Below are 71,196 nucleotides of genomic sequence, written 5' to 3'. Positions count from 1 at the left end.
CTCTACCTCTACTTTTATATGGTGTTTCATTGGTAATTAAGATTGTCTCGTTCTAATATTTTTTGGATTGCATATTCTTAGTTTGACATAGATGAGTGCCTGAGTGGTAGACACAATTCAACCTTTTTCGACTTAAAATAAATTGCTAGCAGTTGCATCATTTTTTTTTAATGAAAAGGAGGGAATGAGGGATTCCAATATGCTCAAACCATCTACTAACCCTTAACCAAACGTCCGGGTGCAAAAGTTTTGAGTTGAATTGGTATGGGAAACTCATGTTTTGTAAGAAAATGTGACGTTAGGTTAGACTCTCGGTAACTTTATCAAAAAATTCGGTATTTGATCGTTCTCTGAATTATTATTGAATTAATTTTATTAATGGTTTTTAAATGAAATATTCTATTTGAGTTTTACAAATTTTTAATGTTTTATATTGGTATTTACTTTTGATAACAACAATATCAAACCAAGTCTAACATCCTACAATTTTGAGATCAGTCGTAGGAAAGGCAACAAAAAAATTATTTTAACTCATTGTTTTAAACTTTCTTATGCCGTTTGTTCTCTTAAAAAATAATTTTTCATTTACTTTTTTAACCTTAATATCATTTTTTATTAATTATATTAATGTCTTTTGTAATTTATCTCTAAAAGTTTTGATCTATCCCAAATACGGAAGTTCATGAAGTTCATTTCTCTTAATTATCGCATAAATAAGCTTATTTTCACGTCTAAACTATCTCAAATGGTCTTCTCTTATATATATATTTTTTTTCAATTCGAAGTACGTTTCATTTTCTTGGAATCTTTTCATTTTTGATTTTGTTTATTCTAGTTTTATCACATATTCACCTAAGCTTCATCATCTCAGCTACATATATTTTTTTCTTATGTTATTTCTTAATGATACAACACTCATCCCACATAACAATGTAGACTTTTATAGTTATTTTATACAACTTTACCTTCAACTTTAAAAGGCATATTGTGATTGCATAATACATACGACGCACTTCACCATCTCACTCAAATCTAAGCATGATACTTACTTTTAATATAGTTAATTATAAATAATAACACGTGACAAATAAATAATTCTTCAAATATCACATTAATTAATAATTAACAAATTCATAATTTACTAATTCAGTTATCACATTAAAAATTTTAAAATTTATATATCATATTAATATTTTATTATAAATATTTTATTATAATTTAGGTGTATTCATAATACTATCCCATTAGACTAAAATACTAAAAAAATTCTTGAACTTTATTACTTTATTTAAATAAGTCCGTATACTTTTATTAACCTAAATAAGTCCTTATTCTTTGATTTTTATCAAAGTATATTCTTATTTCAAATAATAGATTAATTTTTGTTAAGAGTTTATTAGGTACAAATTAAAAGAAAAGAATTTATTTGGTTACATATTAAAATTTAAAAACTTATTTGGATGCAAAATAAAAATTAAAAACATATTTGGCCTTGAGTGCAATAAAAATATAAAAATTTCTTCAAAATAAAATAATAAAATTTATGAGTTTTATTATTATTATATTAACTTAATTGATTATCATAAGACCACAAAAATTTTTATTACTAAATTACATTTTTTCCCAACCCACTTACAACGATGACCATAAGATTAAAAAATTAAAAACTTCATTATTATGGGATGTGAAATTTGAAATTTATTTTAAATGATTTGAGAGTATCAACTTAAACTGTTATATCTAAAATTTAATTTGATTAATTTGAAAGTATTTATTTATAATTTTTATTATAAGTTTACAATTATTTAATTATAATAAAAAATTATATATAAATTTGCTAATTATAAATGTAATTTTTATATAATATTTTATTAAATCTTACATAACTTTAAACTTTTTATTGATTCATAATATCTAATAACTGGCATAGAAACGTTAGAATTTCATTAGTCAAACAAAATAAAATATAAATTTTTCTTTAAATGTGAGCCTGCAAAAGTAAAGTGTGAAAAGGGCAATTCAACGTACTTCTGGGAAGGCCAGCACAAATTAGCTAAAGGGGCAAGGGTTAAATGGAAGACTCTATGTAAGCTTAAATCGAAAGGAGGACTCGGGCTAAAAGATTTTGTTAATTTGGAATCAGGCTTGTATGATTAGTCATTTATAATCTATTTTTTTCGCATATTATGTTTTTTAGATTCATATTATATTTTAGTTTTATTTTTCATTTTATTTATTTATTTTTAAAAGAATTATTATGAGTAATTATATAAAATAACAATAATAATAATAATAATATCATAAAAAATAAATAAATAACATAAAATAAATAAAATCAAAATCAAAACAAAAAATAAAATAAAATAAAAAAACTTATTAAACGGATTAGGTTGAAGAGCAGGCTGACGTATGGATCTTGTGCGAGTCAATCACGAGTTAGATGCTCAAAATAGTGTCATTTGAAGCCTTATAAATATGTTTTTTTCTATTTTTTTTGCCTATAAATATGCTTTTTTCTATTTTTTTTTTTTTTAAGTTTTCCTTTCTTCCTTCTCTTTTCACCCTTTAGAGTTTCTCTCTAAAAATGTATTCTCTTCATCAGTCGATGTGGTAATTTAGATTTTGATCAGTTGTCATTATGCATTGGTGGTCAAAATCTTCAATGGCATCAAAAAATTTAAAGTTTTTCAAATTTCAGTTATTTACCTAAATTTTGATCGTTAAAAACTTTAAAGGTCGTTGAAAAATTCAAATATTTTCAATTTTTAACGACCTTAAAAAATTTTCAAAATTTTCCAAGAAATTTGAAAAAATCCTTTACAACCTTCCAAACACCTTTCCTAAACTAGTTTTACAAAAAAAAAAAAAAATCTAAATACTTAGATTGAGAAAAATTTTTTGTTTCTAGAAATTTATTTTTTTGTTTTTGAAAAAATTTTTATTTTTTATTTTTTTACTGCTGGTTCTCTTTGATAAGAAGACTTTTTTTTTTTTACTTGTGTGTGAATGGCTGTAAAAAATTGCTCTTTATTTTTTTTAGCGATGTTCCTTTTCTTTTTTTAGTTCCCCCTTTCTTCTCTCTTTGATAGTATTCCCTTCTTTTTTTCTCTTTTTTTGTATTTTGTAAAAATTAACTCTATTTATAAAGTTAATGGAATTTAAATCTCAAATCTCCTGAGATCTTTGCATGAAAAATTTTGGAGACCTATCCAATGACTTTTGGTTATTGCATTTCATGCTAAATTAAATAGTACCATGAGAGAAAAAAAATTACTCTCATGAGAGAAAAAAAATTACTTTGGTAACTTGATTTCAGTTATTAGAGTTGAAACCAAAATTTTTTTTAATTTTTTTTTGTAAGATTAATAATAATAATAATAATAATAATAATAATAATAATAATATAAACAAAATTATATTTAAGTTAAAATAGAATATGACAAAATTGGTGCCGACACTCCCAATATCCCACTCTTCTCTTTTTTCCCCTATCGTCCATGCTCCGTCCCCTTGGCTCACGTTAGCTGCTTACCTCCATGAACATCCGTGCCCTCCTCACCATAACACCCGCTTCTCTGGCGGCGACGTGTTACTTACCTTTATTGAATCAAACCATAATTTCAAAAATTGAAATAGAAAAAGTAAGAACAGAAAATTAAGAAGAAGAGGAGAAGAAGAGAGAGAAGAGATCGTTTTTCATTTCATAACTAAAAACCCATAATACACTCATGCTTTCCTTTTAAGCTGTTTAACAAAGTCTTACAGTTGCATCCAAGAATCTCGGATGGTGTAGCCTGTTCTCTTACTCCCTAACAATGACAATACAGTAGTTCATCACAGCAATAGCAAATAAGGCCTTATGAGGACTAGGCCTGCACTAACAATGAAATAAACAAACCTAAACAATAAATAAACACATGCCTAATATCACATGAGTCCAATTATTTTGGCCGGTAACAGTACGCCCACAATGAAGAACATCCTTGTCCTCAGGGATGAAAGCTTGGAACTTAGTGTTGTCTTTTCCTTTGCAGTAGTAGTGACATCCTTTAGCATTGACTTCAGCAACTAGCTAACTTGCAAATTCTCTTGTGGGGCAAAGTATAAAAACAAATGTTGAAGAAACCCACTGAATGATATTACTACTAGCCACTTCAAAACCGTTTCAATTGCCGTAAGCAAAAAGGTAGCAAGTTTTCCTGTGTCAGTTTTAGCTTTGACTAAAGCATCTTTGCCCTCAAGGCAAACAAAAAGAGTTGCCTTCGACACTCAAGTCATCTGAAAATATCCAGCCACACAAAGTGTCTTGACTGTCAGTGGTTGACACAACTACTTATGTTCTTGAGAACCCCCAAAACTGGTTCTCTAACTTTCCCGCAGAAATTAACTCCTTTTTGTATATTAATAAAAAAAACTTGCAATCCCGGGGATGCAGTAGTATATGACTGCGATTTGCTCTTTAATGACTGAATTTCTTGAAGAATTGCTTCCTTTTCTTTCTCATGTTTGTATTGTTCTACCAGAAGTTTTAGTTGGTCAATTTTGGCTGCTTACTTCGTACAAACATTTTCAAGTGCTTTCTCTTTTTTGGTGGTTTCTGCCAAATCTCTTGTCACAGGATTGTCTCGCCATTTGTCTGTTGCGTACCTATGGCTACAACTCATGTCTCTAAGCTATTACATGCATTCCACCTTTTAAAAGATCCACTTTTACTCCCAACTGAGCTATATAAATCACACTTCGCTTCAATAAGCTCTTTTGTTGATTGGCGAATTTGATCACTCAAGCCATTAACATCATCTTCGGATATTTCATTTATTATTGGCTCTGTAATTAGCAATCCAACAACATCCAATGGATCATCTCCTGATATTACTGCAAGTATATTATTCCATCCACCTCTGACACCTCTACAATGCCTCTTTATCAACTCCTTTTGTAGTATACTCGTCTCCCCATCAACTGTGTAAGGCTTGTTTACATAGCCTGAGACACAAGACAGTTTTATTTTCAAATTATTCTTCCTTTCCAAACTGACAATCCATTTTGAACCGTATATCAATATTGTGGGAAAACAACCAAGATCTCTAGATGTGTGACATTAGTGGAACAACCATGCACTTGAGCATTAGCAGGGAAAAATGGCTTCAATATAAGCATTCACTCCTTTCTTTCAAGGTTCTCCAAAAATGCTGTTTCTTCACCGCACCTATAAGCTCCAGCACCATAATGGATATGAACTTCAAAATCATAACCAGAACTACATGCATTTTTGCCCAACATTTCAGTTTTAGTCTCCACATAGCACCCTGTCTGAGTTTACCCTTTAATCTCATGGATTTAAATAACGGTCGCAGTTATGTTTTCGATCACATCATTTTTGTTGCATTTTTTAATATAACCAAAATTATTGCAGTTATTGCGATCATTATAACCGTGATTTTTTTTTAAATTTTGTACAATTTGTTATAAAATGTAATAATTATAATTATAAAAACTCTTATTTAATGATTCTTAAAACAGTTTATGATACTTTATATTTTTTATTTTCTAAAAAAATTATGCACAATTTTATTTATATTATAATAAAGCATTCATATTTGGTTTAGCAATAAAATTTTTGCTTGAGCCAAATTCATATTCAATATTAATTCTAGACAAATCAAAATATTAACCAAAAAGAATATGTTAAATACCAAGTATCCATATTTAATAAAATTACAAACTTAAAAATATAATAATTTCAAATTCCATCAACTATAGTTATAAATTAATAAAAATTAATCTGATAGCAAAAGAATTGACAACAATATAAATACTAAAACAACAAAAAAATTATTAAATTTAAAATAAAAAATCATAAATTAATAAATAACAAAATCAAAATATAATATTTAATTTTAATAATTTTTAATCTAACTTACATAAAAAAAATTATAAAAAATTTTCATCTAAAATCCATATATATATTATATTAAATTATTAATCTCTCAATTTTTTCAATTATAATTTCTCATTCTCTCTAACTAGATTTTATCTAAAAAATTTTTAAAAATTATAAACTTTTAAACTTATATTTTAATAAAATTAAATAAAAAAAACCCACCCACCCCACCCCACTTGGCCACTCACCCCACCCCACTTGGCCACTCAGGCACCTACGTGTCCCACTCCAATAGAGGACAATCCCCCTTCAAATTTCTCATAAATTTTGATAATAAAAAACTCTCCTCCTCAAATCTTCTTTGTGTTTTCTTTTTCTCCCCCTTTTTCTCTATATCTTTCGCTCTCTCATGTACTATCATCAATGTTACTACCTACAGAGTATCGCGGCCTCATCTCTCTAAGATTTTCACAAAGATCAACATTATTCAATAAAAATTTTGCTAAAAAAAAAGATAATTTAAATCTCTTACATTTTTTTATTTTGATTGTTAATTTAAGACTTGAGATTAATTTGAATTTGAGTAATTTGTGGATTGAGTTAAGGTTATTGTCGATTGAATTGTTAATAAATGATTTGATACTGTTTTCTCACCTTTTTTTAGATTGATTTTGAAATTAAGAGTCTGAGACTTGAGTTATCTTTTTGTTTTTGTTTTTACTTTTGCTTTTCCAATCCTCTTAGTTGCTTATTTTGATTCTTGACAGATTGTGTTGATTTTTTTTTTTTAATTTGAACCAATGATTGGAAAAAAAAAAGTGACAATAACGGATTGTTGTTACTGTTATTTTTGGTTATGTTATTTTTCAATAACCGTTATACACTATTTTGAATGTGATTTAATTTCTTAATCATTTTTTTTTTATAATGGTGAAGGGTGATGGCGGGTGGTGGCATTACTGTAATTTTACGACAGCTATTTCGTTACAGAACTGCTATTTGTAACATAGCCTTTTATAATGACCATATTTTAAAGGAACTCATCAACCGATTGAAAGCTTGGGGTCTTGTATATTGTCACCAACAACTTTTCTACTCTAAGATAGTCATATGTTTGTAGAAAATTACTAAGAGTTGCTACTTTTGAAAAAGATTTCCACCATAAGTTTGATCTATGCTTTGAAATACTGCATTTGAAGGCAATAGTTGATAAATTTTTTCTAAAATAGTTGAGCCAGCCTTTTACAAATTCTCGAGGGTTAAGATGAAATTGATCTAATAGCAAAACTAGTTGTTTATTAGGGCCCAATTTCATCACCTCATCATTTTCTTTAGGTGATTCTTTCACATACAAATTGAACATGGTGACACAAAAAACATCATTCCTCAACTACCCACTATCAAAACTTCTAGAATACACCTCTTTTTGATTTATCGCTTTAGTCAATTTAAGAGCGCAAGTCTCACTGATGGACACAACCACAACACCATTACTCATCTTTCCCATTACCAGCAATCTAAACTTATTGGGATCACAGAAAATAACAACCCTATTCTTAATTACAAATATATAGCGAAACTTCAAATTATCTCGATGTGAGATTGGGGGTTACAAACTCCTTAATTAAAGTTTAACAAGGATACAAAACATACAGATCTACCAAATCATATCAAATATTGGACAAGTCCAACACAAAATATACACAGATCACAGGATCACACCAAAAGTTATAAGTCCAATACAAAGTACACACAAATCACATGATCACATCAAATGTTGAGATTTTAAAGGTAACTCTTACCATGTAGCATTTAACTCTCATAGAATTTTAAAAGTGATTCTCATGGTGTAGCCCTTAGTTTCCATCCGATTGGTGACCACTCTGATACTATTTATGGAGATCCACATCTAACTTGTGAAGTATTATCTACTTTGATTTTAAAATCTCACGATTTTATCTTGCAAAAAATATCTCACAAGATTGAGATTATGTATAATAAAAAAATTTCTTATTATCCCGATGTGCGCGTTACATGTACATGCAAAGAACTTTGGTCAGGGCTTCATAACTTTCTAGATTACTCGAATTCAATTGACAATAATGAAACATCACTGTAGAGAATAGGTTAAACTTATGTTCAACCAATCAGAATTAAAGTGGTGGAAGCTTAACATTCGTGGACCATGGTTCACAAGCTTAAGCATTTGGCTATTACTATTTCACAACTCCAACAAAATTTGACCGCCATTGATATGGTATTTGACCGGAAACAACTCGTTTTATCCCAAACCAAGTGAACCTCAAACCCTTTCAAAACCTTGGGTATTTAAAAAATGCTTGACTTTTGAATCAGAGTTGTTAACTTTGAGTTTCTGCTTGAGAGTTTCAAACGCAACGTTTTCAGGTGGGAGATTTCTTGCTGGAAATTGTTGGAGTTGGGTGCTGGTGGCGCGTACTCTAAAGGAGCTATGGTGACGGGTGTGATGCTGCGTTGCTGCTGGAAGTGGAAGGTGAGTGATAAATAGAAAGAGATAGGAAAGAGGTGTTTTTTTTTTTTGGGAGTGAAGAGAAAACAAAAATGGTTGTTTTATGATTACTAAGAAGAGATGAAGTACTTTAGCTGCTGGCCATTGTTTACAATGGAAAGAAAAGAGAAAAAAAAGTAGAGAAAGGGGGGTGGGAGGAGGGAAAGAAAAGAAAGGGCAGGAGGATAAGAATAGATGCTGGAAGCATATATCGAGACGAGGATCCTGAGGGGCAGAGGGAAGGAAGTGAGTGAAGAGAAGGGGTTGGAACTTGGAAAAATAACTGGTCTGTAAAAAGGGATCGCGTCTGGTTGTGGAGTTGTCCAAAAGATCTAAAAACCTCATCTCTTGCTGAACTTGGACCGGTTATTGTGATTTTTGCGGGGTTTTTACTTGCGTAGGATTAATTAAAGAGATGAAAATCTTTGTCAGCTGTTGGGGCTTATTCTAGGCCTGGTTACTGGGCTCAACCTTATAGGGCCTATTCTAGGCTTGATTGCTGGACTGAACCTTGGATCACTTCTTTCAGTCTAAAGACCAATAAACTTTGGAGCTTAGCATCAACTCTCAAGCCTGTTACCTAAAACAACATTGGACTGTCTCTAGGACCAATCAGATAAATGGGTCAATTGATATTAGAAGTAAACAAGACCAAAGGCTTGGCTAATCCATCTTGATCCAAAATCTAAAATGGTGGTTATAAGAGTAGTTTTTCATTTTTCAAGATCTTAACGATAGTTTTTAGTTTTTACACCTATTGACTTGAATCTAGTATTTTCTTATAAATCCCATTTCTTTGATCAATAATCTAGATTTGATGTTAGATGACTTTGCTCATTTCTTTATAAATTGACGTGATATTGATATTTTTCCACTATTGGTTTAGAGTGCCATGAAAATCTTCGTCTACATATATGGCCACCATGGATGATCAGGAATTTTTGTTCCCAAGACCAGATGGCAGGCAGGGTCAGGAATTCGAAATTGAACTGTGGATTCAAAAGCTGTTATTGGAAATACTTAAATATCATTACAGCAAGAATAATTACATTCAAGTCCCCTATTATGCAATAACTACAAAATGATCACAGCATTATTAATTTCCGTCAACCGTATCCATCTACCTCTAATGATAGCCAGAAAAAATATATAAATCAGGTACTAAAGAAGAGGGTGAGAGAAATAATTTTGAGCGTTATTGGTTTTCAACCTGGATTAAAATGCATGGACCATACAAATATACATACGACTTGCCAAATTAAGCCGGATAAATTGCATGGCATACATTTCGGATGTAAGCATTAATAAATTGCATGGCATACATTTGTTTTTCCAACAACTAGAGTTTTAACATATTCTTAGGTATTTTATGAGGGAAGAGCCAAACTTAATAGCTCCTTAATTGTATATTTGTAACAATTAATAACAGCTATACTTGAGCTGATATGTTTATACCTTTACCCTAAGATAGAGTACGTAATTTTGATTCTTATATATATCCCACGTTAGATAGGAATGTGATTGTCTTATTTAGAAATTCAAGTCACTGATCACCGTTAATCATTTGATGAGTTTATGCTTTCTAAATTAATCCACATGGTATACAGTTAAAAGCATTACATTTACAATTAGTATTTGAACATGCGTTCAATTCTATTTTCCAGTCTTCCCCAACTGATCCTGTAGCTAATTAAAGCCAGCATAACATTCTACATTCTTTCTTCTTTTTTAATCAAAAGGAAAAAGACTGAATCCTTATATCCTCAGCAGCCAATGCAAAAATAATTAATTAAAGTTTAAAAAACAAAAAATTTTGAAAGAAAATTTTTTTCTCGATACCATCAAAATTTTGCATTGAACAATTCACAATTTTCCCTTAAATACATAAATATTTTTTTTAATTTCCTAACCAGTTCATTCACTATCCTTAATCAATACTTAACCATAATCCACAACCACCAATACCTAGCACCCATTAGACACCCATTATAATAAGTGAACATTTCCGGAAAAAAAATTTACATCCGTCATTATATATTCTACTCATTTAATTAAGAATATAAGACCTAATTTGTCTCAAGACATGAGTATTTCAAACAATATGCATGTTTTTAAAACCCAAAGACATGCATATAAATTTTCAATAAAATTTATACAATATATATAAGATGCTTATAAAATAATAGTTGAATATTCTGCTGTATTTTTGCGGTCAAATTAGAAAATATATTAAACCCGTTACAGAAAACTCAAATATATAAAAGTAACAAAATTAAGTTTTTTAGGGGTTAAACTTAAAATTTAGCTCAATTATTTCATATATAGAACCCATTTTCCAATTATTAGTTACAGTCTCTTTTGTTAAAAAAAAAAAAACTAAAAACAAGTTCCCTCCAGAAAAGACTGACAAAAAAAATAAAAAAGACGATATATGCCCTCTCCTTGATTCCCTCCAACACAATCCAATGACTACCCTGAAATATATTTACTTTACTCTTATATCCTGTTTTCAAGATAACTTGATTGTTATAAAAGAGATGAAACTGCAAAAGACATGGTTCTTGATCAATCCTGATTTTTTTTCTTTATTTTTTCGTTTATTTCCCCCTAGTAATAATTATTACAATAACGCAAGAGTTTCTAGGATATTGAGAGCCTTAAATCTTTAAATTAATCCTCTTTGAAACATAAACTTGCTTTCCAACGAGCATATCTAGTAATTCTAAAGTTATTATGTTGTTATTATTATTGTTATTATTATTCATCTAATATTTTCTCGGAATTCATGCACTAACAAACAATGAAAACAACAAAAGAGGAAAGCAAGTGACCGATTGATAATTTACCTCGTCTTCTGGTTTTCGACAATGATTCACATTGATTATGAGCATTTCTCTAATTTGGACAAGTACTTCAAGATCTCACTCAGAATTGTCTCATTCATAAAGTCAGATCTAGAGTACTTGCCATCCATGTCCTTGCATGTTTTCTAAGCTTTGAAGGTGATGATGAAGATGAAGAAGCCAAAGAAAGAGACAAACTACTATCAACTCCTCCTTCCAAAGTACCCTTTCCAAATTCATTATTGTTTGGTGTTGTTATTTTCAGGGATAAATTCAAATCTAAGTCTTGGATATTGGAATCCACAGTCTTCCTCTTTAACGTGTCTTGGGCTTGTTGGCTTATTTTCCAACTATTTTGTGGTGAATTACTAATGCTGCTCAAACATTTAAGCTGATCGGTTCCTGATCTCTCTGGAAATTGGGTGGTGAAAGTGGAACCCATTGATCCACTTGGCCTTGTTTGTGTTTGCCAGGATCCATGAAAAGATTGGACTTCTTTCAAAGTTTGATGAGTTGATGTTCCTGAAGGAGCTTCCCCACTGAAACAAGAATTAGCCATTTGGGAATTAAAGCTAAGTGAATTGTTGCTATAGCTTCCAATTATTCTGTCTCTGAATGAACTATACAACCCTTTTCTTGCTATATCCAGTGCACTGCCTCCCCTGTGAGAACCATAGATCTTTTGATCATTCCCTCTCCAAGAAACATCACCATGCCTTCAAAATTAAAAGAAAAACATCTGGTTAATCATAATTTCTTTTTTTTCAGTTAAAAAATGTGAATATATGATGCAAAATGACCTCAAAGTACTGAGAAAGATAACAACTTTTATACCGAAAACGGGAAGAAGGCCACTGATTATTAAAACTGTGCAGCATAGGAACATGGTTAAGTCTGTATATATGGTGATCTCCGCCTTCAAACAGAAGCCCTTGCTCTGAAATAACTGCATGCCCTATATATAGAATTATATACTTTCATACAACCTTAAAACAAACCCTTAAATCTATGCACTGTTAATTTATAGAGGGAAATAAATTAAGCTTACCTTGATTGGGGCCATCAATCTTCTTGCTTCTATACATCTATCAAAACAAAATTCAAAAGAAGTCAATAGATATACATATATATATATATATATATATATAATTTGACTAAAAAATCATCTATGATTAATTGAAAATTTGGTAGATAAAAAGAAAAAAAAAACCTGTAGATGACTCTTCACATGAGCTATGCTAAGGCCTTTGATGTTCATCAATTGAAGAACCAACTTGGGTGTTGCTCCTGCATCAAGAATTTTTTTGGGTTTAACCTGCTGCTGAGTGTTCAACTGTTCATCATCAAAAGTTTAAAAAAAAAAAAAAAAACCCATAATTTAACTGTCTTTTATATGTCTACTTACTCTCTTGTCCTCCTAGTCTTTCAACAGCATGAACAAAGCAAAGATGGAGATCAGGAGTCCATCGGAGTCTCGGTGTCTTGGAACGATTATACTGCCTCACAGATCCAGAAGCAGACTTCTTTTCATTTTCTTCTGCTGAACTACTGCTAGAGCTCTCTCCATTGGTTGGCTTGCAATTAACCTCCTCTTCTTCATCTTCAATACCGCCTTCTTTGTTGTTGTTCTGACTGGTCTTGGAATCTCCGAAACTTTCAGTACTAATTGCCATATTCATGATCTTTAGCTGTCTTTGTTTGCAAGTCTAACTAAATGATCAAAGAACAGCATTAGTGATTAGGGATCAAGTCACCTAGAGATACCAACAAAATGGATTGTAAAAAGTTGAATGTCTTCGACCAGCTGCTTTTCTCACCTCAGATCAAGCAAGAGGGAGGAATATTGAGATTTTATTCTTTAGAACAAAAGAAATGAACCATTTAATTGAAGCAAATAGGTTCAACCCTAGCCCATTGACAAACATGGGGAGATAGATGTTAGGTATCTCTCTTCTTTGTCTACTATTTTATATGTAGTTATATGACCTCCTTGTATGATGCATTCTTTTAATTATTAAAATATGCATGTATATTTATAATGAAATAATTGTTATTAGTAATATAAGAAGTTGATTAATTCATGAATAGGCTATATATGAGAGGAAAGAGAAAAATGAGAAGAGAATTTTCATAATTGAGGGGCGTAAATGATACGCTCTTATAATTAATTATTTCATGGGTCAGGGTGACCAAACACACTAATTACATGCATAAGAATGAAGATCCTGTCAAGTAAATTACCTAAAGGAGATAACTGTCTTCAATGAAAATTAACTAACTAGTACCCCTATAGTCGGTGACGGAACTAAAATTTTTTTCATATCTGCTTATGACATATATATATATATATAAATTTATTAATTTATTAATTTTATCAATGAAAAAATACTCCAAAAAAATTTATAAAATGTTCAGGAAAAAATTCTATTAAATTTGTCATATGATCTTTTGGATATGCATGGATACCTTTGTGTCCCATTTGAATAAGCCTCTGACTACAGTGTGTGTATATATATATATATATATATATATATTAGTATAAAAGAGTCTGAAACTTAATATAAGAAAAGAAGTTACAGAAATTAAAATAATATATATTTTGGATATTACTTCTTAGCCTTTAGTCTTCCTTCCTTCCCTCTTCTCATCACTTCTTTTTTAAATTTTCAATGATAAAAATCATTTGTTACTTGTTATAAGATTCACTACTAATTGCATTGTGACGTGTTCAACATTTTAGTTATCTAATAAAAGAAGCTGTTGGCTGGCTCTAAAAGAAATGGTTAGGCTATGTTAGCTCGTGACTTCTCTAATAAAAGAAGGCAAACGAGGAAAACAACTAACCTTGCCCAGCCTGCATGCGTGTTATTAAGGCATATATGAAAGCTACTGCCAGGAGTTAAAAGCTACTGCTGGCCTGTCACTCACTTAAAAAAATGCCACTGTCTTTCCGTCGAGAATCACGGATTTGTCCTTTTATCCCCCATTTGAACACTCCAACCGTTCAGCATCTAGCTGGTAGAGTCAATTTTTCTATGGAAAAAAAATTTGAGAAAATTTGGTAATCTCTATTCAGGTCTTCACTACTGCATATTCAATTTCTGGCTTTATTATTCTGAATGACCCCACCTTTACCAAACCAACGTATAAAATGGCATACACGTATGGACCGTCTTGGTGGGGGTCTTTGGATTGGGGTTGGGCCAACTAAACAAGAGAATGTTTAAATTTAAAGGAATTAATTAATGTAAGTGAAGTTTTGATGTAATAAGATTAATTTGACTATACATGTAGCATAATAATAACATTGAAATTAATGGGTGTTTAATGTATAATTTTGCTTAATACTCCTATACAGTTTAGAATAATTAAGATCTTATGTCTCAGCTGTGGGTTTATCTTGTTTTTGATGCCATTAATTTATCTCTCTTTTCTGAATGATATATCTCTCTCTTTGACTGGAGGGGGGACAGTGACCTTTTTGAAGTACATGACCTAGCCAGAAGAAAGTTTAGGAGAGAAAGCTTTAAAAATGATTATGAAATGAGCGTTTCAAAACGGTTCCCAATGCAGAAATGGAAAATTGGGGTTGCCTGTCGAGATTCGCTCCAATCTCTGAGTTATTGTACATTTTTAAGCGAAAATTTTATAATTTTATTTCAAATAATTGTTTTATATATATAAATTAAAAATTATATATATATATATATATCATAATAAAATTTCTAAAATATCTTATTATGAGATTGAAGTGTAACACTATACTTCAAAGTTAAGAAGTAGAAACCTGGGCAGTTGAAAAATGGTTTAAAGAAGAAAAAAAAAATAGCATTGCCTGCATTTGATACATGTTCCTTACAGCTACAAAAGGGTCAGCTTGGCCTCTGCCCTATTGAACCAACCAAACTCAATGCCTGTTAACTGTTAAACTAAAATTTAGAAAAAGAAATCCAATCTCCAAGTTCCCGATCCTTCAGTCCCAAATTTAAAAGTTGGACATGACAGATTGTAAAAGAAGCAGATTAATCAATAAACGGGTAATGTCTATTGTTCATATACGGTTTAATTTTCTGCATGAAAAACCTTATATTCCAATTCCATCCTCGTGTGTCTTCTCTTTCTTCCATGTATTTTTGGACCAAAAGAAGAACATTTTTCTCTGCATGAAAATAGCAGATAACTACACACTGAAAAAGGGTTCAACTTGTTTAACTCAAAAGTTGTTTACAGTCACGGGCATCTTGGGAGAAATCACAGCCGTCCAAGAAATGTTTTGTGATGGGGAAACCAATACACTATTAGTTGGTCTTGCTATAGGGAGCCAAGTGATAAAAGGGTGAAGAAAGTGCAACATTTTCAGAATGTCTTGTCTGCTCAATTGAGAATTTGGTCATTGAAAGATATTTTCCAACATATATATATATATTATATATATATATATAGGTTTTCTATGATGATGAACAAGAACAAACGCAATTTGTTGCGCATTTACTGGTGGGAATTTAGCCTAATTAGCTTTGGGGAAACAATTAATGGGGTATGTTTTACTAATAAGTATCAGAATGAAGGTCTTTCTGGCTTGTCCCTATCTATCTGCCAATCTCCCATTTCGAATAAAGAAAATTTGACAAAACACATTACTTCAGAAACACGATTAGGGTTATCTTTGAGTTTTGTTCGAATGTAATTTCATTCCGATCTAAACAACACGTTCTCTTGCGTAGATGTGTTAAAAAAAAAAAATAATTGCCGCAAGCCCATAAACAACATTTCCAATGCTAATTTCCCTCTAAATTAAGAGTAATCTTAATTTACGACAAATAAATCAAGGTTAAACATGATGGTTTTTAACAATGACCACCGACTGTGGCTGGTTTGGTTTGGTTTGGTTTGGTTTGGTTTGGTTTGGTTGGCCTGTGAAAATTAATTATTATAGAAAGTTCTCTGGCTTCTGACAGATTCTGCTTCAATTTCCCTACCTGTAAAGTCAAACCTCAATGGTACCATTGTTTTTATTTATTTATTTATTTATATATGTAATTTTTAATGTGCATGAGAATACGTGAACCTATTAAAGCGGATCTACCATCCGTGGAGGATCAGGATCGGATGTCTGTCTTTTACCTGGAAAAAATTTTTACAACTAAAACAAATGTTAGGTATATAAATACATGTTTAAATTACAAACAGGTCACCCATACTTCAACTGAAGCTTGACCTTTAATTTCAAACCTCATAGAAGCTTCAAATTACTTTGCTTGAGTCATATGATTACGTCCAAACAAATTACTATCAACACATTTTATTTTTATATATAGAAATCTTGATAGTTCATATTTTTCTTAGTGCACCAATATATATACATATATACAAGATATGAATTAAGTGCTCAATCCTCCAAACATTATATCTTTATGTATGGAAGCATGTTTTATGAAAAGAAAATCATTTAAATTTGGCATAAGTTATTGGCAAGGTAAGTCAAAGAAGAAATCATAGATTTGAGTCCTTAATTATATTTAAAAATAATGTTAGGTTTAAAAGAAAGTACTAATAAGTAAAAAAAAAATACTCATAATTTTAGTAATATTAATGTGATCAATTAAAATTACATTTGGTAATTTATGTATTTGTATTTTATAAAAGATTGAAATTTGTGTTGTGTTTTACATGAAAATTGTGTCACAATACGTATAAATATAAAAACATAATTTTTTTTTATTTTGTTAAATTCAGATATAGTTATTATTAAAATTTATATCATTTCATTTTTTTGTTCTTTTTTCATATAGTATTCGTGTTTTATTTTAAATTATTAAGTTTAATTAAAATGATAGAATAATTGAGGAATATATTAGGTAAAAGCAACTTTGACCAATTAATCAAAATAACTGATTCCTAATTAATGATTCTTAATAAAAAAGAATAAATGGTTTATATGAAATTTTAATAAACTATATTTTGTGGGAAACATATGCTGAATATATATACTAATGTAATGTGCTAAATGATGTCCTATTTTTATTTATTTTATGAGTTGCTTTCACTAATTAAAAACATTTAAAAAGAATAATAAAATGATTATGTTGATATTTTAATCTCCAAGGCAGTTTTTTTCTGCGCCGCGAATGCAACATATTACCTGCCATATTATTCTTTGTTTTGAAAATAATTCCAATGTAATATATAATATCAGCATCTCTTACCATGCGTCCGGATAAAAAATTTTGAAATTTTAAACAACTTTAAATTAAAGATATTTTAAACTATATCATTTCAAAATATTAGTATTTATAATTATTTTTATTTGAATAAATATTTTTTAAAAAAATTTAATTTATTAGAATTTGATGATATAAAAAATAATTATAAAAAAGAATAATAACATTAAAGATAAATATACATATATATATGTATAAATAAAATATGCAATATAGATATAATTAGATTCGTTAAAATATATATTATTAATAATTTAAACATATATATTAAAGTAAAATAAAATAATGTTTATTTTTTAAAATTTTGTATTTTAGAGTAGATCATATGTAGTAAAGAGATAGAGGCTTTAGAGAAATTTCGAAAAATCACTTATTTAGGTGAAATTTCAAGAGAGAGTTCCCTTTTGAAATTCTCCCTAAATTTTAAAATACTTTCTTATTTTTACCCAATTAAGGTCTAATTTAGCATTATTGTTGTAGTTGAAATAAGCTCAGTTTGAGAAAAATGCATTTAAAAAGTGCTGTGCAAAATTATAATTTAAAATTTCTAAACATTTAGCATTGTTGTAAAAAATTGTTGTGAAAAATTAAAATTTCTCAAAAGAACATAATGTTGAAAAGGAAAAAAAAAAGATTATTTTTGTCAAAAAAATAATTAAATGAATATTTGATAATTTTGTCTCCAAATTATAAGTTCAAACCGTAATTACACCTCCCAATTAGCTCATTTTTAGCGATTAAAAAAAAAAAAACTATTAACACAAATTATAATGTATTCAGCATTGTTTTTGTATTTAAAAAGTATGCTTTAGAACCTAAACCCAATACTCAACGAGGCCTTTTTTAAAAACCTTGATGGAAAAGAAATTTCTCCTTCCAATATCCCAAACAAACACATCCTCAAGGAAATTGCTTGACGGGGGCCAAGCCTTCACTGGGGCATACGCTCGAGGACCATTTGAATGCCCTTAACTACCCAATTGCATGGCACTTTCAGAGGCATCGGCCATTGGGTTAGATTCAAAGTGGGCCTCGATGTTGGATCAAACCCAATCCCCGACAGCTGAGAAACAAGCCCAGACTTATACACGTTGGGCTATGTGAATAATCCCAAATGTAGAAACTGAGCCACAACCCCATCTTACAGACTCTTTTAAAGGAATCTCAATCTTTGTACGTTTGATGCATCATAATATTGCACCAATTCAATGCATTTCAAGGGATGATTAAAGTAATTATTCGGACTAAAATATAGGCAATTAAAATCAAGTATTTGACAAAGAATCCTCAACTACCGAGCAAAAATGAGAAGGGAACAAAATTTGTATTCCTCAAAAAAATTTTCCCACAATTCAATCAGATGCTCAAATAAAACAATTTTGAAATGAGAACAGAAAGTTTCACAATTTTATCAGAACCAGAAGAAAGGGTTGCTGTAAGTACCATTATTTCCCTCCACTCTTGATCTGAAAAGTGAGCCTTCTGAACTTGTCCAACTAAATGTGAAGACTATAGTTAGCAAGAGAAAAATCAACATTGCTCTGAACTACTATTCCGAGGCATGGAACAATTCGTTTGCCTGAATGACAATGCTTTAAAATGCTGACGGACACCAATATCAAGTCCAAAATTCTATGATGATCCAGAGAAGGTAAGCCAAACGCCAGTTTTTGCCCGGTCTTGATCAAACTTCTTCAGTATATAGCAGCAGTTAAGCTGACCCAAAAAGGAGGAAAAATCTTGTTAGATACAAAAATGCCAGTCCCAAGACTTCTCAAAATAAAACAGACAAAATGGAAAGCAGGGAAGCCAAAGTAAATGTCATTGGTCCTTTGTGGAACTTGAGCAATAACATGAGAATCTACTCAATCTTACTATATCTTTTTCTCGTCAAGAAAGTCAATACATTCAAAACAGTAGGCAAAAATAATAGTTGAAAATGTTATTGACTCCCTTAACAACCGTCAACCGGACGCAACAATCTATCATGTTTTTAATATTTTGAGTCATGCATATGAAAAATGGAAATTCAGTGAAAAACGACTATTAACAGCCTTCAGCATACAACTTTTCTCCTACAAGAATGGCATGATGGAACCTGCGCTTATTGTACAGCCATATTATTCTCTCGTAGTGCTGGCACCTTTATGTGACTTGAGGTTCTCCTGAATTCCAAGCTGTTATTTGTCAACATTTAACAGATATTAGTACTTAACCTCCCTGGTTTCAATATTTTGGCCAAGGCAATAGCTTATTGCAGCTACTGTTACGTCCAAAAGGGAGGTCCTAAGTTCAAATTCCCCAACACAGCTAAACTACGAAAAATCTTTGATCAATATTGCATTCAGGGAATATAAAGTCCTAGTTAGGTTATCAATAAAATTATATAAAACAGAATAGAAAACCAAATATTTAAAACTCTCAATTGTTTAGATTGAAAATAATTGGAGAGAGAGAGAGAGAGAAAACCTCCATGCTGAATAAACTCGTAGGGACAACAAGTCCAATTTTTTTCAGAACTTCGGAGTGACTCTATAGACTTCTGAACAGAGAATTTCAGTTACTCATTCTCTGTTAACTGGGCAACATTACCAGCACATGCAAACACATGAGCATGGATTCCTTTTTCTTTAAACCACCTAAATGGAAGATCAAAAGAAAGGTCTGCCAATGCAGTAACAGCAAGGTCTCCTCCGAGAAAACCCACCCGAGAAGTATCAGCATTTTCACCATTAACTTGTCTTTTAGGCTCTGTTGGACCCAATTCCCTTGTCTTAAATCCCCATAATGCTTCTGGCCCTCCTAAAGTGCAAACTGGAGATATGTTGCCACCTAAGAAAAATCTTTCAGGAAGGGATGATGGCCTACTTAAGAAACCATCCCCCATGGAAAGACAACACCACCAGAAATCCCAAAATTATGAGCAGCGTGATAAAAAAAATCCAAGAGGAACAGCATAACAAAGATCAAACTCCTGTCATATATATAATAGAAAACTAAAGTGAATAAAAAATGACAAAACAAAGAATACAACAGCGATTCTACCATACAAGTACAAATTCATATTGCGAGACAAAACAAAGAATGCTTCTAAGAACTTCAAAAAGAAATGAGGCAAAAAAGGTGGGGGTAAGAAAAAGAGCACACACAATCCACACCTGCCGCAGAAATCGTAAGCTCCGACTGTCAGGTGCAAGACCACCAATTTGGGTAGTAGAAACGAAAGCATAACCCCGAGTTGGCCTCATTGATGAGTTTCTCCTATCAAATTTAAGGGTATACCTCAAAGAAGAAACTAAATTATGCCCAAGCTGCCTGCTTATGGACCTTGATGACATTTGTGATGGATCTGTCAAGGTACATCATGCAAGATTGTATGATGCATCATGATGTGTAGTAGAAAATAAGCCAAGAGAAAGGCCTAACAATTTCTCCTTGTAAGAAGAAAACTTTAGCCAATCTTGGGACAGTCAGTATGCTCGTGCTGTGACAGGAGTTACTAGTCCTTTGAATCTGAGGGAAATACATGCCAGTGCTTAACTCTGCTGAGTGATCGCAGCCATATGCCAATGAACCATCCCAAAGATCCCCATGACCCAACAAATTTTTGTACTTGGGAGATCCTTCCACAGTAGAAGATCTAGCCTACAACAAGATTGTACAAATTTAGAAAACCAGATTTGAGGTAGCATGCTTATAAATTCACCGAAATGGGTGATCAAAGGGCATAAGCAACAGAACTTTCCATGTCAAAGCCAGTATAAATATTGCGATCACATATATGTCTATAGTTTATTTGTGATACTCACACCTGGTACATCACATGTAATGACCAAATGCCCAACTACTTCAACTATGTAAGCAGGTAGCATAACATGGAGTGTCTTAGTAAACCATGTATGGCACAAATGTCACACAAATGCAACAAAAAATACCTCTGCAAATCTTATTTGACAGTTAATTTTTGGGAGGTGGAAATGTATTTGTATATATGCATACTTATTCAATAGGTATCTTTTCTACTCCTTTTATCAATCTAAATCCTTAAGAAAGATCAACACTCAACTCATGCAAATCTTCTAACTCGTGACATTGTACATATTACAGTATGGCTTGGCCATATCATTAGCACTAAGAGCTGGAACTAATTCCTTCCACAATAGAATTTCTCTAGACGAAATCTAACCGTTACATTATTCTAAATAAATTAAGCCAACAGAATTCAACCACATTTTCATTTCAGAATATCAAATTCAAGCTAATTTCCCATTCCAACGTTTGATAAACCCCATTTACTCATGCCTACAAAAACTACATTGCAACAATTTTCCCTAACAGTTTTCCGCCAATTTCTCAGAAACTATATATATATATATATATATATATATATATATTATTGCAGAAAAAATAAACATTAAAAATAAAAAAATTCACCTCCGCTTTCGTATAAGCCCCAATCTGTCCCGAAAGCCGGCTCGCTGTCTCAACAACCTCGATAGTCACGTTAGCAGTTCCAGGCAGTTCCGGCGGGCCCGAATCCAGCGTGATTTTCACGGAATCAAAAATTTCAAGCGCTCGGAGTCTCAAATTCACTATTTGTGATGCTTTTAAGAGCTCTTGCATCGAGCCGACGCTCTTCAACTCCTCGGTCTCGGCTTCAATAATATGGTCCTTGGTTTTCGTGTTCCCTTTGATGATCACGTCGTGGACTAGGAGCGAAACGGGACCGCTCTGCATTCGCTGGAGTAGAGAGTCCATTTTGAGTTTTTCCGAACGGTATCGAACCCCCCGTGTTTGAGGTCTAGGACGGTTCGGTTCTCCGAATACGTCGTCGTTTTCGTCCTCATCATCTTCGACATCGTTTTCATCTTCTTCTTCTTCCATGTCATTGGTGTTGAAGGGTTTTTGGTGTTCTGGGTCGGGTTTCGAGTTGGTGGAGTCATGTCGGGTATCGGGTCGGGGTTTGACATTATAAACAGAAAAGAGAAGGCAACGTCCGATTTTGCAAGCAAGGACAGTGGAGTGAGGAAAGTGGCGGTGCTGGGGGTTTTGATAACGCATTAATGGTAGACTCTCTAAGGTTCTTCATCTGAGTTTAAACATCCTATTATAATATATTATAAAATATAAGTATTAAAATTAATTTTAAAAAATAAAATATAAATAAATATTGAATGAATAAATAAAATAAAAATAATGATTATTATCAGAGTTTAGGTTTGTTATCAGATTTGATTTATGAAAGCGTTTCCTTATTAGATATTGGTAACAGACTGCCTTCGAGGCATGTTAGCTGCATTACCGCTAACATTGCCTCCAAAGCTGTGAGTCGTTGTTGTTGATCTTTCAGGCGTTATTCACTCATCAAGTCTTTGTTGTTGTTGTTGAATAATTGCTTCATATTTTACATTTTTCATTAGAGGGGGTTTGGGTTGATTACTGAAGAATTGTGATAGCAACATAAATCTACCAACCCCCCAAACTCGATCATGCCTTTCTTTAGATCCTAATGCTAAAGACAAAGGGTCTTCGCCATAAATAGTTGGTAGTTCATCGAATTCATATCTTGTTGCAAATTCATTTTGAAACACAAAAAGATGGTATGTAACAAATCATATACAATATATAATCATGCATACAAGCACAAACATATCATACGTGAAAAATTCACAAAATTTACTTACAATCTTTATAGCCATTTCTTCAGTTGCTTCATTTGCAAATGATCAATCCTAGTGCATATGTCATTTTTTTCATACGTTTTGTCTAGAAAACTTTGATTCCAAAGTTAGATAATTCTTGAAAAATTAAAACGATATAAGAAACAGAATTTATGTTTACATGTTCATAAATATTCATATAAGAGCATAAAACAAGCATATGAATTCTTACAAAATCATATAGGACATTTGCATAACCTTTTTTCGATGTCCGATGGTGATATACTTGTTTGGCCCAAATGTTCTTTTATTGTTCTTTAATTTTTTGGAAAAAAATAAGGTAAATTCGATATTAAGATATCGAATATATTAAACAAAATATTATGAACAATTAATAAACTGGGAATGCATACTGAGAAAAATCTAATAGATGATCTCAAACAAACTGCAAACTATTTTTCATAACTGATAATATTTGCATATGATGATGGAGGATCAGTTAATAATTCAGAATTATCAACAAACAGTAAAATAAATTAGATTGTCAATCTACTCTTAAAGTTTTTGAATGCTTTCCCAACTAATTACAGCACAAGCCTTTTATACTCAGTTGAAATGTCAAAACGTTCCTAATAAATTTAAAACAATTAGTATCAACACATTAATTCAAATCAAAATTTAAATTAATTAAAATTTAGATATTGTTGAATAAACATACCACAATAGACTCTCATATACTATCATTTTTATCATCATGAACCATCTATTAATTGTGGTACATAATAGAAATATTATACCAGATGACTGTTCCAATGTGGCTAGCCAACTTTGCACCTCCATCCAACATAGGCTGCCTACGTTGATTGAACTCAATGTGAATTTTCATCCCAGTCGCTTCAATTTGTTTATCATATCCCATTGCTTTTCTTTTTTTCATTACAGATGTGTCTTCTTCATGTTTAATAGAAGGAGACATATGTTCAGGCTATATCAAAGTTTTTTATTTTGAATATGATATTTTGTTTATTCGATTCTTTCAATTATTTTGTAAAGGTTGTATTAAAATTTAAATATCAACGCATAAAATTTCTTTCTTTATTACAACATTTTTTGTTAAAAAAAGTTTGTGAATTTAATGGAACTTTACATAATTCTAAATAATTGGAAGGTATCCTAATTTAACTATGATTTGCAAGGGATTATATATATCTCTCACATTTTATATTTAGAAGATAAGAAATTATTATTAGTAATTGCCTTATTGGTAAAATTGATTGTTATTGTAGAAAAAACTAAGTTCTAGATTGATGAATACAATAAATTACTATTTTTCCTTTAAAAAATAGAGACTTTACTATTTAAAATAAGAGTATAAAAATAGTTTAATGGCCAAAATTAGAGATTATGATTAAGTTTGTTATTATATTGTGGGTCAATGTCAAATTTTATTAGGTTGCATTTGATAATTTGAATTTAAAAGAAAATATTAGAATTTCAAATATAACGTAAATCAAAATTTTGAAGATTTATTTTATGAAACGAGCTTATTTGAATTTTTATATAAAGTAAAAAATATTAAAGAAGTTTTAATGTGTGGTAATAAATTTTTAATTAAAATTTTAATATATTTTAATTTTACATTCTAATAATTCATGAAATTATAAGAATAATTATATTGTTTTACATTTATTTTCTATTTGTTTCAATTAAATAATCAATTTCAAAAAAAATTTTTTATTCTTTTATTTACAAATAATGATAAATGCTATTTGTACTATTTTTTTCACTTTAAAACTTTTTTATTAGATTTGATAAATTTGAGTCTTATATTTTTCAATTAAAAATAAAAATGCTTTTTCTAAGTTTTTAAATAATTATTTAGTAACATGGTATTTTCAGCATTAAAATTACAAATTCATCAATATGATTCACAAGATAAATTTTTATATAAGGTGTAGTGAAATTTTCTTTTGAATAAATTTTAAGACATAATTATATTAAAACTTAAGAACTTGTTATTCTTTTTGTATTTGTGTATTTTTGTTTTTATGTAAAAGATGTAATTTGATTAGAAGCTACACAAATAATATTTAAATTAAATCTTAATATAGCAAAACCATTTAAAGATAACTAATATAAACCAATTTTTAGCATTTTAATACTAATAATATTTTTATAATGAATTCAAAAACAATATAATTGACATGGGTAAATTTTTTTAGATTCAACTTTTTAAAAGTAAGTCTACTAAAAATATATATAGATTTTAATGCAATTACAAATTAGAAGAACTCATAATGCATCTTATTACTCATATTAAGGAAATAACATGCCGAACACATGAGATTTTCATTAATGTTTTCTATACTTAATTTTGCGTTTGTATTTGCCAATATATAATTTGTACCTTTTGGATTAATAACAAGATATTCACCTATATTTAGATAAATAAAACATGTCATTTATCTAAAAAAATAAAATTCAAACAAAATAAATATGTGATAAAAATTAGGGCAGAGCAAACTATTAGTTCTATTAATTGAGTTGTAAAAATAAAAAAATCAATTTAACTGAATTAATTTGATAAAGAATAGAACTGATCGAAAAAGTAAAAAAACAGAATGCAACAGAACCAAATTGAGTAAGTCGGTTATGGTTAGTTTTCTCTGTTCCGTCGGTCCTTTAATCTTTTCTCTAGTTTTCAACATTTAACTATGTAAATCACATAAGGTAGTTATTGTATTAAGTTTGAGAATGAAAGAGAAATGTCATTAGAATCCACAAACATGTATAATTCTTTGAGAGGAAACAATTAAAGGCCAATAAACTTTTATTAATTCTTCTCTAGTGGACTCTTCGAGATTATCTACATTCAACATTAAATATAATATTTTAAATATGGGTTTAAGCACACATCATGAATCAAGTCAAGGAAAGAGGTGAAGCACACACTTAGTTTGGCAAAAGGGGAAAGGCAAAAACCCAAAGATGGTGACTATTGATGGGTATGCTATGGTAGTTTGGTGTGGTGGCTTCGGGCTTTAAAGGTTCCTTAATTGCCACTAGTGGAGTCTAGGTATCAGGATCCAGCATGACTGTTAGAGGTGAAAGAATATTCAAAAAACTGATATGAGAAATAGGTTGGTATGGTGAGGGATAGAGAGGTTGGAGAAAGTGTGAGAGTTAAAAAAAAAAAAAAAGAGAAAAATGAAATTAGGGATTTAGATTTTAGGGGAATGTACAAAATTTAAATGGTAAATGAGTAATTAGCAAAATTAAAATTAATTAAAATATAATTTTAATTATTTAATTATTAAATATCAGTTATTTTGATTGATTAGGTTTTTAAAATTCAACACCAAAAATTGACTAAATAAATCACAAAAATCAAATTTCAAATCAATTTAATTTATTGAACCGAAAAAATAAACTGATTTACTATAATAATCAATTTTTAATCAGGTATTTCAGACTTGACCGACTGCTGCTCTGTCCTAATAAAATAATATTTTTTCATACATTAAATAACTAAATGAACAATAAAGCTAGTATTTGTATTCAAATTGTTATGACTAAAAGAACAATTTAATCCATCTTTACTATTAAAAATTGTTTAGTTTGGGGGAATCCACAAATTTTTTTTTGGAATCTTGATGGTGGGCATGTAATTCCTATGTTTGGTTCAAGATAATCCAATTATAGGAGAAAATGTCAGATTCTCAATAGTACCAAAAGTCTTAAAGTCAGAAACCTACCATTCTCTATGATATTCTAGGATTCTAAAAGAAACAGTTGTTTTATTTTCAAATTTGACCTGAATAAAAAATTATCACATAATCGTAAACATTTTGGAAAAGCATGTTTGAAAATGACAAGAACTCAATTGTTCAATTGCATTTTTTTTTATATTGCAATTAAGGCATTTGGCATGAAAAAAATGCCTTAATTGATTAATGCATCAATTAATACATTTTATTCATCAAACATTTTAATTTATCATTAATTAAGGCATTTTTTCATTGAAACGGCTTAATTGATAATTTTATGATAAATTTTTTTTTTTTTTTTTGCTTTCAAAGACTGTGTTATGACATGAATGATTTTCAGTCATAGTATAAAAGTGTCCATCAATTAAGGCATTTGTAACAAAAAACGCTTTAATTGGTTATCAATTATGGCATTTCTTCCTACAAACACCTTAATTGCCATATATTAAAATTCTATTTTCCCTTTCGAAGATTGTGTTCTAACAATATGAACGTTGTAATGTCTAATTGTGAAGCAAAATAGCCTATATTTTATACATCAAATAAGGCATTTATATATATGAAATGCCTCATTTGATGTTTTCATCATATTTCAATACCCAATACATTTCTGATTTTTATTTCAACATATCTCAGCTCATGGCATTTACTTTTCTCATTGAACCAATTTCAGCTTTAACATCCGTTATTTAATCTTCGTCCTATTAAATTTATCTTCATTTTTTATAAAAAATGGTAAATATACTTTCTTATTGATCTTTTTATCTAATTTGCATTATTTGTTACCTTCCAATATTTTTTTTCTCATATTTGTAGATGTCTTTTAGATTTGGATTTATGTTTCTGATATAATTACCTTGTTTTATGATTTTTTTTTTTTGTTTTAGCTCTTTCATCCATAAATATTTTGTTGTTGATTTTTTTTTTATGATGTTTGATAGATTCTATATACCATATGCCAAGATTTATTTTCTATTTATGTTTCCAACTTTAACGATATTCTGTCTTCTAAACAATTATGACTGATTTATCATTAAGAACGAAGATGCAATTGGTTACATTGCTTAAGATGCATTTGAACTAGATAGAGACTTTGTTGCATTTGTTATATTTTGTTGCTGTAACTTTATTAAATATGAACGTTAAAAAATGACGTAGACTATCTTATAGCGAAACTTCTTATGTTAGGCTATATATTAGAGAGTTAAACTTAATGTAATGATCTTTAAAAGTAATAGATAATGCATAGATAATACTATAATAGACATGAGAGCTTTTGTAAAATTATGTCATTAGCTTAAAACAGAAGTGGGGTTAAAGTCATCTAGACATATGTCAATAGAAAAACTAGTTATTAGCTTCCTCTACATCATTGCCCATCATACAAAAAATAGGGTTATAAAGTATCAAGTTGCCAAATCTGGAGAGACAATTACTAGATAATTTCATTCTATGTTGAATTTATTTTAAGAATGCATATGCTATTGTTTAAAAAACCTAAATCGATACAAAAAAATTCAATAAATAATAGATGAAAATGGCTCAAGAGTTGTTTGGATGCCTTAGATGGGACATATATCAAAGTCAATATAGATGCAATTGACAAGCCTAAATACAAGACTAGAAAAAATGAAATTGCTGCCAATGTCTTTAATGTTTACACCCTAAATATACAACTCATTTATGTTCTACTAAGATGAAAAGGTTTTGTAGTAAATAACAGAGTGTTAAGGGATGTCATTATATGCAGGAATAGGTTGATGATCCTACAAGGTATTATTTTTATTATGTTAGTGTTATGTTATTAACGAAATACTTTTTTTTGTATTATTAATGTTGTTTATCAAATAACAAGTAGTTACTATTTGTTTGATGTTGAATACACAAATAGGGAAGGATTATTGACACCTTATAAAGGTCAACGATATTATCTTAGTGATTGGAGGGTAGGACTCCAACTGACGACCTCACAGGAATACTTTAATAAGAAATAATCTCAAGCAAGAAATTATATCAAAAAATGTTTTAATATATTGAAAGCTAGATGGTTAGTTTTAAGGGATAAGTCATTTTATTTAATAAAGACACAATGTATAATCATTTTTGTTTATTGCCTTCTCCATAATTTTATTAAGTTTGAGATGGTTTTAGACCTTATAGAAGGTGTGTTACAGAAGAAAGTATTAGCCAACTAAATAATTCTAAACATCAAGATTTAATTATGCATGTTGAGCCATTTGATTATAAGACTCAGTTTAAAGATAATTTAGATAATGAGATGTTCACTCATTGGTTGCAATCTCAAGGATAATAACATTATAGAAATGTTTTGTATGTTATAACATTTGTTCAATGGTTTTTATTGTATGTACTATATGGTTGAGTGTAAAATTTGCTTTATATCAATATTGAAAATATGTTTACATTAATTTTTTTTTAATTTTTGAATGTCCAATGTATATTACAATTTGGAGTATACACTTCTTTATTTTTTTTATATGTATTCGTTTATTTAATTCCTTTTATGAGTTTTTAATTTACTATATTGATATTGTTGCATAATGTCTACCCATGTGATTAGGAATTGAAAATGTCTTCAACGCATGCCAATCCATCACAATCAACCTAAGGCCTACCCAGAAGAAGAAACGAAAATTTGGGTGTAAGTAACTATTCATGGATTCAAAAGGAAGATTTTTATTTTTTTCAATGCCTATATTCTTTAGTTGAAGATCCTAGATAAAGAATAGATAATGAGACATTTCGCATTGGATATCTAAGTTATATTGAATGCATGTTGAAGCAACTCATTCCTACTTTACAACTTAAAGCCACCCCTTACATCAAATCCAATGTTAAGCTACTCAAAAGATAATATCATGCAATTCATGAGATGAAAAATTTTAGTGAATTTAGGTGGAATAATCATGAAAAATGTATCACAGCTAAGAAAGAAGTTTTTAATGAGTAGGTTTAGATAAGTTTTTTAAGATTACATTATGGCTTACCTTATTAATATACGTTTTTTTTTCTATGAGTTTTATTTGATTTATATTTGGTTGAACTTTTGGCAGGCATATCTACATGCTAAAGGGTTAAAAAATAATCCCATTCTTTGATGATTTTAAAATGATTTTCGGATCTGATAGAGCAATCGATCCAAGAGATAAAACAGTAATCGATGCGGTTGAATCATTGAATGCTAATAAGACTGCTTACTTCTTTTCAAAATTTGATATCAATACCGAAGAAAATGCTGATAGAGGAGACGAAGAAAAAAATTGGTTTTACTACTCGAAGCAACACTAAGATGATGTTGTCAAGTAGTAAGCATTCTAGGATCAAGGATGGACCAAATGCTAATTTAATTGATAACATTGACAAAATTGGTGCATCATATAATAGGGTTATGAATGTGATGGAGAACATTTTAGTTTACATCCAGATAGAAAGTTAGAATACGAATAGAAGAAAGTCACTTTTCAATGAAATAATGCAACTCGATGAATTCATGCTTGATGAAATCATCGCTGCTAGTGAGTATATGTTAGAAGAAAATTACAAAGTTGAGTTTTTCTTTACTATACGGGTTGTATTTGAAGTAATTACATTAAGAAATAGTTAAACGAATGTAATGCATATCGCCCATTGTTTGACTTTCTCCTTTTGGATACACATGGACCACATTACATTTTGTATACCATATTCTTACCATAATTTTGTAAACATATTTATCTAATTAAGGCAAGAAGGGTTTAGTTGTAAATATGCAAATTGTGTAGTATGTTATGCATTTGTTTATTTATAATAGATATCGTACTTGTGTGAATTAAATAAATATTTGTATTACTATGAATTTCATATTTGTATTTAGAGAATAAAAATCATAATTGTTTGAATGACCACACAATTTGGATTTATATATCACATACTTATATTGATAAAAGAATGTTTGATGGTCAATGTTGTATGTGTTTTGATATAATGCCAATGATATAAAACAAATATAAACTAATAAACCAATTAAAATTAACAAATATCCAATCATCCTACCTTTAAAAAAAAATTAGGTCAATGTAATGCATATATTTACAGCCAATCAACATTGTCCAACATCAAGGTTAAACGAAACCTAATACATAATCAGCCCCTTCTTTGTAGACTTCATCTGGTTTGTCTTTCGTGAAACTTTCCTTATTCTCCCATTATAAACAAATTTTAAAGAAGTCAATGTCATTCAACTTACACAATATTTATGTTTTCTTTTTTAAAGATATTACTATTATATGAAATGAATAATAACCTTGAATGGTGTGCTAATAAAATTATATAAAACAATCTTTTTCATAAAAAGAAAGACATAATATCCACATTCGGTAACTCCTGGTTGATGAGGTACTTAAAATATAAAATTGAGTGGGTTGGTAAACATTCATCTAAACAAACTCAACATAAAAAAAATATATTTTACATTTATCAGTAATAACACCCAATTTATTTTTTTACTCTTATCAATTACAACCATTCCCCCAAATTGAACAGAAAAACAATAGTAAAAAAAATTTATTGTAATTATGAAAAAATACAATATAATCTAATTATCACTTGTTAATAACATGTAATACTTCTTTATTAAATTGGCAATATTGGGTTTAAGCATCGTCATTGGTTGAGTGAAGTTAAATAAGTATGGCACTCATGAATTAATATCAATTACAATAAACTATCAATGATACCTACAAAATAATAGGCATGATATTAGATGTCATAAATGATACAATTAGTATTACGAATAGAATTTATGCAAAATTATAAGGCATAAAAAAGTAATCGGCTTGCTGTTGCATGCATTGACCCACATGATGACCATGAATAATGATAGTGGCACTTTCATGACTAATCATATTTGGGTTAACGAATTTGAATCTATGGGTTATTTGTCTTGTCTTTATCTCTTTTGTATAAAAAAAATGCATGATAACAATCAACAGTACTATAATGCACCTTAATATAGAATAATTAATATTGGCTTTGGATATTTAGCTTAATTGAATATAGGCTAACATTATATAGGTACGAATATCAAAAATTGATATCTCATCCAGGGTACAAAATATCTCAATCCCTGGCCCTTAATGTAATACATGGATGGATGTTCAAATAAACCATACTCTCTCTTAACGATAATAACATTTTCTCTAGATAAATGATCCAGCGTATAATTAGATAACGTATTAATGACAGACTCTGTAGGGGTCATCATCTGAGTTTGAACATCCAATTACAATATATTATAAAATATAAGTATTAAAACCAATTCAAAAAAATAAAATACAAATAAATATTGAATGAATAAACAAAATAAAAATAATGATTATTATCAAAGTTTGGGTTTGCTGCCAAACTTGATTCATGAAAGCATTTCTTTACTAGATGTTGGTAACAGACTGCCCTTGAGGCATGTTAGCTGCATTGCTGCTAACATTGCCTCTAAAGCTGTGAGTCATTGTTGTTGATCTTTCAGGCGTTACTTTTGCTCATAAATTCTATGTTGTTGTTATTGAATGATTGCTTCATTTTTGCATTTTTCATTAAAGAGTGTTTAGGTTGATTACTGAAGAATTGTGATAGCGATACAAATCTACCAACTCCTCAAACTTGACCATGCCTTACTTTAGATCATAACGCTAAAATAAGGGGCCTTCACCGTAAACCGTTGGTAGTTCACCAAATTCATATCTTGTTACAAATTCATCCTAAAACATAAAAAGATGGTGTATAACAAACCATATACAATATATAGTCATGCATACAAGCACAAACATATCATACATGATAAATTCACAAATTTTACTTACAATCTTTATAGCCATTTCTTCAGTTGCTTTATTTGCGAATGATCGATCCTTATATATATGTCATTTTTTTCATACATCTTGTCTAGAAACTTCGATTTTAGAGCTAGATGATTCTTGAAAAATTAGAACGCTTTAAGAAAAAGAATCTATGTTCACATGTTTATAAATATTCATATAGGAATAAGTGTGTGAATACTTACAAAATCCTATAGGACATTTGCATAACATTTTCTCGATATCCGATTGTGATATACTTGTTTGGCTCAAATATTCTTTTGTTGTTCTTTAATTTTTTGGAAAAAAAAAAAGAAATAAGGTAAATTCGATATTAAGATATCGAATATATTAAACAAAATATTATAAACAATTAACAAACTGGGTATTTATATTTAGAATTCATCTCATATAAGATCTCAAACAAATTGCAACAACTTTTTATAAACGATAACATCTGCATATAACAATGAAGGATTAGCCAATAATTCAGAATTATCAGCGAATAGTAAAATAAATTAGATTGTCAATCTACTCTTAAAGTCTTTGAATGTTTTCTCAATTGATTGCAACACAAGCTTTTTACACTCAGTTGAAACGTCAAAACATTTCTAATAAATTTAAAACAATTAGTATCAACATATTAATTCAAATCAAAATTCAAATTAATTAAAATTTAAATATTGTTGAATAAACATATCACAACCCACTCTTATATCCTATCATTTTTATCATTAGAACTATCCGTCAATTGTGGTACATAATAGAAATATTATACCGGATGATCCCTCCAATATGGCTAGCCAACTTTACACCTCCATCCAACATAGGCTGCCCATGTTGATTGAACTCGATATAAATTTTCATCCCAGTCACTTTAATTTGTTTACCATGTCCCCTTGTTTTTCTTTTTTTTTCATTATGGGTATGTCTTCTTCATATTCAATAGAAGGAGACATATGTTCAGGCAATTCCATAATACTTGTGATTTTAATGAAAATTATATGAAATACATCAAACTATCTTTCTATATATCACACATAATTAAAACAGCTAATATCCACTACAACATACATAAAACATAATAAAATTGATAATATTATAAAGGAACAAGCCATACCGTTTTTCATCATAAGACAAGAGTTCTATGCAAAATAAATGAGTACAAGTATAACAACTATTTTACACAAAACCATTCAACAAACCACAATACTCAACCCAAACAATAAAGGAAAAACCATGCATGCAATGGAGGAAGGTTTTGCGAAGTATGTGACGATGGTAAATGCTTATAAAAATAAAAATAATATATATAGTAAGGAAAGACAAAAATGACATACATAGAAGAATATAAATAGTACAAAAAGGAAAAAAATATGCATACACAGATAAAAATAAGGTACGATAGTGTTGAATAGTTATCGATCGATGGTGATGAGAGAGATGAAGAAACCAAAATGCAAAGTAAATAGGTTGATGGGTTTAGAAAAATACACGCATGTTAGCTTTTTATCATTCAACTGTATTAGCCGTTTGGTTTTTCAAAGTTCAAGAACGGGGAACGAATATTTAAAATGATCAATTAAGGCAATTGTAAACACAAACACTTCAATTGATAAGTTTTAAAAATAATTTGTAGGTCAATTAACGCATTTGTGTACAAAAACCCCTTAAATGATTAATTATAAAAAATAAAATTTCTCAATTAAAGCGTTTGTGTATAGAAACGCCTTAAATGATCAGTTATAAAAAATAAAATATCTCAATTAAGGCATTTGCGTACAAAAGTGCCTTAAATGATTGATCAATTAAGGTGTAAAAAAAAATAAAAAGGTCATTTAAGACACAAAATAATAATAATAATAATAATAATAATAATAATAATAATAAAAGGATCATTTAAGGCATTTCTAACACCTTAAATGTTCAGTTATAAAAAAAAAATTCTTAATTAAGCCGTTAATGTTTTTAAAGGCCTTAATTGATGATATTTTATAAATAAAAAAAAAAGAATGAATTAAAATATTTGTTTTCATTTACTACTAAAGTATCATTTGTCATTTTGGGTATTTATTATTAATAAAACAAAATGAAATGTTGCTATCATATATGTCAAAGATATTATAGTAATTATACAAGAATTAATGTACATGGATTTTTCTAAACCAAACAAGTGAATTTGAATATACGATACCTTAAAAGAGAAAGAAAACCTTAAAATTATATAATTATCAAATTTTAATAAATTTTGATACTATCTAATTATGAAATTAATTGTGTAGAGCTTGGATATAAAAATCCTTGTGTGATAAAATACATGTAAGTAGGATCTTTATTGATTATTTTCAAATTCACTTATTTATTGAATCCTTAGTGGTAAATATGAAATACTTATAAATATTTGTGAATTTGAAAATTTTGTTCTATTTTGACATATTAGGTCTTATCTAATTTTTGTATAACGTGTGCATTTTATTTGCACAATTTATATGATAAATAAAATTCAAATTTACTCTCTACATTTCATGTTTCCAAACATGGCATTATTGTTTTTTAATTCCAATGAATTTTATTATTATATTTTTAATTATGTTGATTTTTGGATAAAAATAATGGAATTGACAAAAAATTACCTCTAACATCAACGAAATATTTTAACTCATTAAATTAGAGATGTCAATAGGTAGGGTATGGAGTGAGAATAGTATATTTCTTATCTTTATCCTTAGATTTTTATATTATATAAATCTCCATATTCAATCCAACGAATATTTTAAATCATCATCATCTCTATCTCCAATATTATTTAATAAGTATGTGTAATCTCCGTATCCTTAAAAAAAATAAAAATAAAAATTTATTTTTTTAGCTTTTTTATTTTTATCTTTCATATTTATGTAATTTTTTATAAATATATATTAATATACATTTTAAATAGAATATATTAGTTCCAATTAATCCTAAATAATAATTTATATTATTAATAAAAATTTATTTACTAAATATAAGTATGAGTCCAGGATATGTACTATATTATTTGTCTACATCCTTATACCTTATAGAAATTTAAAATCATATTCATTCTCATTTTCATCTCCATTATATAATACTCATCTCAATCTCTATTTGAGTAAAAAGTTAAATTCCATATTAAATATGACTAAAATTAACATTCCAATATTAAATATTTCAATTTCATTATTTTTTTTAATCAACAAAATTTATAATGTAAGTGAAAAAATTCAATACAATGAACTGCAATACTAAAATTCATTATTAAACTATAATGCAATGACAAATTTGATTTTAATCCATCAAAACTACTATTATATCCAACCTTGAAAATAAAAATTTATTGCTAGTATATCAAATTACAATCTTAATTAGTTTCATGATCGGACTTGTTTATAAAATTGAGATGATGGTTGAGTAATTGGTGTGAAATTGTCCTTTAAATTATCACAATTGCCCATTGCATGCATAACTAATTTAAAGTTTTATAAAAAAAAATTAAAATCAATACCTAATATGCAAAATTGCAACATAGAATTATAAAATTTAACTTGGAATTTGATAGCAATTAAACTGTAGTGTCATTTCTTTTAGATGTGACATATAATAAGTGCATCCAAATATTTTCCTCGATAATAAAAGCATGTATGAATCTTTCCCATTGCAAACAAAAAAAATGTGAAGCATGATAATGAGAGTTAAAAGGGACAAACTAAGGTAAGTATTTTTAGTTATTTAATATTTTTTATATTTAAAATTATCAAAATTTAAATCTTAATCATTTGAATTAAAATTTTAGTACTATACCAACAGTCCACGCAATTGGTGACCATATAAAATCATGTTGTTTTGATACTAAATTGTCAACATTATTATATAATGAGCATAATACATAGTGAACAATTAACTTCCTTTATATTTTTTATATTAAAAATATTTTTAAAATTTAAACTATTTTCAGTTTTAAGGAAAAACATACCAATATAGCTACATGGCTTAGATGTTGCAAATTAGATTCTAGAAATCAATATGTTACTTTAGATTACTAAAAACTGATAAAAATAAACTAAATATAGTTTGATTTGAGACATGAAATTATCAAAACTTAAGGTAGTGTTTGGTATTAGAAAATAGAGTTATTTTTTGTTTTTATTTTCTTGAAAAATGAAAAATATAAATGAAAATGTATTTGATAATTAAAAATGAAAACAAGTTTTTAAAAATTAAAAATGAAAATGGGTTGAAGAATGAAAACAAAAAAAAAAATTTGTTTTCAATTGTGAAAATAAAGAATATACATTACTTTTTTCTAAATTTGATAATTTAAAATACGATATGAAATTGATATGAATAAAAGACACATAGATAATACTGTTTAAAATATTAAAAAAATCATAAATAGATTTAATAAAATAAAAAATTATACTTTATATTTTTTTGTCAACACAAACTGTAACATATAATTTTCATATAAAACATAATACAAATATAATATTTTACACGATATAATAACATAAATTGTTAGGTCTACTTTTTTCCTTATATTTTGCAAATTATCATATTTGAAAAATTTTTAATATCATTAATTAATAAATATATATTATATTTATAATTAAATGACATTAATAATAATATTATTGAATATTTTATTTATTTTCTTATTTTTATATCTATAGAAAATAATTTTTATTTTTGTTTACTAAACATATTTTTTAAAAAACAACAAAATAAAAATAAAAATATTTTCTCAAACCCAAATAGAGCCTCTTGATTTTGTTTTGAAAGTATCACATTATAACTTAAGACTCTTTTGTGATCTATGAAATAAAAAATAAATAACCTATTTGACAAACCATTACAAAGGGAATCTAGGGTAGCACGATATGTAATGTAACCATCAATTATTTCTCCCATCGATGATTGTAGGCACAAATTCTCTAAATCCAATAATATTGAAAAGCCATAATATGTTATTATAATATATTTCCTTTTTATTAGAAGTATAATTTTATAATATCTTAACGATAAAATTTTTAAATTTCCCAAATAAAAGATGGCCTCTAAATACGCAATTAAAATTTTTTTTACAACCTCACATTTTTTTCTTAAAATATTCATATATAAAATATTAATTTTTTCATTTAATAAATAATAATTTTACCTTTTTTACACTTCAACTTTAAAATTTTTGGGAGCCTTCATTCTCAAGAAATTTAAAAGATTATTAAAAATTTATTTTTGAGAAATCTTTAAAGCTCATGGAAATAAATTTATGAAAACTTTAAAATTTTGAAAGTTTTTAAAATTCTCATAAATTCAATTCCAAGAGCTTTAAAAGTCTCTTAGAAATAAAAGTTTTTCATAAATTCATTTTTGAGAGTTTTAAAAATTAAAAGATTTTTTTTTGAGAATTTTAAAGATTTTTCAAAATTTTATTTTTAAAAAACTTGAATTTAATAAAATATTATCATAAACTATAAATAATTTTCACATGAATTTAAATCAAATTAATCAATATATATGTCGAAATCTTACTTATAATTAATAAATACTTGAATAATTTGTGATTTAAGTGTTGGTTTGATAGTTTTAGGATTGAGAATAAAAGAATGAAAAAAAATTAAAAGGATACGAAAAAAAATATGATTTTGTTAGATGGAGTGTATTTAAAGAAAATATAAATTTTTATTTTGAAAGTAAGATGTATTTAACGATGACGTGGAAAGAGAAATATAGTGAGTGTAAATGGAATTCTCCAAATAAAAGAGGTTTATATTTCATAATTCCCATTAAAAAGAACCATATTCATGATCGGAGATCCAAACTCACAGATCGGAGCCGACCCGATCGGCGCCTTAACATAAATTCAAAAAAACAATCGTTCCAAAATCGCCAAAAACCTTTTTTGTTGCAAAACAAATACAAAAAAAAAAAAAAAAGGCAATACCCAGCACTCTATTTTCTTCAGTAATATCCGAAATCAAATCATACTGGCAAAGACCTTCTTCTCCCTTGGCTTCGGTACTCTTTTTTTTTTCTAACCTTTTAGCTTCCATTTTTCTTTTTTCTTTTTTTTCTTTTGAAGGGTCTATTTTTCTTCTTTTTTTTTTTTAATGTTTCAAATTATTAATATGAACTTCAATTTTTTCTTTCTCAGAGGGATTAAGAAAATCAAAGAATCACTGCCATCCCAGATTTTAACCGAGAAGCTACCTCGGTTTTTACAAAAATGCACCCAAACATTCGAACCCGATCGCCGTTACCATAACGATTTATGCTACTTCCGGGTTTGGTTACAGTTGGCAATTAACTAACGAACCCATTCTTCATTTCTCATTGTTTTTATAAGTTTATAATTATTTGGCTTCTGGGTTTTTTATTTTATTTATTTTTGGATTGATTTATTTTAGTGAGTAGATGAATTTTGTGGAAGACCCGAGGGTGCTGCTGAGAAGAATGGAGATGAATCATATAGGGACAAAACGATCTTTGTACTACCAAGCATATGCTCTTTGCTATGAGAAAATCAAGAAATTTGTTGAGGCTAAAAACTGTATCATTTGGGAGTTCAAAAGTAAGTTTTTTTTTTCTTTCTTTCTTTAAATTATTTTATTTAACTTTCAAAATTAATATGAATAATCTGTAAATCTGTTTAATGATTGTTTTCGCCAAGTGTGGAATTTGTAACTAATCTTGGGTATTAAGTAAGATGAATTGAAGTGAGCTGCGCGCTGTTTGATTATTGCTTTTGAGGAAATTTATGTTTAAGTCTATTTCCATGGCCTTCTGTTCAATTTTATCATACAATTTATTGAGTTATAATCAATACAAAGGGGGGAAGTTATGTACTCACTGATTTCATCTTCTTATTACTTCATCACAAACAAAAGATTTTGCTTTTGTTCTAACGATTTTTCATTCTGTGCAAAGTTTATAACTCGAAATTTATAGCATGAAATATGTAATTATATATGTGGCATATGTATTTTGCAACTCAAACTTGTGCTTTATTTAGTTCTAATTATTAAACAGCCTTGCAGAGCCGTTTGATGAGTTGCAAAAATCATATGAGCAATTCCTTGATTGTACGGAGAGACATAAGAAGAAGAAAATCCAGGTAGTTCGTTTTGTTTCTTATCTAGTGTGCTTGTTTCAATTATATTTTATCACAATATGACTATGTGCTGGCATGCTGCAGCGCCAGGAAGGAAAAACTGTCAGGAGGCCTCTCCAATGGTGTGAGTTAAAACAATGAAGGCATATGCATAATTGAGGAAGACATAAGAGGTCTTCAGCATCACATAATGGTAAAAAAAGGTTGAGACCAAGAAGGAGATTGTTGGCAGCAAAAATATGTCCAAGAAAGCTGTAATGGAAAGAGAGTTGGATGAACGCAGGAAGGTTGGGAATGATGATATACTTGTTGTGAAGTTCGTTGATACTGCTATTGTTGGTAAATCTGAAGCAAAAGATGCCTGCCACCATGGACTAGTAGATCCTACAATAAACTTGGAGGCAATGAATGCAATTAATAGCATGTTTTGAGAACCTTTAGAGACAGCTCCTATTGGGAGGAGATCACACCGAAGGCAGCTGAAAGAAGATCAAGGCATGACTATGGTATTTAAGGTGTTTGATGAAATTTTGGATGGTGGAATCAACTAATCAATTCAACCTGAGGAAAAGGGGCTGCAGGGCAAAGCTTGAACTTTTCAGCCTCAGGAAGATTTCATTTAAGATATGTGTTGATGATGATGAAGAAAACAGTGAGGCTGGAGAGGGAAATGATGAGAAAGATAACATGGAACAAATTGAGGTTCAAAATTCAAGAGGCGGTTCTATGTTGTCAGCTTCGCATCTAAATGTGTTTGTGTTTCCCGGTCCTAATGATCTTTCTCCTGAAAGTTTAGATGATGTTAGTGAACAAGTTCATGTCTCATGAAACTCAGAGTGGAGACAGTGGTTCACAAATTTGTTGGTTCAACCATTTCAGATGAGCCAGTGGTAGAAAATATTTGCCACCATGGCCTAGTAGACCCCACAATTAACTTGAAGGAGGCTATGCAAGATATCAATGACATGTTTGGAAAGAACAGATTTTGTCAGGGCAAAGAGAAAGAAGCAGGACAAAGCACTGATTAAGAAACAAAATCTTGTTGGGTTTTCTATATTTCCCGATGATGAATTGGAACATCAAGAACATCAGCCCCCATCAAAATCATCTGGCTAATTAAGTGATTGTGATTCATTTGAGCCATTGGTGTTTAGAAAAGAAGCAAAGGATGATATAAATAAGATGTTTGGAATGCCACAGGACTTCTAGGAGAAAGAAACTTATTTGTTGTGCTAGAAAGAGTTTGGACATATTGCTACAGTGAAGTTATTGAGTTTTTATTCTGACAATTTGAATTAAAAACCTTGGAGTGGATGGAATTTCTATCTTGTTTCTTCATATGACAATTTTGAAATGTGATGTATCGAGTGCCTTTTTCCATGTGCTTTGATCTTTGTTGGAGCTCAATTGTATATAAATACAAATGCTTGAGATTCTTACGCATTGCTTGTCTAAACAGTTAAAAGAAAAAAAAAATGAAAGTATAGTTTTTCTTTTTTTCAGCAAACTTAGAAGGAAGAGGAATTGTTGCAGCAAAAACAGCATGCTGCATGGCAGCAAAGTTCAGTTTATTCGAGTAATAGAACAATTTACCAGCATAGATGGATAAAAATTGTTAAAATTAAACCGATGAGGAAAACAAGAATCAAAATCAAAATGAAAACTTAATCGAATCCAGGTAAACATAATTCTTGGTGACATTAATGGTGAGTGGGGGCAGGGCAATGAGCTGGTCGGAAAGCCAAGGGACCTGCAGCATAGATCACAACCTCGTAATCCTTTCTGTATAGTCTCTTGCTTTCATAACGAAGTGGGGAGCCGTACAGTCCGTAGTTAACGTTCGAAAGGGCGTTGCAGTTCTCAAGAGGTGATGAAATAAGCTTGACATGGCAAGATTGGAGAGGATGATCCAAAAGAGAGTGGCTCATTTTGAAGCCTTCAAGTTCGGCAAAGAAGTAGCCATTTCCATCTGTTTCAAAGGCCTTGTAGAAGCTAACTTTATCCTTGCTGTTTTTGCAGATGACACTAACTTTAGCTGAAGCAATTGGTTCTGCTTTCGACAAGGACCATGGTCCATAATTATCACAGCTCTGGCAGTACACCATTCCTTCCACAACTACCTCAGTTTTCTTCTCTTGTGGGATGTCTCCATAAGCATCTATGGAGCGGAAGGCCAATGGGAGAAGCAACAGTGATGAGATGAAAACTGCTAGGTGACTACTAGCCATTTTTCACGAATTTTAGCTTCGAGCTTGGAGAGAAGATTAGGAAAAGAAAGCTATGAGAATTGTGGGATGGAGGGGTACTGCCGGGGGAGCTATATATATATATAGTTGGGGAAAGTTTTGAAGTTTTGATGGCCGTGGAGGCTACTAAGTACCAAGTACAGTCGACTTTCTCTCCTCTATTTCTCTACGTGAAGGCCTCTTTCCTATTAACAATGAACTTGGAATTCAAAATTGGGCTATGGAGCTTGCTTTATAAGAGCCTCTGGCCTTTACTCAAGGCTCCAAACTTGATATGGAGTGGCTTAACCGAGGGGTTGGCGACATTTTCATGTCTGTCTGGAAATCAATGGAATTGGTTCGTTTTTGGGTGAGATTTTGGAGTTGAATTTATGGATATTCCTGTTTAAAATTCCCTTTTCCGGTTTAAGATTTTCAGGAACCAATCATATTAAGCTTGGCTCTTTCTATACACTCCATGGCATTCATGAAGTTGAACTTTATTAATCAATAAACATTACAGAGTATTACTATTTTGTTTACGTGAATTGTGTTTGATTTGCTCATGAATAAAATGGTAGTAGTATTTGATTAGAAATCACAAGCATCATTTTCAAGCTTATATGAATTCAATCTGAAAATAAAGATAGACGGTTGAAGTAATGCACATAATTAATTCCTGCATCTGCTATTCTTTATACAACTCTCTGTTATAGCTGGAAGATTAGTCTACAATATACTTGGCAAAGAAAGAATGTAAGACAACAAATTCATTCAGCATTACAAAAATGAAGGTAACAATGAACAAATTGGAACCTGGATTTCCTCTCTATCTCAAATACATACAGCAAACTTTCCATTACCTTAAAATAAATACAACCAATGCTGGCCTACAGGCAAACTTCTTTTTGCCTCTCCACCTACATAAGATCAAGAAAACATACAAGTTTCAACTTCATCACCTAGCTTTCTTCGGGAGACATAATCTCAAGCTCTGCCCACCAAAGAGGAGAAAGTTTTGGGATTGCACCATCAGGTGTAATTGCAGTAATCTCTCTCAATCTTGTACTGACTTCTCTTATATCCGGTCTTTGTCTAGGTTCAGGTTGGATACATGATTTTATGACCTCCCCAATTTTCTCGAGTTGCTCCCCATTGAAATATTTTAGAGTAGGATCAACCATCTCTATGAGGGCTTGCTCCCTTCTCAAATAGTCTAATGCCCAGTCTTCAAGTGAATCGTTATCTGCCAAGTAAGGCATCCTACCTGTTACTATTTCAAATAATAATACGCCAAAGGAATAAACGTTACTTTCTAGGCTTGCTAGTGGAGTGTCTGAAAGGTTGTTTCTGTCTGATTCCCGCTCCGTTGCAGTTATCTCATTCCAGAAACACAAATCTGAAATTTTGGCTGCATAGTCTTCTGTTAGATTGACAGCTGAAGAGGATAGGTTGTTAAGGGGTAGGGGTGGGTTGAGTTGGTGCATATGCTCAAGGCAGTAAGCCATGCCCATTACAATTCTCAACCTCATTGCCCAGTCCAAGGGCTCAGATTCTTTAACTGCAACATCAATTAAAAAGATACAATGTTTAGTTCAAAGCTTAACACCAAAGGAAAATGTAAATGGCAAATGCTTGCAAAGAGTGAAAAACATAATGTTGCTTCTTCATGGTAAGTAGGGAAGCATATGATCCTCAAACGCCATGTTATGTAGCAAAATACCGTGCATAATTCTAAGCATATAGGAACCTTGAGAACATATGCATTGATTAACCCGTTACCTAGGAAGTCATTAGCATGAAAATAAAAAGGCGTAGCTAAAGTTTCTTTTCCTCCATTCTTCTATGGTAAGGTAAAAGGTTTAATGTCACCGCTACAGGGGATTCCTAAATATCAGGTTCACACGACCACTCAATAACAAAAATCCTATAATGTGAACAACATTGCAAGACAAAGTCAACCGTATGACATTCATATCCCAGAAGTCAAAAGTTCAGGATGAGTTTCCTTTATGAGAAAATCAACAAGTTGAACAGACAAGATGAGTAACCAAGTCTTTTGGCACTATTCTGAAAAGGTCAAACTACAAAGATGAATAAGAAATTAAATTGACATAAATATCATATTATGAACAAATTAGTAAGGCTAACTCAGCTCCAGATTCATTGCTTGAAGTAGCAGAATTTGGTGGCTCCAGCCTCCATGGGAGCCTGTGAAATACCAGGCGTTCTTTAGGCTAAATGCCTAAACTATTATGTTAGAAATAGGATTCCCCCACCCCCCCTCAAAGGGAAAAAAATGAAATGCTGGAAAGAAGCAATAAATTAGAGGTACATCCACAAAGACACCAAAAACAACAATTAGGTACTTACTGTGTAAATGCTCAAAGAGTGTGCCATTTGGAGCATATTCAAAAACCATCATCCTAGTAAAAGGCTCGTCTTCCTCACAGTATCCAAGAAGGTTGACAAAATTTTTGTGGTTCACTTTTGATAATGTGTCAATCTGAAACCATAAGCAGAGAAATAGTTAGACAGGCCAAAAGAATTCATCAAGCAGGTGTATCAGATGGGATTTTTCAGTAGAATACCTTCTGTCTGAACTTTGTTTCTAAATTCTTTGACCAATCTTTGGCATATTTCACTGGGACAGAGGCCACAGCTATTTCAACCCCATTAGACAGTGTCCCTTTGTACATAGTGCCAATTGTTGAAGAGCCAATTACATTGCAGAAATCTTCACAGGCTGCTTCAAGCTCTGATCTCTTCAGCTTTGGTACACCTGAAATGCAAGTAATTGATCATATATTACAAATATTCTGGCAGAAACTAAAAGATGTACACTTTGTCTCTTGGATAAGATATCAAATCAACAACAGATGCATCAAAATAAAACAAATTAAGGTCCCTTTTCCTCTAATTTAGCTGCATATTTGGGATGATTCCTTTTTTATAAATGACCTGTAAGCTATGTTGCCAGCCAAATAGAAGTCATGCAATGACAATTTATCATTCTAAGAAGACTTTTGTAGTTTTTAGGTCATAATGAATTAAACTAAAATCTCAACTATTGTTCTATGTCCTTTATTCAGCAACTGTTTTAAGTTGAATTGAAAACAGTAATATAATCTGAAATCAAGAAAGATTTTAAAATTATATCTACTGTCTAATTTTGTGGTGGAGCAGAAGAATTACCAGTTACAAATACTTTCTGAAGCTGCCCGCTTAGCCCTGTGGCCCAAGGTTTCACGGTAGATACCTTCAAAGTTTTAAAGAGATAGGAAATGATAAGTAATATTAGAAGAAATATGGAACCCCCTATGAGTCCAGCCAGTATTGCAGTTCCATGTTTTGAACTAGAATGAAAACTTGAAGGATTGCTTCCTGAAGGGTATGGAGCAGAGACATTAGGTAATACTGTATTATTTTCAGATGGGGAAGGAGCTGGAGCAAAGGAAGGTCGTTGAACAGGAGCATCTCTTGCAAATGTACGAGTGGAAGGTTCAGCAGATGCAGAAGGAGTCGGAAATTGAGGTGCATGAGAAGGAGACAAAGGTATATTAAAGTTTAAAAAGGGGGCTTTTGGTGACTCTGCTGGAATGTCAGGTATTTCTTGCAGCAGTCTCCTTTGCACTGCATCTTCGGATTGGCCAGCATTCCTAGAAGAGACATAATGAAGGATTAAATAATAAGAACACATAATCACAAAGAAACTGCCAAAGAAAAAAAACAACATAGCTAATTATCACTATAGTTGAAAATTTTCATGACAATTACATCTATTTGATCCAGCCAAAGTATTTTTTATATTTTGATTTTTTTTTTTTTTGTGAAACAGATATAAACAAACATTTTCCATGCAACTTTATCCAATTTAAAATATTAAAAGTAGACAAATTCCTAAGTGGCTCTAAAAGGTGTCTGAGAACAATGAACAATATGATGCAACTAAACTTGTTCAACGATGCTTATTTCTATATTTTTACTTGTTAGACCTAGTCATATGAGAATGGCTTTTACTCCAATATGCTGGCATACCACGAATTGAATCTTTTCTTGCAAGATAATTTAGCAGCGATAGATAGTTGATTTTCATCCACTTGAGTTTCTGAAAGCTTCTGAAGTTCATAAATTTCAGGAGAGAAACTACTGAGAAACTCATTATTGTCCAGTAAACTGCAATATAGGCATAAAATAAGTTATTATACTGTTTGAGAGAGAACCTCCGGGAATGAGAACTGAATTGTTTGACACCATTGACTTACAGGATTGTTAGTGACAGATTGCTACCAAGTTCAGGTGGAAGTGGTCCACTGAACTTATTGTATCCCAAGTCCAACACCTCTAATTCCTTGAGTTCTCCTATCCCTTCTGGGATAATTCCAGTAAAAGAGTTGTTGCGCAAAATACTGTAGAAGAAACAATGGCATCGGAATTTTGCAACGAAGAAAGAGAATGGGGAAACTTAAAGAGATTGTCAAGCAACCATCTAAGAAGGAACTTTGCTTTTGACATCAACAATCAGATAAAGAAGTCATAGGCGCATACATAGACTTAATGTGAACTAGAGTTCCAAGCTCAGGTGCCAATGTTCCTTCAAGACCAAGATCTTTCAAGTTCCTGCATTTTATTCCATCCATGAAATTTTAGAACAAATTAAAGGAAATTAGCTATCACATTTTGCATATCCTGAAGTGTATAAAGTTAAACCTGACAAAGAAAAGACTGCTATTTCAATTAATTCTCCACCTTATATGACAAATAATTATTGGATAAAGTCTAATGTTTTTATCTGCAAATATTAAAAAAAAAAAAAATCATCTACTTAAATTCCCCATTTCACAATTCAAAAAGAACATACTATTACTCACTAGAGAAAAGATTGAAATTTGCAAAATTGGAAATCAAAGTTCAATTTAAATATTATGACTATGCTTGATAATCATATCTCAATTAACCTCTCCAATCCAAAACTAAAAAAATTACTAAAGACTTGAGATTTTAATTCTTTCTCCTTTATTTTCTCGGCAACCAAACAGCATCCACCAAAAAAAAAAACCAACGTTGGACAAGAAAAAGTAAGACAGAGAAAAGAAAAGAAAACTTACAAAACAACAACTTTGCCATCAGAGCACTCGACACCAAACCAAGAACAATGGTCAACCTCTCCATCTTCTTCCTTCCAATTCGATAAACCACCAAACGGATCATTAACGACTCTCTCTCTCAATCTCAACAACGCCAATCCTGCATTCATTACTAATCATCTTTCTTCTTCCACTTTTCCAAGAAACAAACAAAACCCAAAACTTGAAAGCAAAAACAAAAAAAAAAATTACCTTCTTCGTTCAACGACCAACAAACCAAACTTTGACATAACAAAAACAGCACGACACCAACTCCAAACTCCAGTCTTAATCTTGCAAACTTCCTGCTATTGTTCATGATCATCGTCTTCTCCTTTGAGAGAGCTTAGCTAAAAAAAACCAGAAAATTTTCACTGGTTTGGAAGAGAACACGAAGCTGAGTCAGAGAATGAATCCAACACGATACCGACGAATTTAGACTTCAGACAATTTTCCTCCCTTTCTATTTGTTTTGGGTTTGAAAACGCGTACACTCAAGGACTGAACCATATGAACCTTTTTTACGTCTATCCATTCGAAATTTCTGTTTTATTTCATTTTTTAACCGCGGTAAAAAGAAAAGGTTCATTTTTTCTTTGATCTCATTGGTTAGACATGATAACTCATATTTCAATATTTGTTTTGTATCATGTATAATAATATAAATTATTAAAATATTAATATAATATAAATTATAAATTATATTTAAATCTTAAATATAAATACGATATATTTATTATATGCATTATACGTAACCTAATATAATTAATATATGTATAATTAATTCATATAAAAATGACACGGATAAATACGATTAATATAGATATATATAAATAAACATAATTAACATGAATATATAAAAAATAATTATAATAATAAATAATTATAAATAATTTATAATTTAATAAAATTGAAATATTAATAATATAAAAAATACTTGCATGTTAAAAAAATAAAAAAATTTAATATCCATTTAATATGTATTTAATATATATTTTTAAATTTTAAAATATATTACATAATTATATTAATGTTTAGTATCTAATTTAAAATGATAAATTATTAAAAATTAAATAATAAAATAATCATGTATAGGATTAATATTAATATTTATATTATTAATATAAAAAAATTTATAATAATTATTAAATAAGTATCATAATTTAATATTTAAAATAATTTTTAAATAATATTAAATAATTAATTAAGTATTATAATTAAAAAATTAAAATTAAAAATTAAAATACTTTTTATATGTTTATATTAAATTAAAATAAATATAAAAAATATGTTAAATATATTAAATACATACTTATAAAATAAAATAAAATAAAATATATTATTCATATCGTATCACGAATTTAAATATAATAATACATATGAAATATGAATTATGTAATATTAAAATATGTATTGATATAAATAAATATAAAATATATATATTTCAAAAATATATAATTTTTTTATTATTTTTATATTATATCATTATATTATATATAAAATTATCGTATCTAAGGTCAAGGCTGTGGTAAAAAAAAAAAAAAAAGACTTAAGGAGGAGAGGAGTCGAAAGATTAAAAAAAATAAAATGGCAATTGTGTACCGAGTCTTTTCCGTATCTTGGTGAAAAAGGTGTTGGGTGGGTCCAAGGCTGACTGGGCATGTATTTGATTCTAAATTAAAGATTTTTTTATGTTGATTTAAAATATTATAATAAAATTATTTGTTTTTTAATTTTTAATTTACACTTAATCTTCTATTCATATTTATTCAGCTCACCAGAAGACATTTCTTAACTCGTAATTTTTATAAATTTGATCAAAATATGTCATTCAAACAATTGATGCATTCAATTCAAATCATGAATTGATGCATTCAATTCAAAAGTTTAGGGAGTGCTTTGATTTAACCTTAATATATATTGCCCAAGTAATTTGATCTGTTAATAGCAAGAAGCCGTAATATCAACAAGTTTTTTTCTTTGAAAATGAATTTCAAATACCGTCAAATATACCTATGATTATGGAAATTGCTTGGGACCAGGAAAATAAATTAATAAACAGTTGGAATTTTATACGTGCATTTAAACTTTGTAGGACAAAAGAGCTACATGGTCCACACGCTTGTTGTATACACAAAAAGTAGATGCAATGAGTGGGAAATGGGTCAGCCCATGTGGGAGTGGGCTATACGGTGGTGCTGCTATCGGCCGACATGCTGTCAATTTTTGTTTTCTTTTTAATATTGAAGGGAATTCAAATTTATTTATTGAATGAATATAAAATACATCTCGAAATAATTAAAAAAATTAAAAAATACATCATGTATCATTGAATCAACTATTTTCTTAACCAAGCAACCAAAATTTTGTTCCCAGAACTTTTTTTTTTGGAAAGATGAATTTTAAGATAATGAATTTCATTTGTTTTTTAAATTGCAAGAATGAAATATATATATATATATATATATATATATAAATAAATAAAAACTGCTGACATTAAAAATCGAATAGCAATGATTTGATGAGTTAGTGCATAAAGTCTAAACCTAAACCCCAATAAAAAATAGACTATCAATTTATCTACTTCTTCAAGGAATAATTATAAGCATTAAATGAAATTAATTAAAAACATGTGATCAGCAGGCGATATATAATAAAGGAAAGGGAATATCGTAAGTAGTAATTGACATAGCTAATATAGATATTAATTAAGATTAAAAGTTTAGTTAAATGTTTCTTAATTTCTTGTAGCAAGTTATACGTACACTACACATATTAATTGGTGTTAAAGTTAGTTGTTTTAATAAAATTTAACAATTGGAAATTTAATTAATTTACCATATTAAAAGGTTAAATCTGGGTTTCTCATTCCCTCTACATATATATATTTAATAAAAAATTTTCGATAATCTATACATCTTTAATCACCACGCCAGGAAATGAATACCAAAGATCTCTAATCACTAGAATTCTTTTTTTCAAAAAAATTATCTAAAATATTCAATTAAAAAAAAAAAAGAAAATTTCTCTTCATAACATAGTATAGGTTTTTTTTTTCCTGTAACATTTAATAATATATATATATATATATTATTGGTCGACCATTTTGATGTGATAAATGAAGTACAGATAAAAGTCATGTGGCTCCCTCCTCCACATATTGCATACATTTGAGAATTGAGATCAAATTTTTGGTTCTTCTTTCAAATTAAGAAAGAAAAAGGGGGAAATAAAGAAGAACAAAGAAAAAAGATCGAGTGAGAAAAGGGAAACATTGAAAGAGTCAATGAAATAGTTTGGTGTTGATAGGCTCGATTCTTTAGTATACCACATGCTCATAGCTTATTATTCAAGTCAATAAAATATAAATATAAAATATCTATATTTGTATTTATATATTAAGCTCATGATATATTTCGTCTTGCATCCTAAAACATTAATGGCTAGCTGGGTCATGGTCAGACTCGGTCACGACACCCCCATTTCCTTCTCTTTGTAAGGTGCATGGTGGGAATCTCTATATCTATAATGTTCATGTGGGTTTTGCTTTATGGTGTCCATCAATAAATTAAATTTTCATTAACGAATACCAAGATAAAAGTACAACCAACATGACCATGATGTTGTGCTTTCATGAAAAAAGAAAAAAAGAAAAAAATAAATATTAATTTCATACTCAAATATTTGGTTCTCAATATAACCAAGATTTTATTAGGAAAATGGGGTTCAGTCCCATATAAGTGGTTTTGGACCAAGTAAAGGTCATGGGCCTTGATCTTTTATTTTACACAGAGCCCTAGCTACTTAATAAAAAAGAGGTGGGTTGTTTAAGGTGTGAGTCGACAACCAAGCAGAGAAAGAAGAAAAACCAGGAAAAGTAGAGAGAGAAAAAAGAGAAGGGAGAGTTGGTTAAACGGAAGTCGATCCGTGGTCCGATTGAGTTGGAACCTTGTCAGGAGGTTTATGATTCAGAGTTATACATTCTGAACGGTGAAGATCGGGTTTGAAGCTCTCTAGGAACAAATCCAAGGTGTATTTGTTGAGTCACTTATTTGGTGAGATTTCTCCAATTGTTTCTCTAGTTGTTGATTAGCTCTAGTTTTAGCTAGAGAAGAACTTTGTATAACTATTATTTGATAGTGAAGATTTTTCTGGTGGCCCGTGGTTTTTCCCTCTACACTGGAGGGTTTTCCACGTAAATCTTGGTGTGCTTTATTTTTCTTGCGCATTTGATTATTGATTGTTGTCTATTGCTTCTGTATTGTTGTGATTATTGCTTCAGGCGCAACAAGTGGTATCAGAGCGAGAGTTATTTTGAGACATCGATACAGAAGCAACCCAGGATAGAAGTAAATTCTGTTTGAGATCATGGAGGGTGATACAGGTTCCATGATAAAACTGACAGCATCAAATTATTCAATTTAGAAGCCTATGATGGAGGATCATCTATACTGTAAAGATTTGTATGAGCCAGTATTGGGTGATTCGGCTAAACCAGCAAATATGAAAGATGAAAGCTGGAAGAAGCTAGGTAGAAAGACGCTGGCTACAATCAGAAAATGGGTTGATATCAGCATGTTCCATCATGTAGCGCAGGAATCAGATACTCACATTGTTTGGGAAAAATTGACAGCATTGTATGAGAGAAAAATAGGTATGAATAAAGTTATGCTTGTTAAAAAGATTGCAACTTTACAGTATAGGGATGGACGATCTATTACAGAGCACTTGAGTGATTTTCAAGATATATTTAATCGGATGACTACTATGAAACTTAAGATGGATGATGAAATGAAGGCATTATTTCTTTTGGGTTCATTGCCAGACAGCTGGAATACTCTAGTTGTGACTGTTCTTAATTCAGCTCCTGATTATAAGGTGATATTGGAGATGGTAAAGGACAGTATGCTTAATGAAGAAGCGAGGCGAAAAGATGTAGACCCTGGGAATCAAGCTCTGGTCACAGAGAACAGAGGTAGAAACATCGACAGAGGTCAGGACTCAAAAGGCCGTAGTAAGTCTAAACATAGATCCAAGTCTAGAGGTAAAGTGAAGTGTTTCCATTGTGGTAAGGCGGGTCATATAAAACGAAACTGTAGAATCTTGAAGCAAGAGCGAAAAGATGAGAAAGGTAAGAGTTCAGATGATGGCAATGTTGCAGCAGTGAATTCAGATAGTGATTCAGTTACTTTGATTTGTACACATGGTGATTGTAATCATGTTAGTGATCCCAGCATTGAGTGGATAGTTGACACAGGAGCGGCATATCATTGTGTTCCTAAGAGAGAGTTGTTTACAACTTACAAAGCAGGAGACTTTGTTTGTACCAAGATGGGAAACAAGAGTGTGTCGTAGATTGTTGAGATTGGTGATATTGGTGATATTGTTGTACAAACTAGTACAGGCTGCATGTTGACTTTGAGGGATGTCAGACACATTCCAGATATGAGAATGAACTTGCTTGCTATTAATGTCCTTGATAAGGAGGGATATGAAAGCCGACAAAAGAATGGACAGTGGAAGCTTCTCAAAGGATCTATGGTAGTTGCAAGGGAAAAACTATGCTGCACAATGTATAAGACATGGATGCAATTGAACGGTAACCAGGTAAATACCGTTGAAAATGATGCTTCAGTAAACTTGTGGCACAGGAGGCTGGCACACATGAGTGAAAAAAGGTTACAGGTTTTGGCAAGGCACTCTCTCATTCCCTTGACCAAAGGTATGTCTCTCGATTCATGTGATTATTGTTTGTTTGGTAAGCATCATAGAGTTTCTTTTCGTAAAAGTTCTCAGAGAAAAGAAAATAGATTGGAATTAATTTATTCTGACGTATGTGGTCCCATTGAGGTTGAGTCATTAGGTGGTAGCAGATATTTTGTTACTTTTATTGATGATGCTTCACGTAAGACTTGGGTGTATATGTTGAAATACAAAAGTCAGGTACTGTAATATTTTCAAAAATTTCATGCCATGGTTGAAAGGATGACAGGGTTACCCTTGAAGTGTATTCGAACTGATAATGGTGGGAAATACACATCTAAAGGCTTTGAAGAGTATTGCTCAAAGCATGGGATCAGGTATGAGAGGACAGAACCTGGAACACCGCAGCATAATGGTATAGCTGAAAGAATGAATCACACCATTGTGAAAAAAGTCAGATGTATGTTGAGGATGGCAAAATTACCAAAGTCATTCTGGGGTGAAGTAGTCAACACAGCTTGTTATTTACTTAACAGGTAACCATCAGTTCCTTTGGGCTTTGACATTCCAGAAAGAGTGTGGACAGGAGAAGATGCTTCATACTCTCACTTGAAAGTTTTTGGGTGTAAAGCATTCATGCATATACCAAAAGAGCAGAGGTCAAAGCTTGATAGTAAAGCTACACAGTGTGTGTTTATAGGATATGGTGATGAGGAATTTGGCTACAGGGTATGGGATCCAGTAAAGAGAAAGACAGTCAGAAGTAGAGATGTGGTCTTTCATGAAAAAGAAACCATAGCAGACCTTGAGAAAAATGAGAAGACTACACGAGTTACTGTTGAATGTGATGTTTCAACACCGACAGGAATTTCACAAGAAAGAGCCACAGATGGTGAAAATGAGCCAGAAACAGAACTTGAGGATATGAATGAGCCAGCCATAGTTGGTGATGAGCCAGATGCTATTAGTTTTGAGCAGAGGGAGCAATCCTCTCTACCTGAGAGTGTTGAGCAGAGGGAGCTACCTTCAGCATCAAGTGATGTAGAGTCTCAGCTCATGAGATCTACTAGAGAGCGCAGGCCATCTACCAAGTATCCAAGTTCAGATTTTATTTTAGTTACCAGTGAAAGGGAGTCAGAAAACTTTCAAGATGTGCAGGCTACTCCGGATAGAGAGCACTGGTTAAAAGCAATGAAAGAAGAGATAGAGTCATTGCGAAAGAATGGTACTTATGATCTTGTTAAACTTCCAACAGGGAAGAGGCCATTAAAGAATAAATGGGTGTTCAAGTTGAAAAAGGATGGTGACAAACTAGTGAGGTACAAAGCTCGATTGGTAGTAAAAGGTTTTTCTCAGAAACCAGGCATCGATTTTGATGAGATTTTTGCTCCAGTTGTAAAAATGAGTTCTATTCGAGTGGTACTGGGATTGACAGCTAGTTTGAATCTTGAGCTTGAGCAACTTGATGTTAAAACTGCATTTTTGCATGGTGATTTACAGGAGGACATTTATATGAATCAGCCTGAGGGTTTTGAAGTGAAAGGGAAAAAGCACTTAGTTTGCAAATTGAAGAAAAGCTTGTATGGCTTGAAACAAGCTCCGCGATAGTGGTACAAGAAGTTTGATTCTTTTATGGTGAGTCATAGCTATAAAAGAACAGCAGCGGATTCTTGTGTGTATATTAAACAATTCCCTAACGGTAACTTCATTATCCTATTATTATATGTTGATGATACGTTGATTGTAGGACAAGATGCTAGTATGGTTTACAGGTTGAAAGAACAATTGTCTAAGTCCTTTGATATGAAGGATTTAGGTCCAGCAAAGCAGATTCTTGGTATGGACATTATCTGAGATAGGAGAGCTGGAAAGCTGTGGTTGTCACAGGAAAAGTATGTTGAACGAGTGCTTGGTAGATTCAACATGCAACATGCTAAATCAGTTAGCAGTTCACTTGCCAACCATTTTCATCTAAGTAAGAAATCTTGTCCAGTGTCTAAGGAAGAGCAACTAGCTATGTCTAGTATTCCTTATTCTTCTGCAGTCGGTTCTTTAATGTATCTTATGGTTTGTACAAGGCCTGACATTGCTCATGCAGTTGGTGTAGTGAGCAGATTTCTTTCTAATCCAGGGAAGGTTCACTGGGAAGCAGTAAAATGGATTTTTAGATATTTGAGAGGTACCTCAAAAATGTGTTTGACTTATGGAGTTTCACAACCAATTCTAGAAGGGTTTACTGATGCTGACATGGCAGGCGATCTTGATGGTAGGAAATCTACTTCAGGGTATTTGTTCACTTTTGCAGGAGGAGCTGTATCTTGGCAGTCTAAGTTACAGAAGTGTGTTGCTTTGTCAACTACAGAAGCTGAGTATATTGCAGCAACTGAAGCATGTAAAGAAATGCTTTGGATGAAACGTTTTCTTTTTGAATTGGGGTTGAATCAGAAAGAGTATGTGGTATTTTGTGATAGCCAGAGTTCTTTAGATTTGAGTAAGAATACCATGTACCATGCTAGAATAAAGCACATTGATGTTAGATATCATTGGTTACGTTCAGTGATTGAAGAACAGCAGATGCTATTGAAGAAAGTCCATACTGATAAAAATGTGACAGATATGTTGACTAAGATACTTCTCAGGGAAAAGCTTGAGCTTTACAGTAACTTGGCCGGAATGAGTTCCCTGGCCAAGGTAAGTTCCAAATGAAATTGCTATGGTGATGAATCTCCTTCTAATGGGACTGGAGGGGGAGATTGTTAGGAAAATGGGGTCCAGTCCCATATAAGTGGTTTTGGACCAAGTAAAGGCCATGGGCCTTGATCTTTTATTTTACACAGAGCCCTAGCTACTTAATAAAAATGAGGAGGGGTTGTTTAAGGTGTGAGTCGACAACCAAGCAGAGAAAGAAGAAAAACCAGGAAAAGTAGAGAGAGAAAAAGGAGAAGGGAGAGTTGGTTAAACGGAAGTCGATCCGTGGTCCGATTGAGTTGGAACCTTGTCAGGAGGTTTATGATTCAGAGTTATACATTCTAACGGTGAAGATCGGGTTTGAAGCTCTCTAGGAACAAATCCAGGGTGTATTTGTTGAGTCACTTATTTGGTGAGATTTCTCCAATTGTTTCTCTAGTTGTTGATTAGCTCTAGTTTTAGCTAGAGAAGAACTTTGTATAACTATTATTTGATAGTGAAGATTTTTCTGGTGGCCCGTGGTTTTTCCCTCTACACTGGAGGGTTTTCCACGTAAATCTTGGTGTGCTTTATTTTTCCTGCACATTTGATTATTGATTGTTGTCTATTGCTTCTGTATTGTTGTGATTATTGCTTCAGGCGCAACAGATTTCATTTGATTTAACATTTTAAAGATTCTTATGATAATCTTTTAAGGGGTGAGAGGAGTGAAAATAAATATCCTTCAAGGGTTTTTTTTTTTTTTTTTTTATTTTGGCAAAAACTTTTCTTTTATTAGTTTAAAAAGTAAGAACACGGATATCCTCAAACATAATTGATAATTATTTTTATTTTGAATAGAGTTTGTCTCAAATTATGAAAGTTGTAGTAAAATTTGGCATAGGTAAAACAGTAAAGTCAAAATGATCATTTTGTACATGTATTTGGTTTGGAGGATCAGGATGAGAAGTGAAGAATTCATGTTATCCACTTTTTTATTTGTCCTTTTAAAAATAATGTAGACAGTTTCCAAAACTAGAGAAAGGTTTTGTTTTCTGATCACTTGTCGACAAAGTCAGAGGGTTTCACCTTCCCTGTAAAATTAAGTTTTGAATTGAGGGCATCCTTTAAGAAAGGTTCAAATATAGTTCTTAATTAAAGATTAAAAGACACCAAATAAACAATAGATTAGATAATTATCCATAAAAATGAACTATTAACACCCTTTCCATGAAGATCTTGTTAATCAATGATACAGATTAAGATCGTATTAGCATGCTAAAAGAATCAAATAACAAAAAAACTAGTAGAATCTTCTCAAAAGGAATATCTCTATGATTTGTCATTCGAGGCGGCATTGGACGAAATCATCAACTTTTTTTTACCTTTTCCTACTTAAATCATCGAGTGTTTTTTTTTTACCTATCCTTCAGCGGTGCAATTTGTACATTTTATTGGATGAATCTTGAAACCCATAATTATATTACTAAGTACTAATAAGCTGTGGAAATAGCATCTTGTTTTTCCTCCAAAAACGAAATTAGCATTTCCCTCTTTTATAACGTCTACTTTAGCAAAAGCCAGCCAGAAACGCATTGTTTCTCAACTAGACAGTCTTCGAACTAGGGATTGTTTGAGATTCAAACGGAATGAACGTGACATAGAATAATTAATTACTCTTGTATTACATGGCAACTTGAAAAAATGGAAATTACTATTCTCGCTTTATATCTTGCTTGGCAGCATTAACTACCTAATATTGTGCAGATAAGAAACCATGCTACTAACATGTTAACAAATATACATGCTCTACTTTAATATTCAAAAGAGCTAATAAAATACCGATGAAACTAAATGGTAGAGAGAATGTTCTAAAATCTTGAGATACTAAATTTAAGTTTTATTTTGTGTGAATTTAATTGTTTAATTATATTTTAAGTTGTTAATTAATTATTTAAAATTATAATTTAATTATAATATAATAATTAATTATTCAATTGATTACATTAATGTAATACTAAATGATATTTGAAACTAAAAAGAAAGAGCTAATAAAATATTTTGGTTTTAGATTTCTTAATTTAATATTTGAACTTAGCTGTTTGCAATAATCTATAAACTATATATAAAAAGCATCTCAAAAAACTTTAGAAATAGACAATTGTATTTCATAATAAAATGATTGTATTAACCTTTGATTAAAGGATTTACAAAACAAATATGATGGCAGCAAAAGGTGAGGCCATTTTTTTCTTTTTTTAATGAAAGGGGTTGGCCCATTATAAGTAACCCAATCTAATTGAAAAAATAAATGGTTTATTTTTATTATTTTTTAGAAACATTTTGAATTCATTAGAAATATTTTTTTTAACATTTATTTACATATATTTATTTTGAGTTTATATTTATACACTATCAGTATATATTTTATATATTATTAGTGAATTAAATGATGATAATTCATTAATAAATAAATAACAATTTTTAAGTATACAAATTAAAATAATTTACTCATTAATGAAATATTATTATATGATTTACCTTATTAATAGGTTATCATTATCTGATTTATTGATAATATATAAATTTTATACACTAATAATATATTAAATATAAATTTATTCATTTTATTTGTTACTTCAAATAGCAAAGATAGAATCAATATCATCAATAACATTATGTTAAAGTTATCTCTATTGAATCTAAAACTTTTATTTAGATTTTTTAGCTTTAATTTTTAAACAAGTAATACTTGTCATAAATAATGATTTGAAGTTTGAGGGTTAATTAAGGTATAAAATTATATGAGTGTAGTTCAATTTGGCTTTGTTGTTATTTTTATGCTTTTTAGTTATTTGTGTTTTTCTTACATTAGAAATTAAAAAAGGAAAGAGTTTTATGAAAAAATAATTATTTTGTGATTATATTTATTATGTAATTTATAATAACTAATATTAATAATATTAAAACATATAAAAAATAAATATTATTTAAATAAAAAATTAACATTTAATTTAATTTAAATTATTTTTAAATATTAATTAAATAATTAAATAACAAAAAAATCTTCAACTGTTTGATTTTTAAATTAATGTTTGTCGAAATATCTAAGTTGAAACATTTAGAGTTAATAAATCCATTTCCTAAACTAATGATTCCTAAACTAAGGTTAGCAATTCAAAAAAAAAAAAAAAATCCTTGACAAATGTTTGATGAAATATGAAAAATGTCATAAAAATTTAAAAATATTTGATGTTTTCGACCTGAAATTCATCCTATTTAAAAAAAAAAGACAAAAAAAAAAAAATGGAGAGAGATTACATGATAATTTTGAAAGTAAATAATAATTATTCCAATGAAATTTTTAAAAATTACAAATAATTTATTTTTCTTAAAAAATTTTTTTATGTGAATTTTTTTAAAATTTGATTCAAATAATAAAAAAATTTAGATAAAATTTCAAAAAAAAATTTATATTTATTTTTAAGTCAATACATTTGTATTATATAATTTACAAATAATTATTTTTATATATTTAATTTTTTAATTAATAAAATATAATTATATTAATATCAATATAATAAAATTCTTCAACGAAGAAGGGGCATAAACTAGTATCAATAAAAACATTCATATGTACATTCCCAAATACTACTAGTAAAAAAATAAATTCTAGTAAAAAAAAAAACACCATGGGGATTCCCCTAACCGTGTTTTAACATCCCAAAAGCTTAAAGAAAATAAAATTGCCTGATTTTTTTTCGTTTTATTAATCTAATTTTTTTAATACTTATTGATCTGATTTTTTTAAGCTAAGAAAAAGAAAAGCAAATTCGATGGTGACTGGGGCTGCGAGACGGGCACCTAATTAGACCGTTAGCGTTGCAATCGGCATAACTTCGAAACCCAGATTTTTCAGAGTAGATCTTATGCTACCATTGCATCGGCGACAGAGAACAAATCTCAGCCCTTCGCATAAATCACAGACACTGGACTCCACCACCAATCAGCTTCTTCAGTTCTCCACACTCATGTAACTGTTTGACTTCCTCGGCCCCACCGATGTACCTCCCACCAATGAAAACCAACGGAAGGGTAAAACTTTTACGCCCAATGATCCCCTGCAGCTCGTTTAAAAAATTAGAATACAATGACAAGTCTCGTTCGTCGATCGGGACACTGAATCCTCGGAGGATTGATCTGACGATCTTGCAATCTTCGAAGGTCTTACGAATGACGCGGAGGCTGGTGAGGTACACGATGACGCGGTGATCAGCGTTGGGGAGGGTAATGGACGGTTGGGATGAAGGGGGAGCATGGCGGTGGGCCCAGGCGCGGAGGACGGAGGTTGAGAGCTTGACACGGTGGAAAATGGAGGATCTTTTGGGGGATTGAGGATAGCGTTAATGTCTTTGAATGAAGAGAAAGTGAAATGGGAGGGTGATTTTATGGAGTTTCCCCTGCTTGGTGATCTTAGCCACTGGGGAAACATTTGGAGATAAAGGGAAGGGAAAAAGGGTGAGATTTGGACTTGGGACAGAAATTGAGGGGGTACTTTAAGGTTATAGGGTTATTTAAAATAAAATGTGGGGTTTTGAGTTGTTTTGAGTTAAATTGCAATCGCTATTAAGGAAACCCTAGTTGGGGGAGGAGCTGAGGCTGAGATTAAGGGATTCAGATTCTCGCCTTTTTGGTGTAACAATGACTTGATTTCTACTCTTTCTATATCAGACTACAAGAAAATGGGGGAGTAACGGGTATTTGGCCATTTGGGCGGTTTTTCATAGTGTATGTATTAGTTACTCAGTTAGGGTTGGCTGATGAAAAAAGAAATGAAGATATTGGCTCACTTAAATCTGCCAGTTGTAAGTGTCTTTTTTTTATAATCTGCCAAACATAACTTGTGCAAAAACTTGGAAAATGGGATTTTGCTTTGAAAGATAAATATTTAGTATTACTTTCAATTACCAGATCCAAAAAATGACAGTTCAAAGGCAAAAAGTTCAATTATGAAATAAGTACAGGGCATAATTTTGTGTTATTCCCTCTATATCTTTAACAAGAGCAAAACATGGAAGAAAAAAGTCGTTAAGGCAAATAAAGGATTAGGGTTGGGAACTCCGAAATAAAGTTAAGAGTTAAGAGCCGCCATAAAGTAAACAGAAGAAAGAAGAAAACAGAACACAAAAACAACACTAATAATTCTTCCTTAAACTAGCCGTTACTAACCTTGTGTCACATCTTTGCTCCTTTGGAGATGAGAACGTCTCCGAATGGGTCCTCTTGTTCCACTCTTAAGAAACCTTGAGAAGCAAGAACTGCAAACAAGTTGGTCAATGATCTCAGTTTCCTCATTAATTCAGATTCTTATTTGACACTTTAAGGTAATTAAAGTCAGAGCAATTTCACTACATAGCCAGAGGAAATAGATCGTATGTTTGTGTACCACAAATCTGGTAGAAGAGCTGAGCTGCTCCTTTTCTGCTGAGTCCAGCTGCTAAGTTGTTTAGCGATTCTACTTGAGGGGCTCCTGGAGTTTCAAAATGTGTTTTCATATGCCTGCAGCCAATTAAGTTGCACAAAGTTGATCAGACAAGTGCAAAGTTAATATTGGGCTTAAAAGGATGAATATAAAGGAAATATACTTCCTGATGTTCTCAGTCATTTTGTCTGGAGGATCATTCGCAGGAGTTTCCCTCGTAAGTTGAGTTTCCACCAAGAATTCTGAAAAAAGTAAATAATGAAATGGAGTTGTTAATTACCATATTGGATGAAGAGGCAATTCCTGTGATTATAGGCTTATAGCTGCTATGGCAAAATAGAAGTTGATGATTTCTTTACCTTGATCAGGTGCCAAGTTTTTCTTTTGTGACCTTGATAACTTGTAATCGGTATCAGCTTCATGAAACACTTCAACCACTGTGTCAAGGCTGCCACTGTTTCTCGAAGTTGATGGCACATTGTTCTTGGACCTAACCCTAAAAGTTAATCACAAGTTTTTTCACAGGTCTCAGAACTCTGATTACCCACCTAGACATATTGCTCATGTCCTGTATAAAATTTTTTCTACCTTCTAATTTATTTTGGGAGAATTTTTACTTACCTTCCAATATTTACTTCTAAGTTATTTAAGGGGACTCCATCTCCAGATACTGAGCTTCCGCTGTATCTTAGTGCATCTCCTGCAAAATGACATGAAGCTTAACTGATAAACTGTCTGTCCATAATTAATCTCATTTGATAACCTCAAAATGTCTCCAAACAGAAGAGAGACATAAAACATGTAGAGAAAGATTTTTCGTACCAGAGTTTCCTGGGGTGACAAACTGATTGGTTCCCACTGGAGTCACCTTATGTACCACAGTTGTTCGCTGTAACTCTATGGTAGCATGAGATGGGGAACCAACTCCACTGTGAAGATCTTCAAAAGGCTTCACATTCTAAACTCAGTCAGACATAGGGGCACAAATGTATTTCCTGGAAGCAAATTAAAGATCAGATGCGAGACTTACGTAATCCATTGGATAATCAGACTGTACTCTTTCCGGAGGGGATGGATCTGGGGGTTGTGGTTGTGAGGTCCTCACTGTGTACGGTATAATATAGATTAACTTCCCTTCATTATCTCCACAAGAACTTAAAAAGCATGAATCAGTGAATTCTAACCAGAGGGTGATTCACGGTGAGGTTGTGTGCTTTTCTTCCAGAGGTCCAAAAGTGGTGCTGGGTAAGGGATTTCTTGATTTCCTTTCACAAACATATCATCCATTAGTACAGTAGATGGGAACTCCATGAGCTTAGCTATCTTCAAAGTCCACAGGATATTTGTGCGCCTCTGCAACATTTATAGCGTAAAAACCTTATGTTACATCAATGATTCTTGAAATGATTGTTTTCTTAGGATAAAACTTTTACTCCCCATGAATTCTTCTGATATATGTGGTTCGGAATAATGCGTTGGAAATATTTGCTCATGGTGTAAGTTAGTGGCTAACCAAGTAATCTGGGTATGCAACATAATTATGCTAAATCTGAATGGGATATATTGCAAATATGCAGGTCATACCCTTTTCTTCCTTCCTCTTCTTGATACAATATCTGAAGTGTCATGAAGCCAGGAGTGATATACATGGCTAGGAATAATAGTTTGCTCCTCATCTATGATAATTCCTTTGGCTTTTCTCGCCTTTCGTTTTAATGGCCCCTGCCTCTTTTGTTCCTGCTTCCTCAAGGAGAATAACAATAGCAAAAGTTTTGTTTTCGTCTGATTTTTTGCATAATTGTTAGTAAAAATTACTAATGCTTACTCTGTCTTCTTTGTTTCTATTAAATTGTTGATCTAATTGGTGCTCCAGATGCTGCTCTTGGGTTTCTTCAGCTGCAATCATTCTCATTCTTAGTTTGCTAAATGGAAAATAACATAAATGATACAGAAAGATTACTGATGTTAGAAAAACTTTCATTTGTTTTAATTTAAGCACAGGAATACTTTCATTTTTTTTTCCATTTTGATGGTTAATAATACAGAAAACCAATTCGTGAGCTTATATTAAAAGGAACTCATTTTATGTCAGATAATTTATGCTGAACAGCAGTTATCTATGACAACATATCTTCAGAAATTTCATGTGCACATTACTTGGATCTAAAATCTAGTAGAACGGTTTATTTACAAATATTATTCCGCAGTCATGCCAAAATGGTTTAAAACTTTTAAGTGAAAGCTTCATCATCTTTTTCAGATTTCTAAATCATTCCCTCTAACATACAAAAACTAAAAGCGTACACAACTTCAGTTGCAGTATTCTCAAACATCTAAGCCATTATAGTACTCTAACCTCTTTGAGGCCCATCTTGCCGGGCTGGAGAAGGAATTGGTATCTGTATATGCTCTTCTAAAGTGAAGTTTACTTGTGTCCCCTCGTCACCTTCTTCAAATCTGTCACAGAAATTAGAAAAATTGAGGAATTATTCAGTCCACAGACACCATGGTGAACTATTAACTAAAACCTTTGCCAGTTACAGATACGCAACCCATGGAACTAGGTTTTTAAAGTTACCTTTCAAATTGACCATGAGTATCTGTATTAGGCCGAAATAAATTGAATAAGGTGATGTCGTTATCATCAGCTGTGGGAAAGAGAGCGAAAGTGGTGATTTATAGTACTAAAGATGAATATTCTCAGTGTACATGTTCAAAATTACCATCTAAGAGAAAAGTTCAGGGGTAATAGAAAACCTTGGTGGTGTTCATGGGTGAGATTATCCTCCATGGGATCATTGGTAATATAGTAGTCATCGACCTGGTCAAGTTGCTGTTCATCAATAAAGGTAAAAAATTATTAGTCCCAAAATTGAATTCTAAAGGATTCTGATAACAACTGCTTTGTGTCAATAATGTAGAAAAGTTTTGTTCCAAGTGGGTCAAAACTTATAAGTTCTTCTAAAAGCAGCCGCATTTGCCTTAGCAATTCACTCACTTAATCTCGGTAATGAAGGATGAACAGATTAAAGATTAGAAGACTAAGCATGGTGGGTCAGAGAACGGTATTTGCCAAATGAAAACAAAAACGGAGATATTAGGGTAGATCAGGTGGAAGCAATTATCTAAAAAATATGTATGAAGTATGAACTGTAAAATTGGAAAACAAATAGTTGCGTGGCTTGTGGCTATGTTTCAAAAGGAAGAAATCAAGAATAAGAACAAAAGGTTAGAAATGAGCTTTAGCAAATGGGAAAAAGTCCAAACTTATTATTAGCATGCATTGCTAATTTATAGGACACAATTTTTACCCTAGTCTGGATTGGAAAAAGTCCACACTTAATAATAGTCAAGCTTCACTCAAGCCAACGCAATTAGCATCCTAACCCCACTAAAACAGTCACCAGGCAAAGTAAAAAGTCTTGGAAAGCAGAATAAATTTAATTAAAAACCATGAATTATCACAAGGTTGTTTAACCATATTTTCAAGATCTTAAGTTAACTCCCCAAATCACAGCCAACTTACCACTTTATATATATATATATATATATATAGACACACACACACTCATATATATAACAGAATTATGTAAATTCATCAAACATCTCTCCAGCAGGGGCAGGGCAAACACTAATTAACCATCACAGTTTAAACTGGCTAAACCTAGTGGCAGAGTAAATAACACATTTATAACAGTTGTTCTTTTTTCAAATAAAATACACTTACCTAAAAAAGAAATAGGGTTTATTTTACGACAAATTTACCATCTTAAAATTGTTCTGCGGAAACCTCATGGAGGTTTCTTCTTCAGGTTCTCCAACATTAGTGTAGCCCATGGAGGTTTCTTCATTTTCAGGTAGTGTGATGGATTTTCTCCTGAAAACAATGGAGACAATTAGGCAGAATAACCCAAAAATCCGATCTCTTCAAATGTTCTTATTTATTTATTTAAAGAAAGAGTACATAAAAGATATTTTACGTGGCCTTTGCTTTTCTTTTAGGGAGTAGAGTTGGCTCTTCCATCACCTTCCATGCTTTCCTTATTTCAGCCTCAAATCACCCAAACAAAATCATACCAGTTTAATCAACAGAATCGAATTTACTCATTGAAGAAGAAAATTAGAGGAAAAAAACAAGGAAATTATCATGTGCTTTCCAGGTACCAGAAGCCGATTAGCATCATCTGTTAACCAAAGCAAGAGCATTAAAACCACAGTAAAATAAAGGGTAAATATTAAAATTGTAAGTTACAGCGAAAAATTACAAAAAAAAAAAAAGGTCCAAAATTATTTTACCATGAAGAAACGTCACTTTTTTCTGGTAGAGAATCACAACTCCACCTTGAGAGAATAATGAGAAAATTATTGAAATTAATAAAACTGAGTTTGGAAATTCAGAAAAGTTCAAAAAAAGGTGGAAAAAGAGAAATATTACCCATGAGAATGCTAGAGAGTCGAAGAGCAATTGGGACCGGAGGATTTAGAATCTCTTCACTGTTAAAAATTAAAAAAAAAAAAAAAAAGGAAAAGGAAAAGAATCTGAGTTTGTTAAAATACAAAATAAGGCAAGAAAAAGAAATTGAAATGACTGAAAAGGAAAATAGAAAACCAGAGTCGAGCTACGTCGAGCTTGTTAGCTTTCCTCCGATCGAGCTTTGCCTGTTTAGTCCCAAGCAACCTTAATAAACAAAGGGAAAAAAAAACATAGCATAAAAACAGAAAGGGATATTAGAGCAAAATTTTCAAGGAAAATAAATCAAAAATGGCGTCGACAAATGAGACAATAAATCGTAAAGTAGAATTAATTGAAACTTAATTTTTAAATATTTATGTTTCACATATAAATAATGAATACGTAAAAGAAATACTTATCATTCAAAAAAAAAAAATGTAATCGGAAACTTCTTTTTCAAGTGACTTCCAACGAATTCAAAGAAGCAGAGCAAACTAATGGAAAAAATGCTTCGTTAATGGTGTTCTCTTATCGAGAGAGAGTTTAATTATTCTAATTTTTCAGAGAGATACTTCCTTTTCAGAGAAATATCAATAAAAAATGAATTGAAAAAACGAAAAGAAATAGAGAAAGATTACCATATTTGGCCAAGAGAAGCTTTGCGAGCAAGGAGCTCTCTAGAATAAAACATTTTGTTTTTCTTTTTGTTTTTCGGTTTTTTAAAACTTGAAAAGAAATTAAAACTGAGAAAAGAAAGAAGCAGAGCTTTGTTAATGTATTTTTTGAGAATGGAAGAGAGCTTTTCTTTTGGTTTGGGTGAGAGCTAAAAAGAAATTGTTATTTTCATTTGTGCGCAGCTGAATATAAAGACGCCATTGCAGAGAACCGATTTGCGCGGGTCGCTATTGCATGCAAATGATGCAATGAGTGTTAGAGCAGTTTTTAAAGTTACAAATGAGTGCATGAAAATTTTTGGTGCTACTTTTTCTACCTACCAAAAACAGATTCTTTTTTTTTTTTCTTTGGCTAATACTCAAAAACTGATTGGAGAAAGGGAAAATAAAATAGAATGGCCAGTTAAACGGTGCGTTTCTGACCCATTACTACTCTACTCTGTCTCAGTTGTTTGTACTCCTTCGTTCCAAAATATTTATTATGTATTAATTTTCATGAGGTTTTAAAAAATTTTTTAATTTTAATATATTTAATATTAAAATGTAATATATTAAAATTATTTTTTTTATAAAATTAAGATTTCCTGATTTTTAATTTCAAAAAGTTAAAAAAAACATAAAAATAATTTTAAAATATAAAAAGTAAGAGTTTTAGATATTTAAAAAATAAAATAAAATATAATTTTGAAATATATAAAAAATAGATAAAGAAAATGGGAAATGAGAGTATTTATTATTTTTAAAAAATTTTATAAGTATTTTGTTTCCTCAGATATAAATTCCATTTTATAGAGTTTTTAATTGGAATGCATTAAATAAATTTTTAAAAATATAAAAATATATTTAATATATTATCAATCGAGTTTTTTAATTTCGACGTTAACATATCTTACCTTTTTAATTAACATTTTTTTATAAAATATTTAAATATACTTAATAAATATGTTCCACTTAATATATTTATGGAATTAAAAAAATTATACTAATAATTTTTTTTAAATCACTTTATTTTTGCAATTTTTGATAGCCCAATAGTATGGGCCTACTAGGTATGGGTTGCCCTATCAGTTTGTTCAAACGGTCAAGTTCTTATTTAAAGTGGGCTAGGACTTGGGAGTTTTATTCCCTTTGGGATTCCTACACCGACAAACACTCAAAATACACAAGTGAGTTCCTAAACGTATCATATTTTTACTTTTCACATTTTATTTTATTTTTTAAATTTTGTTAAATGAAGTTATTCAAATATTTTTGAAAAGTTATAAAATTCACTGGATATGGATATTAAAGTGTGTAAAATTTTAAGAAAAATTAAAAAAAAATTATTAATTAGTGCAATGAAAAAATTATTATTAGAAAAAAATAAAAATTTTAAAATTAATAAAAAAAATTTTAATTTAACTATTTTGATCTTAAAGAAAGAATAAAATATTATGAAATTTTAATTAAATATTTTATTTCTTGATATTACGAAAGGTAATGAAAGAACTATCAAGTCTAACAATATATAAGAGCTGAAATTTTTAAAAACTTTACAAGTAATATTATTACTACTAAATATTATATAATTTTGTAAAAATATAATATGTTAATTGGAGAAGTCCATCGTGATAAGTAGATGGAGAAACGTTTCCAATGAGTTTAGTTCAGTTACCTATTATAAAATTTTAATAATCAATACAAAAAGAATTTATAAAAAAAAAAATTATATTTATTATTTTATCTTTAATTTAGTTAGGGCTTCATAAGATTTTATTCTTTCTTTAAGATTAAAATAATAAAATTAACTTTTTTATTAATTTTAAAGTTTATGATTTTTTTAATAGTAACTTTATTCATTACACTAATTCATAAAATATTTTAATAAAATTTTTTTTTTTTAAATTTCACTTGCTCCCTTACAGAAAATGGATTTTCAAAAAGTTATAATTACTTTTTGAAAATTTATTTCCAATAAGTTATATTACATTTTTGAAATAGATTTATGAAAAATCATAAAACTTATCAAATATAGATATTTGAAAACTTAAAAGAATGGTAATTAAATAATTTTACTTATAAAAAATTTTGAAAACAAAAGTAAGGATATGAAAAGCAAAAATCATGGTGCATTTGAAAGAACTCAATATATAAATCCCAATTAGTCCCTAAAAAATTAAAAAAAAAGGAAACATTTCTTATATATTTCTTTTTATTGTTAGAGCAAATACTAAAAAACTGGAATTACTACTTTTGATAAATATGAAAATATGAGGAAAGGCTCCAAGGCATGTAACAGTGCTACTTTCCTTAAGATTTTATTTGCCCACACCGTTTTATTTACCTAATAGATATACAAAAAAGGTTGAAGACAATAAACCTTAAAGATACAATAAAATCCAGTGACCGATTATGTTTTGCACTGATGAAATCAATTCATCAAGCAATCACCGACTTATCACAAGATCACTGAACTTCTATATAGGTTTTTTGCAGTAAAGCTTTTATAAAATAAATATGGTGTTTGAAAAAAGAGAGAGAGTTTAAAGAATTGTTTCTATATATTTTCAAAAAATTAGAGGAGCCTTTTATAAACAAATAAGTATCATTTCCTACAGCCATGACTATCTGTTTTGAATAGACAAAAATTGTTTGGTTTTGAAAAGTTGAAACTATTAATTTTGAATAGACTTTTCTCTATTTTTTGAACAAACTTAACTATTTATTTTTTTTCCAATGTGGGATTATTTTTCATATTTTATTTTGAAAATCTCTAACAATCCCCCATCATTTTCAAAATAATCTAGATTTATGATGACTTTAGAAATCAATTGCATAAATGAAGGTATATTCTAATTTAAACATTCACTTAGTGAAAACAAGTTAAAGTTAACCGAAATCACTTAGTAGACTATACTTTGAACTAGTTATTCCATTTCGTTAACCAAACTTGTCTCACACAATGATGTCAACACCTAATGAATGCTTGGTATCCAGTGATACATTTATGGCCATGTGTCTGCATTCTCTTTTCATGAGTGCTATTAGAGCCAAGCTCTTAAGCTTCTAGAAGTGGTCACACTTCACACTCACATAGCTAGCTCCTATCAAAAGTGTTCTTGTAACTATAACACTCTAACATATTTATGTTATGGGTTTATTAAGAGTATATTACTTATCCTTTTCTTTACCATTACGGATACCTAGCATTTTACCTGTGATGGCATTAAACATTATTATAGTGCTAGCGGTCACATATAGATGATGTATTTTGTATCATTGAACTCAAGACTTGACGTTATACCAAGCATTTAGTCGAGTTTCCACCATGGGTGATTTTACTTAATGAGCTTGTGCCTTATCCCTATTGAGGTTTTTTTTACTAATTCTCTAGCAAAACTTTTGGTTAAAGGATCTACCAAGTTTTCACTTGACCTCACATAATTATAGTGATCACTCTATCTAAAATTAATTATCGAACATAGCTATGTCTTAATCCAATATGTCTAAACTTTTCATTATAGACATGGCTATATACCCTTGCTAGAGTTGCTTCACTATCACATCATATATAAATTGGGGAATTTGGTGTAGGCCATTATCATAACACCTAGGTCTATGAACCTATAGCTAGATATTGACTAAAAGAGTCATCATCAATCTTTTTTATTTATGTGTGATTGACCACCTAACTGAATCTATCACATATTAAAGAGGAATATTAAGTTTGACTCAAGTATCTTTAAAAAGTAGATTTAATATCTATAAAACCAGAACTAGGTCTAGGAGTATGATTATAGCATCTCTATAACGTTCATTAAAGGATAGTACTAGTTTGATTTCGTGTTATTTGTTGAGCTTTAAAAATCTTACTAGATAATTAATTATTAAAAATTATTTTTAATTGATTCCAATACTTTTGGTAGAAAATTAAAAAAATTATTTTACTTCAAGAGTATATAAAAAACTATTATTTTTCTTACAGTGGCTCCATCGTTAGATTATCTAACATTTAAAAATTTTCAAAGAAAAATTAATATTTCAACTTTTTTCTAAGATTTCTTTTCTTATTTTATTTTTTTTTAAAAAATTAATGCCTTTGTTTTAGAAAAAATTGATACTTTTAACTTTTTTTCCAAATACATTTTTTGAAATTGCAAAGATTTTTATTTAGAGAAAATTGATACTTTCAACTTTTTCTTAAATCATTTATTTTGAAATATATTTTGAAATTATTTATTTTTAAAAGAAAATTGACACTTTCAACTTTTCCTTACAACCCTTTTATTATTATTATTTTTATAAAAGAAATATGGAGTTTGAAGAAAAAATGAGAGTTCTAAGAATTATTTCTATATATTTTCAGAAAACTAGATGAGCTTTTTATAAATAGATAAGTATTATTTCCTATAAACATGACTGTTTATTTTGAATAGATAAAACTATATATTTTTAAACAATTAAAATTATTTGTTTTGAATAGATTTATCTCTCTGTTTTGAATAAACTTAAATATTGTCTTTATTTTTTCTTTTCTAATGTGGGATTATTTCTCATTTTTTACTTTAAAAGTCTCTAACAATAAGGGATAAAGGATAAAGCTGATAAGATTTAAACCATCATTTCGAATGTCCTTTTAAGATTTCTTTTTAATTACTAGGTTAGGAAGTTAAAGACAATACACTCATTATATTTAAATTAAAGCAACCGTGTCATTAGATTTAAATTAATTATTTGATTAACATGAAATAATATATAAATCTATAAATCGTGATATCAAAATATATATTATGATACATTTCAAAGTTTATTATTCAATCTATAAATTTTAATGGTTCTTCATTGTTTAGAAGATAAAAGTTTTGAGTAAGGTTTTTTTTTTTTTTTTTTTAGAGATGATTACGGTTTAGATTAGATTTGATTTGGTTTTTTAGATAATGCATAGTATTATAAAATTTTAAAATCTGATTCGAATTCAAACTGACTTTTTTTTAAAATTAATCTGAT

At 30.2% G+C, this 71,196-nt stretch overlaps 4 protein-coding genes and 3 pseudogenes across 13 annotated transcripts; 1 reads left to right on the top strand and 6 right to left on the bottom strand.

The window, feature by feature from the left end:
- Nucleotides 1-10,103: 10,103 nt before the first annotated feature.
- LOC111294804 (uncharacterized) lies at nucleotides 10,104-13,103 on the bottom strand. The gene is made up of 5 exons (XM_022888161.2): nucleotides 12,660-13,103; nucleotides 12,465-12,541; nucleotides 12,303-12,339; nucleotides 12,089-12,209; nucleotides 10,104-11,970 (listed from the first exon to the last, which is right to left on the bottom strand). The coding sequence occupies exons 1-5, from the start codon at nucleotides 12,931-12,933 to the stop codon at nucleotides 11,352-11,354; spliced, it is 1,128 nt and encodes a 375-aa protein (XP_022743896.2). The 5' UTR covers nucleotides 12,934-13,103; the 3' UTR covers nucleotides 10,104-11,351.
- A 5,677-nt stretch (nucleotides 13,104-18,780) lies between these two features.
- On the bottom strand, nucleotides 18,781-22,545 carry LOC111294319 (uncharacterized; annotated as a pseudogene). Its single transcript, XR_016327551.1, has 4 exons — nucleotides 21,910-22,545; nucleotides 20,634-21,120; nucleotides 19,945-20,449; nucleotides 18,781-19,191 (listed from the first exon to the last, which is right to left on the bottom strand). The product of XR_016327551.1 is annotated as an uncharacterized LOC111294319 (transcript).
- Nucleotides 22,546-38,471: 15,926 nt separating this feature from the next.
- Nucleotides 38,472-41,216, top strand: LOC111294803 (uncharacterized; annotated as a pseudogene). The gene is made up of 5 exons (XR_016327549.1): nucleotides 38,472-38,787; nucleotides 38,924-39,053; nucleotides 39,184-39,340; nucleotides 39,799-39,883; nucleotides 39,965-41,216. The product of XR_016327549.1 is annotated as an uncharacterized LOC111294803 (transcript).
- A 171-nt stretch (nucleotides 41,217-41,387) lies between these two features.
- Nucleotides 41,388-42,413, bottom strand: LOC111295482 (non-classical arabinogalactan protein 30-like). Its single transcript, XM_022888983.2, has one exon. It carries the CDS (start codon nucleotides 42,106-42,108, stop codon nucleotides 41,581-41,583), a length of 528 nt encoding a protein of 175 aa, XP_022744718.2. The 5' UTR covers nucleotides 42,109-42,413; the 3' UTR covers nucleotides 41,388-41,580.
- Nucleotides 42,414-42,862: 449 nt separating this feature from the next.
- On the bottom strand, nucleotides 42,863-47,662 carry LOC111293861 (inactive receptor-like serine/threonine-protein kinase At2g40270). Of its 8 annotated transcripts, none has more exons than XM_089743569.1 (10): nucleotides 47,445-47,662; nucleotides 47,214-47,364; nucleotides 46,654-46,725; nucleotides 46,371-46,514; nucleotides 46,144-46,281; nucleotides 45,512-45,764; nucleotides 45,301-45,364; nucleotides 44,697-44,887; nucleotides 44,479-44,611; nucleotides 42,863-43,666 (listed from the first exon to the last, which is right to left on the bottom strand). In XM_089743569.1, exons 1-10 carry the CDS (start codon nucleotides 47,554-47,556, stop codon nucleotides 43,068-43,070), a joined length of 1,857 nt encoding a protein of 618 aa, XP_089599695.1. In that variant the 5' UTR covers nucleotides 47,557-47,662; the 3' UTR covers nucleotides 42,863-43,067. The 8 variants fall into 8 exon arrangements, with proteins under 8 accessions (XP_089599695.1, XP_089599697.1, XP_022742619.2 ...); XM_089743571.1 differs by having other exon boundaries at nucleotides 47,214-47,352; XM_022886884.2 differs by having other exon boundaries at nucleotides 45,301-45,764.
- An 11,539-nt stretch (nucleotides 47,663-59,201) lies between these two features.
- Nucleotides 59,202-60,485, bottom strand: LOC111294802 (uncharacterized protein At3g28850-like; annotated as a pseudogene).
- A 185-nt stretch (nucleotides 60,486-60,670) lies between these two features.
- On the bottom strand, nucleotides 60,671-63,746 carry SYN1 (Rad21/Rec8-like family protein). The gene is made up of 12 exons (XM_089742899.1): nucleotides 63,662-63,746; nucleotides 63,440-63,540; nucleotides 62,909-62,979; nucleotides 62,668-62,820; nucleotides 62,268-62,436; nucleotides 62,114-62,187; nucleotides 61,906-62,032; nucleotides 61,705-61,783; nucleotides 61,443-61,579; nucleotides 61,247-61,325; nucleotides 61,048-61,160; nucleotides 60,671-60,919 (listed from the first exon to the last, which is right to left on the bottom strand). The coding sequence occupies exons 5-12, from the start codon at nucleotides 62,392-62,394 to the stop codon at nucleotides 60,837-60,839; spliced, it is 819 nt and encodes a 272-aa protein (XP_089599025.1). The 5' UTR covers nucleotides 62,395-62,436; nucleotides 62,668-62,820; nucleotides 62,909-62,979; nucleotides 63,440-63,540; nucleotides 63,662-63,746; the 3' UTR covers nucleotides 60,671-60,836.
- Between the last annotated feature and the right edge of the window lie 7,450 nt (nucleotides 63,747-71,196).

This window comes from Durio zibethinus, chromosome 14, assembly GCF_047325235.1.
Source record: "Durio zibethinus cultivar Kanyao isolate XHJ-2024 chromosome 14, ASM4732523v1, whole genome shotgun sequence".
Taxonomy (NCBI): domain Eukaryota; kingdom Viridiplantae; phylum Streptophyta; class Magnoliopsida; order Malvales; family Malvaceae; genus Durio; species Durio zibethinus.
The sequence above is the reverse complement of the archived record's forward strand: the minus strand, read 5'-3'. Positions and strand labels throughout refer to the sequence as shown.

What these genes read in the sequence shown, in the direction of transcription:
- LOC111294804 (XM_022888161.2), bottom strand. Translation starts at nt 12,933, where the DNA reads ATGAATATGGCAATTAGTACTGAAAGTTTCGGAGATTCCAAGACCAGT. An exon ending in ATGTGAAGAGTCATCTACAG is followed by an intron (nt 12,340 to 12,464) that starts GTTTTTTTTTTC and finishes TTGTTTTGATAG; the next exon opens with ATGTATAGAAGCAAGAAGAT. An exon ending in TGGCCTTCTTCCCGTTTTCG is followed by an intron (nt 11,971 to 12,088) that starts GTATAAAAGTTG and finishes TTAATTTTGAAG; the next exon opens with GCATGGTGATGTTTCTTGGA.
- LOC111295482 (XM_022888983.2), bottom strand. Translation starts at nt 42,108, where the DNA reads ATGGCTAGTAGTCACCTAGCAGTTTTCATCTCATCACTGTTGCTTCTC.
- LOC111293861 (XM_022886884.2), bottom strand. Translation starts at nt 47,556, where the DNA reads ATGATCATGAACAATAGCAGGAAGTTTGCAAGATTAAGACTGGAGTTT. An exon ending in CTAGTTCACATTAAGTCTAT is followed by an intron (nt 46,515 to 46,653) that starts GTATGCGCCTAT and finishes TTTCTTCTACAG; the next exon opens with TATTTTGCGCAACAACTCTT. An exon ending in AAGAAAAGATTCAATTCGTG is followed by an intron (nt 45,765 to 46,143) that starts GTATGCCAGCAT and finishes TGTCTCTTCTAG; the next exon opens with GAATGCTGGCCAATCCGAAG.
- SYN1 (XM_089742899.1), bottom strand. Translation starts at nt 62,394, where the DNA reads ATGGAGTTCCCATCTACTGTACTAATGGATGATATGTTTGTGAAAGGA. An exon ending in TCACCGTGAATCACCCTCTG is followed by an intron (nt 62,188 to 62,267) that starts GTTAGAATTCAC and finishes TACCGTACACAG; the next exon opens with TGAGGACCTCACAACCACAA. An exon ending in CTGATTATCCAATGGATTAC is followed by an intron (nt 62,033 to 62,113) that starts GTAAGTCTCGCA and finishes TAGAATGTGAAG; the next exon opens with CCTTTTGAAGATCTTCACAG.